The sequence below is a fragment of the Amphiura filiformis genome, chromosome 6 (assembly GCF_039555335.1).
Source record: "Amphiura filiformis chromosome 6, Afil_fr2py, whole genome shotgun sequence".
Taxonomy (NCBI): Eukaryota; Metazoa; Echinodermata; class Ophiuroidea; order Amphilepidida; family Amphiuridae; genus Amphiura; species Amphiura filiformis.
The window spans coordinates 45158104-45230192 of record NC_092633.1 but is presented as its reverse complement, the minus strand read 5'-3'; the positions used below and the strand labels follow the sequence as shown (position 1 = coordinate 45230192).

General features: G+C 37.8%; 3 protein-coding genes across 3 annotated transcripts in view; all 3 read right to left on the bottom strand.

The window, feature by feature from the left end:
- Positions 1-22847, bottom strand: part of LOC140155483 (NEDD8 ultimate buster 1-like) — a 23540-nt gene extending 693 nt beyond the window's left edge. The window contains 11 exon segments of the mRNA XM_072178348.1: positions 1-2766; positions 2768-2832; positions 7216-7420; positions 9137-9378; positions 10306-10490; positions 11711-11820; positions 13159-13345; positions 14209-14435; positions 15567-15799; positions 18001-18126; positions 22764-22847. The exon segment at positions 1-2766 is cut by the window's left edge and continues 693 nt beyond it. Of these exon segments, the coding sequence (XP_072034449.1) occupies positions 2514-2766; positions 2768-2832; positions 7216-7420; positions 9137-9378; positions 10306-10490; positions 11711-11820; positions 13159-13345; positions 14209-14435; positions 15567-15799; positions 18001-18126 (1833 nt within the window). The 5' untranslated portion in view covers positions 22764-22847 and the 3' untranslated portion in view covers positions 1-2513.
- Positions 22848-33662: 10815 nt separating this feature from the next.
- Positions 33663-42113, bottom strand: LOC140155482 (NACHT domain- and WD repeat-containing protein 1-like). Its single transcript, XM_072178347.1, has 4 exons — positions 39650-42113; positions 37931-38715; positions 36832-37095; positions 33663-35723 (listed from the first exon to the last, which is right to left on the bottom strand). Exons 1-4 carry the CDS (start codon positions 41240-41242, stop codon positions 35567-35569), a joined length of 2799 nt encoding a protein of 932 aa, XP_072034448.1. The 5' UTR covers positions 41243-42113; the 3' UTR covers positions 33663-35566.
- On the bottom strand, positions 41286-58829 carry LOC140154552 (NACHT domain- and WD repeat-containing protein 1-like). Its single transcript, XM_072177119.1, has 8 exons — positions 58683-58829; positions 55363-55565; positions 53182-53536; positions 45513-45651; positions 44211-44495; positions 43334-43571; positions 41374-42120; positions 41286-41303 (listed from the first exon to the last, which is right to left on the bottom strand). The coding sequence occupies exons 1-8, from the start codon at positions 58795-58797 to the stop codon at positions 41286-41288; spliced, it is 2100 nt and encodes a 699-aa protein (XP_072033220.1). The 5' UTR covers positions 58798-58829.
- Positions 58830-72089: the final 13260 nt, after the last annotated feature.

The following is a 72089-nucleotide window of genomic DNA, read 5'->3' as shown; positions in this document are numbered from 1 at the left end:
CTTCCTGGCCACACATATATAGCTTTGACTTTCTGCAAAGCTAATTACACTTGCTTCCAGAGAAGTACAACATTCTCTAACTCTGACGCGCACACCCTGTTAATGAGGGCTTTGTGTTGCCTCAATGATCACGTCTTTGATGCCTAATTGGCCAATCAGATTACGGGTCTGTTATGCTTGTGAGACGATTGAATTAGCCAATCACAACCCTACTTCCGTTTTTACGCTGTGTATGCACTCAAAATGTAAACAGGCACCGTTCTTTTTCTGCCAGCAAGTGTAATATTTCACTAGACAGGATAAGGACATATTATAAAATATCAAATTCTACCATTGTGATGCACAGCTAAGCTCTACCAAAGGTATTACCAAAGGTATTAGGCACCAGAAACAAATTTGTTCAATCTTTGGATCGACTGTCGATGTTGCTTCAATGCTTGTAATTAATGAACTATCAACTAATTAATCAGAATTAATGCTAAATTTATATTTAGAGAATAAAGGTATTGTTTTTTTAGCCGCTGGAGTGTATCTATCGTCTCATATAACACGGGCGACATCATTATTTTAAGTAAAACAAAGTATTACAAATTTTAATCAAATTAAATTCTGCATTTTACAAGGAATTACCTAGGGCTTAAAATCGATCAGTCCCGTTGTTGCAGTGCGCCTCCGATTGGTTCGTATCGCGTCAATTCACACACGCTTGCCCATGTCATATCACACGGGTAAGAACCAATAAGATTGCAGGAACGTTCTCAAGTGTTTAAGAATGGTCAGTATCACTACAGGCACATATACTATTTTAACACAATTAAAAATAGTAAATTAATTAATTCCATAATTAATAAGGATCGACCAAGCATCGATGCTCGCTCGGAAGATCACACTAATTTGTTTCCATTGCCTTAGCACACATTTATCATCACTGATCAGTAGCCAAAGCAATAATTCACGCAACAGTCAAAACCATAATAATGAATAACATGCTCAAGCAGCATGAAGCTATGCCTACTGCTGTGGCACTGGAGTGGAGTCCATAATCTTATAGAGTATTTTGTGATACTAGCATTCTCTTTTTATGACAAATTTTTTTGTACATATCCACAAAAAAAGCTATGCATGATGATATGTGTTGTAATTTTGTTCTGGTACACCAGAATAAACCAGAAAGAAATACAAATTTGATAATATTTTTGTGAAACGAATTAATCTGCAAGAATTTTTTCTGTACATAAACAATATGTAGCTAGAGGTTTCAGGTTTCCAGTGGTATAAAATTCTCAACTTTTTTTTGTGATAAGTGGGAGGATGCGGCTGTGATCACAAAATGCCTCTTTAAATGAACAAACTTCTTCTTCATATATACTGCTTAAAGGGGGTACTACACCCCTGCCCAATTTTGTGCCCATTTTTGCATTTTTCTCAAAAATTATAGCGCATTGGTGACAAGTAAGATATGTATATTATAGGGGCAAGGACTACAACCACTGCACTTAAAATTCAGCAACTCAAGGCACAGGGTTATAGCTAGCCCAAGTTGAGTGCCGGCTAAGTTTACTGTCCAATTAGAGGGCTGGCTCGGGGCACAATCTTTTTAGCGAACACAAGGGATCTGGGAATAGGCTAGGGGGTATATTTTTTTAGTGCCGGTCGGGTACCGGTCGGCGGCGGTCCGTGCCGGTTTCCCCCGACCGGCACCGACCAGCGTGGCTATAACCCTGTCAAGGCAAGTAGTTATTGATTTATTGATCAAATAGTGGTTTCCCTCATTTTTGACTGTAACTCCACAACTGTTGTCTGTGCTGAAATAAAATTTCCAGTGCAGTGGTTGTAGTCCTTGCCCCTATAATATACATATCTTACTTGTCATGATGCGCTATAATTTTTGAGAAAAATGCAAAAATAGGCACAAAATTTGGCAGGGGTGTAGTACCCCCTTAACTTTCCTTGACGAGATAACACAAGCAGGATTGCGTATAAGCCCAAACTTCTTATTGCTCAAGTACATGTCATAAATGTATGTCAACCTCATAATAACCCAAGGGATGAAATCAAAACACGACCGCCGTTCCAACCGGATAGAACCGTCCGGAACCGGCAGTCGACCGCTGGCCGAGTTTTAATTTCATCCCTAAAGAGATGCAAACCAATTACCAACAGGCCAAGTCCCAGCCTCACCCGTTAATGGGGCCAATCATTTCATGAAACTGCTATAACGCACTGCATATTTTTTACGGTCTTTAGCATAAATGCGAATACACACAACAGACTATTGCGTAACGTAAAGGTACTCAACGCTGCAGAGTGATTTGTTAGACATGCACGATTGAACGATCGGCCCTCATCATGAATATGTGGGAATTAGGACTTTGCCTATGTTCAACCTGCATATTACTTTCAATAAGATCATTGTCTTAATTTTTAATTAGTAAAACATTCATTTAAAAATAGTGTAATTCCCTGATTATATATTGCTCTTATTTAAAACATCTTTTGTTTGTTAAAAATCATTATTTCCTTAATGAAGCCAGCATTGTTTTATACTGCTCAATAAACTTGGCTTCATCATCTAAAGTCAAATCCAAATAATCTTCCTCATTCTCTGGTATGTCTGGTTTGATGAGCTCTTCTACTGCTTTCTTTTGTTCCTCTGTCAGCTCAATTTCAACTTCATCATTGTCCCTACTGGTTCCTGGTCTGTCTTCTTTAGATGGACGTGGAGGAAGGACGCCTCCACAAGCAAATAAAGCCTGCACAGTTTTCTATATTACCACGATACCGTTGTAATGCTTCTCTAGCAATAAGTGGTTGAAAGCCAACTTCAGTAACCTAAAGATGACAAACAAGTCAATCAACATACAAAAGAAATTTTACATGCACATTGAAATGGTAGGGCTGTGTGCTGTGATTTTTGTGAATTTGTTATATTAGGGTCGTAAGGATCAATTTCGGAATCAACAGGTGGCGTATTAGCATGATTAGGCTATTCCATTTAAAATCCACACTACCCCTGTGGAAGATTTCGGAAACATGTTCCAAAGAGGGAGTATGAATTTTAAATGGAAGTAGCACATTAGACAGTTCCATTTGAATTTCATACACCCTCTGAGAAAGATTCAACCTGAATCTTCCACTGAGGGAGGATGAGTTTCAAATGGAGCTGCTAATGTGTTCATTCCATTTGAAATTCATACTCCCACTATGGAAGATATTTCCAAAATCTTCCACAGGGGTAGTAGGGATTTCAACTGGAATAGCCCATTAGGCAGGCAGGTCATGTTGACTACTAGTAGGCATGTCCACTAAAAATTGAAGTACTTTTAAATTGATTCAGACCTAACTTATTGGCTGGGAATTGATGAAAGAAACATTTTGGCGTTTAAATAATCTTAATCGGACGTTTCATTCCAGAGATATGGCCTTTCGAGTGTCACGGTTTTATATAGGGCTGCTAGAACATGTTAAAAAGTTAAAGTCCAAAAAGGAATACTAACAGAAAGTGCAACTTTAAGGTACTTTTTCTTAATGTAATTATTAACTAACTTATCTGGAACATTATATTTGCTTATAACAACATGAAAATAAGATCATCCTGAAATTTAATCGATTTTGTTGACATACAACAAAAAATATAAGACCTCAAAACCCATGGTTTGTTTGGTGAAACCTCAAGAATGATCATAGATGACCGCCATGGAAAATATCTCCATAGAGGAGATGAACAATAAGTGCATTATTTCAAATGAAAAGCGGTAGTCTTAAACATTGTTCAATCTTTTAAGGTCAGCACATTTTATCTTCAAAAATTATTATATTTCATCATGGCATAAGTTTGGTAACATTAATCACTACCAATTTTGAGAAATTTGCTCCAACTCAAAGGTTATCTTTACTACATTGAGCAATACACTGTGTGTGCATGGAAGCCATGATGGATAGCATATGAAATGGACATGGTAGTGAGAAGTGCACGGTGAAGTGCATGATTTGAGATGGGCCGCGGTAGGCTTAAACATTCTTAACATCCTACACATTTTGTCTTCAAAAATAGTTAAATTTTATGAGTATGTAAGTTTGCTTGTCTGATTCACTCCAAATTCGGAGATAATTGCGTTTGAACACCTGATGCACGGAATGGTGTCACTTCAACCTGTTGTAGTTCTCATCTCATAAATTTTTCAATAAAAAAAGGTGATCTCTTCATGAAGGAAGGACCTCTCTATTTACTGACCAAACAGGAAAAGGTTTGGTTAATGTTTTCTGGTGGAATCAGGAATTTCTTGAAACACCCTGATATAGGCCTACATTTGGATCAAAACAAGTCATGTACGCCATTTAACAGGCCTGGGATTTCTTGTATCGATCAGTTTCTCCATAGACAATACGTGTGTGAGTCCACGCACACAGTGAATGAAAAATCGTTCTAGTGGAAACTGTATTGACAGTGGGCATCCCTACTACTAGGGCAAGAATTGAGCACAATAGTCATGCATCTTCTTTTTGGCATGTTTAACAACAAAATTCACTTTCAAAAATATTGTGAAATTACCAATCTGTGATGTAATTCTTTGCACAACTAAGAATACCAAAATCATTCCAATAAGCGCCCAGGGCGCTAAACAAAGTCATTTTGGGTGCACGCTTATTTTTTTACCTAATTTTTTCATGAGCTGGGCATTTATTAGAGATGAATTTACATATGTTATAAAAGGGTCCTGAGACGTTCTAGTAGCTTTTCTGATGCAGAAAATTTATTGCAAGTTTATTACACAGGACTTGTGTAGTCCTGCAGCTATTTCACTGTATCGACATCTATCTGTCATAATGGTACCCTTTAGCAAATGAAAATACCCTGGGTGTGCGCTTATTGGGGCATGGGCGCTTATTGGAATGAATACGGTACTTTACATTTCTCTCCCTACAATATTGTCTGGAATGCATATACATGTATATGCACCACTGAACATACTGGGCCAAAATGAAAATTTCTACCATCTCTGCCATGAGGCAAAGTGAACTGGGTCCAAACTACTACTATGGTCCAAAAATGGTCTCATAAGTATGTTTACTTTTTTTACAGGTGGCGCTAGATGGGCAGTAGGCGCATAACCTGTAAAATGGTGAAAATTGAGGCACATAGCGTGATTAAGTTCCTGCATTTGAAGGTTAGGCCTACAATGCTCAGAAAATCTATGATGAAATGAAAGCTATCTCACGGTGATGATTGCTCATCATATGGCACTGTTGCTTTTTGTAAAAGGAATTTCAAACTGGCCACATGTCCCTCACAGATGAGCCAAGAAGTGGGCGTCCATCACTTTCGGATGATGCGCCACAGTGAAGAAATTCAAGAAAGTGGAGGATCTTATCATGAAAAGGTTATCGCCTACTGCCCATAGCGCCACCTGTAAAGAAAGTAAACATACTTATGAGACCATTTTTGGACCATTATTACATTTTGTCTAGTCCTTATGTACATTATGGTCCAAAAATGGTCTCATAAGTATGTTTACTTTTTTTACAGGTGGCGCTAGATGTAGGCGCATAACCTTTTCATGATAACATCCTCCACTTTCTTGAATTTCTTCACTGTGGCGCATCATCCGAAAGTGATGGACGCCCACTTCTTGGCTCATCTGTGAGGGACATGTGGCCAGTTTGGAAATTCCTTTTACAAAATGCAACAGTGCCATATGATGAGCAATCATCACCGTAGATAGCTTTCATTTCATCATAGATTTTCTGAGCATTGTAGGCCTAACCCTTCAAATGCAGGAACTTAATCACGCTGCGTGCCTCAATTTTCACCATTTTACAGGTTATGCGCCTACTGCCCATCTAGCGCCACCTGTAAAAAAAGTAAACATACTTAATTATGAGACCATTTTTGGACCATAATGTAGAGAAGGACCAGTAATTGCACTGACAAAATTTCATCGATATAGCTCCTTCGCTTCTGGGTGATGTCAAAAACTTTTGGATACCCCCTCGTACATGTCTGAGTCTCAGAAAATTGCAGTATGCAAAAATTTAAATATTACAAAATGTAGCTTACAACTCCAAATTCAGACAAGCGCTGACCAAGCTACATGAGAGAAAATCCTGGGTCCATGGAATAGCAAAATACCTGCATGTGCAAAACTTTGTAATACTCAACGGCCCTGATTTGGTAAAATGATCTAACTTGAAATTAAAACTTGACGTTTTTCTTTTTGAATAAAATAAATTATTAAACAGATCTAATGTCTTAAAAAATATAAAAATCTCATTATTTGGTGGCATGGTGGTGATTTTAGGATGTCACCAATGGAAAGAGCGCCCTCACATTACCCATTATATGGATTTATCTCAAAATGTTCCAATTTCAAGTTAGATCGTTTTACCAAATCAGGGCCGCCAAGCTCACACCGGGCTATTCCACTTAAAATTCATGTTACCCCTGTGGAAGATTTTGCAAATACCTTCAACAGGGGGAGTATGATTTTCAAATGTAAGTAGTCAGGGTTAATCATTTTGAAACCCATACTCCCCCTGTATTGTGGCTTTACCTATATCTTATTCTAGAGTGAGTATTTCAAATGGAAGTTACCCAATTGTCTATTTTATTCAAAACTCATACCCCTTCTGTGAAAGACTTTAGCTAAATCTTCCACAGGGGTAGTGTGGATTTTAAATGGAATAGCCCGGTACTCTTTATTCTTGAATAATCCACACATATTAGAAGAGTTGTGTAAGGCAAAAAAAATAAATTGTTTGCTTGACCATAGATAACTTTCAGAAGTTCGATCGGTCGGGAAAAGGTTTTTTTCATGTACCAAAAGTATAATGTGAAGTACTTGTTTGTATGTAAAACAATCGCTGACCAAAGAATTTCCACCAAAGACAAATTCTAAGCAAACCCTACTTTATTTGACATGTTCGTGTCTGGCAGACTTAAAATACTGCACTATCACCGAGAATGATAATATGAAATATTGAAACCCTCAGCCAGGTACGACTGGACAGGGGAAACATGCAGGAAATGTTTTTCACAACATATCTTTTAAATCTTCTCTTTTTCAAATGAAAAGCTCATGACATTTTCAGGGAAAGTGTGTAAAAAAAACTTTTTTCAAAAAAATAAAAGGTTCTACGGTTGGGACTGCCGAGATGGTCGGTCGGATGAGGAAAAGCAAACAACTTATTTTTGGGCCTACTGTATTCATAACTTACCATAGCTATCATGGAATCTGTGATGACTCCCTTCCAATCATCATCATCTTCATCAGGATCTGTTGCTAATTGTAATAGTTCAGGTTGTTCTTGTAACAATTCTAATGCCCTGTGGAGGTCATTGTTGGTTTGTCTGAGTGATGCTGCAACAGCACTGGTAGGAAACCCCATGCCAACTAGACTTTCATAAACTTCTATGTTGACTCTAGATGGTATAGAAAATATAATACATTACAGGACATTAAAAATATCATTTCATTTCGGATTCAAACTAAGGATAAAAAACACAGAAAAGAATACATAAAAGCACACTTATTTCCACTGCGGTCCTTGATGAGCCTAAGACTTATTAATGGTACAAGAATAAAGAAATATTTGGATTGCACCTTACATATGATATTACACACATCAAGGTGGTACCACACCCCCTGACAAATCCCATGACCAGTTCTGCACTCCTCCCAAAGAACAACCACACACTGGCAGCAAAAGCCATGCACACTACCCCACCGAAACCTCAGCGACTCAAGACAAGCGACCCATTTCATATGTCAAGAAATGAGGTACATTCTAGCGGTACCTCCCTTCCCGAAACAAACAATGCACCGCCCGTCCTGAGCCACCGAAATTCCAGCACAGCAACCGGACTCCCCGCCCCCACAACACACACAAACTCCCCACCCCCCACCCACGCGCCACCATCCCCCGAGAAAAATGTAAAAATAGTCACAAATTCATCAAGGGGTGTAGTACCCTGTATGACCTACCTTTCCACCAATTATTTTTTAATATACTTTTGTTATGTTCAGAAGACATCTTTAAAATGCATAACAGTGAAAAAAATTCTGTTGCAATTAGATTACGATTTAAATTACGATTGAATCACTTCTTTTTTTAATCACTGATTTAAATCAAGTGTTTCATTTTTACCATTTTTGTCAAATGTAAGTTCATTTCTTTCTTCAATTGACTGTTTTACTCCATTCCTAATGCTTCTACAACTGTTGGATATAATTAAAATACCTCTATGTCATTTTATCTATTGTTAAAAAATTCATCTTCAAAGTACATTATTCAAAAGGTTTTTTCCTATGATTTAAAACATGTTTTCTTTAAAATGTTCACATCATCAAACATGTTTTGATTTTTTTTTATAAAGATAGGATTGCGCATTATGTCTAGCATTCCACTTGTCTCTTTTGGCTTTATCATGGGGTATAGCAGTTCTTGGAATAAAAAATCACTAACCCTGCTTCAGTGTGTTTGATAGGGTCACACTATTCAATTGAATACCTGAGTGGAAGAAGGGCCCAACTCCATCAAAACTGTTTTTGAGATATAAAAAAAAAAAGCTTAATATTTGGAAAAGATTAATAGACAGAATGTTTTCATCTTCAGGGAACCTTCAATACATGAACATACAGAAATACATGTATACATTTGAAATTATATGATGTTTCCATGGCAATGGTACAGGTCTTAATATGAGCTGGAGTTGGGCCCTTCTTCCACTAATATACTGCAAGTGCCAGTTCCGTAAAGCAGATGTGTTATAAATAGCTACAGAAATTTGGTAATTATCCATTAATTGCACAAATAGAAGCATGTAATATGTTAGCAAGAAAGTTTATTGCAGTGGAAAGCAGATTTCATGGATTAACAGAATTCCACTTTAACCCAATATTTGTGGAAGAAGGGCCCAATTCCATGGAGTTGGGCCTTTCTTCCATGAAAACCATGATTAAGTACATTTTTTGTATACATGGAAGATTATATAGAGAATGGAATTTTACTCATGCATCTTTCAAACACAAGGAAGAACAGTCTGCTGGCAATAAAATGCTGGGTCTAACTCATTTTTGTAAAAAATTGGGAGTTGGGCCCTTCTTCCACTCAGGTATTAAATTATATATACACTTACTTCTGACCATCAGCTGTCTTTCCAAGTTTCAAAGCTAATCTCTTTTTCTGTCGTTTTTCTTTCTCTTTCTCAATGATCTCTTTCTTCCTTTCTCTTCTTTCTGTGATCTTTGTGATGGCATTGGATACATTGCCCCCTGTAGCTCTGAGGCAAAGTCTTGCTTCAGAGATATCAAATCCCATAGATACCACTTGCATCAGTTTGCTCTCGTCTACTTGTAAACTGTTCAAGGTGGTCTCTGCCTGTAAAATGCATAATATCCAATACACACATTTAGAGAGATGTGTAAAATAATTACAATATTTGATATAATATGTCACCTGTAATCATGGTTATTTCACAATGGGGATTTTATTGTTATTTTGGGAATTGGAGCGAGAATCTCATTATTGTAGGTTAATAAAGTTCATTGAGCGCTATGCATCAACTTAAAAAGCACAAGTGACTGTCTTTTGGAATTTGCACGAGAGCATTCTTCTGGCATGTCTGGAGCCTTCAAGGAGAGCTGATTAGGGCATTTACAATAGAATGTAAGGAGAGCATGGTTCGGTTTTTGCTGGCAAAGTGGCAATAACTTGTTTTTGCCAGTTTTTGCCTGATTTAAACTGGCAATAAATGGCAAAAACTGTCTTTAAAATGAAAAAGTTTTGAATTTGATATGCCACATTTCAGTTATGCGCCACCATGTGAGCAATGAAAACGCATGCCTTTATTTTCTTAATATGTTACTTATAATTACAAAATCTGGCCTTGTTACACCCAGGACAGCGGTTAAAACCACAGCTTTTTCCACCTGCGGCAAAAAACGGCGAACCCTGAAGGAAAGAATGCTCAACTAAGGAGAGCTAAAAATCACTCTCCTATATCAGATTTAAGGAGAGCAGTAGAGAGTGATACCTCTTGGGGGTGAGAAGCGTTCCAAATGTCCTGTGCGCATTCAACACATCATAAAGAAGCTGCTACTTCAGGTAATACAGCACACATAGTGCAAATATCTCATGCCCATATCCTTCGATTGAAAAGGATATCAATTTACGGTACACACAAATACAGCTGGTGTTTATAGTGAGCAAGTTTCCGGATAATTTCTGACTGGATAGAAATTATACCCCAATGTACCGTACATCTGCTCCCACTATAAACATGCTGATAGTGCATAACAAACTTACTTTATTGAGTAATGTGAGTGCTAAATTATGCTGCTGATGATAGAAAGCCAAGATACCTTGAAGCAAATACAGTCTAACATAGAGGGCTAGTTCTCTGGAACTATCACCCTTGATTCCTGCTAATCTCTCCAAGTTATCTCCGTAAGAACGTCGAAAACAGTCTTGGCACATTGTTAAGCGGGATTCTGAAAGAGGAAAAGACCTATTATTGCTCAGAGGTGTAAGTGAGGTAACGATCCACTCCCTGAAAAACATGTGAGCCAAAGGCTCTGGCTCTTTTTATGACGAATTATCATCATTAAAAAATTTAAATTAATTTTTTTTTTTTGGCCACATTCTGTGAATTTCCGGAAGACTTACACCTCTTGATTGCTAGATGTACATTACATATTGTCATGATCAATCTAATTGATCATTAGATTTTAAATTTAAATTTATCAAGCTCTGCTTGTCAAGCATTTTTAATCACACTATTTCTTTGTGTGGTCTTTCAGCGTCCAGAGTGTCTAAGCTTACGCGAGTCTAACGGGCGAGACGCGATTGGAAGAATATAAATTGTTTTGTTGGAAAGGAAATCGATCATTCTTTGATTCGGGTTTAGAGAAAACAATCATATATTTATAAGCTGAAGTGAATGTTGAAGACTCACGCATACACATATTGAATAAATGCTTACATACATTAATATTGTTATATGAAGATAATTTGGAAATCTCTTTGATGTATTCCTTGCATCTTGACTCTGTTATTGGGTTAATTGGCCACTAAATGGATAATACCTCATCGATCTTCTCCTCATAAAATTATATAAAAACACATATACCTATAGACAAATCCAACTTTACTAAAAACACATTGGGTCCAGTGGCGGCACCAGGAATTTTTTTCGGGGGGGAAGTGAATTTCTGGGGGGGGGAAAGACAAATTTTGAGCAAAATTACCACAAAAAGCGGAAATTTACGTTATTTGGGGTTTTTTTGCCTCAAAAGCGGGGGGGCAAATTGGGGGACAAGAAAAATATTGGGGGGGCAAATGCCCTTGCCCTCTAGCGCCGCCACTGATTGGGTCATTTTGAACCTTACCTTCATTCGGGCTTAAATAGTAAAATATGCTCATCTTGGTTCACTCAGCCATTGCTTCCATATTTCATTTACAAGTTCAACATTTTCATGGCTATATATGGGAGCAAATCAGTTGAGACTGATTTGACATACATACAAGGCATTAGCCAGAGAGGTGTCTTTAGGGTGTCCAAAATGGTCAAAAATACCTTATTCTACAAAATCAGGGTGTCCACTTCCTATTCACTCCATTATAAAAATCAGAATTTTAGGGTGTCCAAATTGAAAACAGGGTGTCCAAATGACACCTGGACATCCCTCTGGCTAATGCCTTACATACATACCTGCATCAGGAAGCTCACTGACATTTTCAAGGCACAGATAACACCACACTATATCAAGGCACAGAACAGCATAGTTGTCTACAGCACTCAGGATTTCAGACCTACATAGCCTAAAACAAACACATTTGAGATGTCATTTAAAATGTTATATCTACAAATCAATGTTCTCATGGTATACAAATTGAGTGTATTGGGCCATTCCATTTAATATCCACACTACCCCTGTGGAAGATTTAGCTAAAGTCTGCCACAGAGGGAGTATCAATTTTGAATAGAATAGATAATTGGGTAACTTCCACTTGAAATACTCACTCCATCTGTGGAAGATATAGGTAAAGCCATAATACAGGGGGAGTGTGGGTTTCAAAATGATTACCTCTGACCGATTACATTTGAAAAACATACTCCCCCTGTGGAAGATATTTCCAAAATCTTCCACAGGGGTAGTGTGGATTTCAACTGGAATAGCCCATTGTTTTTGCTCATCTTTCTCATTCTCTCTGTCCAAAGGATGCGAGCTTTGATTCAGCTCTTGTTCCATTGGGCTATTCCATTTAAAATCCACACTGCCCCTGTGGAAGATTTTGGAAATATCATCCACAGGGGGAGTATGAATTTCAAATGGAATGAACACATTAGCAGCTCCATTTTAAACTCATCCTACGTCAATGGAAGATTCAAGTTGAATCTTTCTCAGAGGGTGTATGAGGTTCAACTGGAATTGCCTGATGTGCTCATTGAAATTTATACTCCCCTGAATTACATGTAGCTAGTTGGAACAAGAAAACTGAAATGCCTATACAATGTAGCTTAAACATCTCCATGGGATGGTTCTATTTTCTTTTACATGTGGGATATTGATTGTATTCAACATTGACTGAAATACACACTTTATGAGTCATGGGGGAGGGTAAAATTGGGGATGAAAGAATTTTTTTGTCTAGCCAAGAAGGGCTATTCAATTTCTGGCAGGTCAAAAGGGGAGGGGGGCCAATAACACACTCTAAAAAGGCTTAGAAAAACAGAGTACAGAAACGTGCAAATATGTAAAATGTCCTGGTTGCATCTTATATCTAGACCATTTAAGGTTTGCAAATTGGGAACCCAAAATTGTTGTATGTGCAAATGCAGAGGCAGAGGGGAGGGAAGACCGAGGGAAGGGAAGCAATATTTGGGAGGCCAAGAGGGGGTGGAGGCAAGCAATTTTTAACATGCCGCTTGAAAATTTACCCCCCCATCAGGGGCTCATAATTATTATACAGCCTCCAAACATTACACTTGACTGAAAAATATATCGCAATTGAATCTTGAGTTTTTGAGAAGTTAACAGATTTGTTAAGTTTCATCAGGAAACAATATACTCTGCATATGCTTGTTGCATCTTCAAATTAATTTTGATGACAAAGGACTTGATTATCTAGTTTGATCGTATCACAAAATAAACTTACTTAAAGGCACCATCGGCTTCCAAAAGCAGTACAAGAGCTTCTCCATACTGTTTGCGTTTAAGGCATGCTCTTCCTTTTTCATTTAACATCATTGCCATAGATAAAGCACGCCTTTCTCCATCAGGCAATTCTAAGGGCTTGCCATCTTGGTCAGCAATTTGAATAAAGTAGTTATCATGATCAGAATCTGGAAAAAAAATGAAAGAGGTGTGTCATTACTTGCCATTACAACAATGTACATACTGTTTTCAGTTCACTTTCAGTCTTGTTTTTCAGTTTTGTTTAAGAAGATGAAGATGAAGAAGATGGAAGATGATGATGATGACGATGATGATGATGATGACGACGATATTGATAAAGATGATGATGATGATGATGACAATGATGATATTAATGATGATGATGATGATGATGATGATGATGATGATGATATTGATGATGATGATGATGATGATAATGATGATGAGGTACCAATTTAATTTTTATTTTCCACCAGGATAGTGCTTCAATACTTAAAGATCAAAGGAATGTGTGGTGTTGCATCTTATGTGACCTACCATCCTGTATGTATCTATATACAATCAAGGTAAATACCCGGGGTAAATAATGCTTTACATACTAGTTAAAGGAAGTCTCCGGCAATCACAACATTATTCCTTATATGTTAGAAAAATAGTTATCAAGCACGAATCACATGGTTTTATTTAAAACAAACTCATAGTGACCATAAAAACGAATAAAAACATCCGTTTCTCAACACGCGATATTCAAAATTCCCGGGCGCCGAGTGCAATGACGTCCCAGTAATACAATGTAGGCTGACGACAATTGAACACAAATAACCATTACGTCATTGCACTTAGACATATTCGGCGTGGGAATTTTGAATATCGCGTGTTGGGCGCCGACGGTTTTTATTCGCTTTTATGGTCAATATGAGTTTATTTTAAATAAAACAATGTGATTCGTGCTTGATAATTATTTTTCTAACATATAAGGCATAATGTTATGATTGCCGGAGTCCCCCTTTAAATAAAAGTTAAAACTAACCTTCTTTTCTGTTGGCCAATGCTTGGGCAGCATCTTTAGTCCTAGCAAGTCTTGATGCTTGTTCTTCTTGACTCCTTGCTTCCATTTCACCCTCAGATAAACAGATGACCATGACTTGAGAATTGTGCCTCACCCACTGGTGACTCAGTTGACGGTCATCTTCAATCACATGACCACAGCTGATTAGTTTCAGACTTTCAGCTGGCATTTTACTTTGGTCAGAAATCCTGTGAATAAGATGAACAGTATTATGGTAATAATACTTTTAGTATGTATGTGTTATTGGGGTTTTTTTTACGACATGTCAATGGCTAATGGCTGGAATTTGGGCAGGAATAGAATTCCATAATTGGGCTTTAGATGGTAGAAATGATCTATCATGGCTGACAAGGTTTGATCTTGGGACTTCCACTGCTAGGTTATGGGATCTCACAGACTGTCGCAACCTGGGGTCATGGACATGGGCATCAGCTGGCATAATAACTCAGGGGCCTCCTGTACTTTTAAAAGTTATATCCCACTTCAGATTAGAAGTATCAATTGCATTATATTAGTAATTGCTCCTGAACCCGACAAAAATTAACCCATTTACATCCCCAGAGTACACGGGTGAGGCATCCAACACATCAGGCACTTTAATCTGCATTGCATGAGTTACAGATAAACATCTCAAAAAAAGTAATTAACCCCCCTTTAATAATGGCCATTATTCAAAAACGGGCAATTATATCACAAATCTGTAAAATGCGTTGGAAGCAGAGTTTATTTTTGCACATTTTGACAACTCATTTGCAGCAATTGACTAAATATTGACGTCACAGCGTACATTTAAATCAATGTAACCCAAGATTTGAAAGTTGCAGTAAATTCTATTGATTTGTATTCAGTATAATGGAAGGAAATCTGTGTTACAATGATAATCTGAGTGTTTTTGTATTGTTGTACGTGCAACTTTCAAATCTGGACCTCACTACATTAAATTGACCAGTGTTTTATTGTTTTCTGGGCTATCGTATCAAATGAGGTATCAAGATGCGCAGAAATAAATTCTGCTTCCAACGCATTTTACAGATTTGTAATAAAATCGCCTTTTTGAATAATGGCCATTATTTAAGGGGGTAAGTTACTTTTTGTGAGATGTTTATGTAAAAATAAATTAATTATCACTTTAAAATTTATTGCGTTTATATAAATATAAAAAAAACAAGGACACCTGAAAACTGTTCTTTTCTGTTATAGATTTAGGTGCAACCCCGTAAAATATTTGAAGTACGTGTCTACTATTCCATAAAAAAATACAAAAACACTCGGATTATCATTACACAAGATTCACTAAAAACTGCATGTACAAAATTTACCTTTTTTTGAGATCAAAACCACTTGCATCCAGTTTCATTTCTACATCAAAGGTCTTGGATCCATTGCTGTCGGTGTTACCTGAAAGTTTGACTTTTAGAGTTGCTATTCCTTGTTGCTGGAATTTTTTCCTAGCAGCAAGCTTTGCTACTGCATGTTGTCTCAGGTTTTCTATAGCATCTGCAATGACTTCTTTTGGCAGGTTAAGACTGCTGGAGTACTTCACAATCAAGGCCTGTTGATGAGCAAGTATCAAAATGGGTTAGTTTGTTTTACATCATCATCATTTGGCTGCGGAGCAGGCGACTACAAGCTCTCTCCAACTATTGCAATCTTGGGCAAGCGAAACAATTTTGTTTGGCTACAGCATCCCTTCAGTATCTCCCAGGAGGTGCTGGACATACTGTAAGTACAGTGTGTGCGGCCGTTCCGGTTTCCTCTTCCCATGTGGTGGAATATAAACTGGTGGTGGAATATAAATGTGGTGGAAAATATGGACTACGGTTTTAAGCATTGCCAATCAACTGCGCTGATTGCAGTAAATGGGAATTTGCTGTGGATTTTGATTGATTGCTATCATAGGGCTATTCCATCTAAAATCCACACTACCCCTGTGGAAGATTTTGGAAATATCTTCCACAGAGGGAGTATGAATTTCATATGGAATGAACACATTAGCAGTTCCATTTGAAACTCGCCTCCCTTAGTGAGTGTAAGATTCAGGTTGAATGTTTCTCAGAGGGTGTATGAAATTCAAATGGAGCTGCCTAATGTGCTCATTCCATTTGAAATTCATACTCCCCCTGTGGCAGATATTTCCAAAATCTTCCACAGAGGTAGTGTGGATTTTAAATGGAATAGCCCATTTTATGAGTTCTGAGATGTTCAAGTGTCTTACTACTCAAAATTATGTCTAAATATGAAGTCAAGTTCATTACCGTATTTTGTCAAATAGTAGCCCCCCTCAAATAAACACCCCCACCACTTTTTTCAACCAAGATGTTTCAAAAATGCTGATATTTCCATGCTATCTTGTGTGGTAAGTTTACCAAGTTGCCCTCATGGTCAATAATAGCATCAATAATTGGTGAAAATCTGGATTGGAAACCCGGAAGTGAACCAGAAGTCAGTGATTCTAGTTCATAGTTTGTCATTTTAGTGTGAGTTTTAAGTTACCTAAAATGGGAATTATCGTTCTTAAATTGACCTTGAATAAACGCCCCCCCCCCTTGGGAAAATGTAACGCCCCCGGGGGGCGTTTATTTGACGAAATACGGTATATGCTTTTATACACTCGCAATTGGTCAAAAGCAAGTTCCATGCTGGTCGTTATATATGCCCAGTTATTCAGCTCTTAAGTGATACTTGGGATCATGCCGGACTGGACCTACCTTTTTGACACTAGCCAGTCAGGCATGTAAATCTAAAAAGTTACAAGCCCAACAGAATTTCTACATGCCTGACTTTGTAGCTCTTTGTTCCAGAACTAATTTCCATATTCCGAACAGCGCTCTCAACCAAAAATTTGATCATTCAGAAATATTCACTTTCACTAAACTGCATACAATTTACATGTGCTTTGAACAGTCTAGTTGGGGAGCAGTGGGCATGCACACAGTAGAAGTAGATTGAAGAATAGGATGTGAAATGTCGTCAGTCAAAAATAGTAAGTCCAGTTTGACTAGATTTTAATTATATCAACTTGATATTTTATATATCTGGATGACTGAGAATAAACACAAATATGATGCACCAAGATCGAGTTTGCTCATAATTTTAATATCATGTAATTTTGATGATTGATTATAAAAGAGATTGAGAAGTTATGTATGTGTTTACCAATTTAGAATGTATAACCTGAAATTAGTCTTTGTAGAAGTCTTTGGGGTTTGATTATCACAGCACACAAGAACACCTTAAAAACACTGATCAATGGTCATGTTTTTGGCCCTTATTTTCAAAATTGTCCAAATATTAAAATTTGACTTGAATTGCCAGTTTTTTTATTAGAACTAACTAAAGGATTAGGATTTTGCTATTTCATTTGACAAAACTGGATAATATTTTTTTCAATCTGAAAAAATTTTTAGTGCTGTAGTTTTTCTATAATTGTAAACTCCAAAATTATTGTTGTGGACAGGGTTGTCACCAGAACGAAAAAAGTTCTGGTTAAAATATTGAAGGCGAAGCGTAGCGAGCGAAGCTCTCGTGCCTCGCACTATCTTTTTGGTGAATGCTAGGGATCAGGGAATAGGCTTTGAGGGTGCCACCCCCTAAAAAAAAATTTTTGGCTCTTTTTATGATGAAATATCATCATCCACTTCCGGAAATGATAAAAAAAATATATATATATTTTTTAAATTTTTTGTGAGTGCCGGACGGCCCTGTCCAGCGCAGTCCGGCGTAGTGACAACCCTGGTTGTGGATGAAACTCACCTCTGGGTATTCACCAGCAGCTCCATCCTCCAGCGTATATGGTGACAGCCAGAGTTTAATCTTCTCACTATTCAACTGCTGACGTAGCAAGTCAAGAATCTCTTCTTCAGTTACATTACTTGCCATCTACATTGGTAAATTATAAAAGGAGTGAATCTGGTTTAAAACCATTGCATATATCCATTGTATTTATTTGAACTATATGTGACACGATCTGGTTAATGGGGGCCAAAGGCGGCAAATTTGAAACTGAGATCAAGGTAAAAATATGGAGTAAATAACAATAAAATACATAAGAAAATAGACATCAAAGAACTTCATAACTTTAGAACCAAATATACTAGACCTTTGGTGTTTTCAGTAAATGATAGCCTATTGTATGTAATAATTACTGTAACTCAATTTTCAAAAATGCCTCCTTTGGCCCCCATGGACCAGATCGTGTCACATACAAATTAAGAAGAAAGAGGTAAAAAATTGGAAAATAACTTTACAATTTTTATGACATCAATCAAAAACTTTAATTTCCTCTATTTCTAGCATTAAAACTACATGTAATAAGCATAATTGAATTCCACATCAAATTTCCTTAAAAATATATATGTGTAATATAAACAGAGTGACTCAGGCAAGAGATAGGCCATTTAGAAATGTCACAGCAATTACGTGCACACTTTGTACTGGTAACATATAGGAAATACTGTTGTAATTAGCATTTAATTAGCAATTTATTAGTTACATCTGTTGTTACAGGTGATCTACTATGAGATACTTGTAGATCTACAATGTGATGTGATCAAGCAAAATCAGTCGCAAGTTGGAAATATTGATTTCCAGATAAACAAAGGGAAAACATTTCTTTTGTTGTCTAGCTGTTTTGGAAACGCTTCAGTTGTTCATCTTTGGAAGTAAATGTTTGATTTCAATGGGGTTTTCTGCAAAAGAGGCTGATCGGTTTAATCACGGACGGACATTTTGAAAACTGATAGAAAAACAGCCTGGTAAAAATAACTGCTGACATTTACTTCATTGTTTTATGTTTTAATGATGAAGAGTATCATTAGCCCTATTGGAAATATAAAAAAATTGGCAGGTATGATTTGTTACTAAAAATAGAACGAAAGAAATGTTTGCGTCACGGACGGACGAGATAGAAATAGGTTCCCCTACTTTTCAGTACCCCGGTACCATAGGCCTACTCTTTTGTCACTTCTATCTATCTTAATACTAATTATAGAGAGTTTGTCCGTCTGTCCGCGCGCTATCGCGTGCGCGCAGGGCTATCGCGTGCTCGCAGAGCGAGTACTCGGAGTATCAACGGGCGTGTTCGCGGAGTACCGACGGGCGCAGTGCGGGTATGTGACTAATTTACAGGTGCATCTCATCAGACCAGAACCAGGTAAGGCCTATAGCCCATTATATTGATCACTAAGAGACGTAGGCCTATATCATAGTAGTTTAAAAGGTCATTAGAGATAGGCCTATTATGAGAACCACCCAACCCGAGAACCGCGAAATCTAGTTTACTATAAAATTAATCAATACTTACCAATACTTTCCTGGACAAATAGTAGCCAAAGTAAATTTTGGACAGTCTAAAATTTTGCCAAAGTGAAATTTTATTTTAGCAACATTTTTAATGCAAATCGCCTGTCGTGATTGGCTGTGTTTACTTCTGAACTTCCATTGCTTTACACAGTGTCATCACACTGTCATGCTTCAGCAAATCCAACTAGATTTTGAATACAATGCCAATGGGGAGAATGGTCTCTAGCCTACATGTAGACCTATGATCTAGACCTAGTGTGAAGCTATTGGTGAGCAAATTCTTGGCTAGACTTCTCGAGCAAATCTCGATCAAATGACTAGGACTCGCACAAAATTATTCAAAATGAAACTATAGTTTGCTTAATAATATGGTTATGGTACTGTCATGGGAACTCATGACTGAGCAATGGCAATCATACTTTGCAATCAATGCAATGATTATGAATGGCATGCCAATGCAATGTCAATGATTCATTGGATTCGCAATTGCTGGCTATAATCTAGTCCTAGTAACTAGGAAGATCGAACACAGACATCATTGGGACGTTTAAATGAGCTGGTTCTTTCAATACCGGTAGGGCCTACCCAATGTAAATGTAAATGTCGTCACGTTCTCAGTTACTGGGACTAGGCTATAAGTATATAGTAGGTATGCCAGGTGAATGTAAATTTGCCATCAAACTGCATCATTTTATATATCAAATTAAAAGCCCTTGACTAGTAAAGAAACCAAACCTTTCTGTCATAGCACTTTCCATGGCAAAGTTACATCTTTTCGAAGATCGACCGTTTTCATCAAAAAGATTCTGCTAGCAAAATTCCCAAAAAGAGCATTACGGGGGTGTTTCTAGATCTTAGTCTCATGGCGATAGCACTTTAGCAGCTTTTTTTAATGGAACTGCTATCAAAATCCCTCTAAAATTCCAGGTGCGAGTGGCTCATCACCATAAAAAATCATATATTTGGGTCAAGTGAAGTACCGTACGAAAACATTAAATGTAGGTTTCCTTGACCGGCCTGTTCTTGAAACAAATTGGGGGAAATTTCTATGTATTTATATGTATTGTGTTTGGGCCCCGGTCTAGGCGAATTTTGCTGACAAGCAAATGTGTTAACTATACTAAAATGCAGTAAACCTTTGACGAGCGCGTATTGTAAGGATACATCACGTATTTACTGCGTTGCATGCACTTGTCTCTGATTGGCTGCTAAGGCGATATGTTGTTGCTGAGTGGAAATTTATGAATGAACTGTGCGCCGTACGCGTTGTTAGCGCAGAATTTGCAACATCACGGTAGTCGCGCTCGTCAAAGGTAGGCTGCATTTGACTATAAAGCTGGTTCCATACTATAGGTACGGTATGCTAGGTGAATTCAAATTTGCCATCAAACTGCATCATTTTATATATCAAATCAAAGCCCTTGAGTAAACAAAGCCAAAACTGAAAACCATTTTTTCATAGCACTTTCCGTAGCAAAGTTACATCTTGTCAAAGATTGACTTTCATCAAAAAGTTTCAGCTAGCAAAATTCCCCAAAACGGCATTTCGGGGTGTTTCTAGATCTTAGTCTCATTATGATAGCAGCTTTTTTAATGGAACTGCTATCCAAATCCTCTAAAATTCCATGTGCGAGTGACTTATCACCATAAAAAATCATATATTTGGGTCAAGTGAAGTATAGAAAACATATTTATGTATGTTTCCTTCTTCGGCCAGTTGTTTTAAATTTCTATGTAAATATGCATTGACATTGTCGGCGAATTTGGCTGACTAGCAAATGTGTTATTAACTAAGGTTTGCCTGGGTTACCTACATACTAGACTTGCAGTTGCCAGTCCTATATACGCCGTACCTATGTATATTAAGGACTGGCTTACACCATTTTGGATGTCAATGGGAAATACACACTTAACGATTTGCGCCGGTTAGAAACTTGAAAAAAAATCTTAAAAATTTTATCAATGTATATAAAAGTGGTACCAACCTTATTGTGCTTGCTAATTTAAGACTCGGTTGAAACAAAATTAAGGATCGAATGCATTTTAGTGTCCAAAAAGTAAAATTATCGTCAAAGTTCTGCAAATCGGCACCCTTGCGAAGGGTTCAGAATTCGAATCGAACGAAAATATCCGATCTTTGCGATCAAAAACACAAAATTACAACTTTAAACATACTAGTACTATTGGCAAAAGACATTATTACCAAACAATATAGAATAGAAAATTTGACATCATTTTCTCAAAATATTGAAGAAATTTGCTCACAAGACATCGAAAAAGTACGCAATCCAATTCCCGTTCAAACGCGTGAGAAACTGAAAGTGCATAATAATCCTAGACTCACTGAGTCTCATGGACGCCGTTCCTATGTCCATCAGACTCGTATTTCCCATTTTGGATGTCAATGGGAAATACACACTTAACGCTTATACCGGTTAGAAACTTGAAAAAAATCTTTAAAATTTTAGCAATGTATATAAAAGTGGTACCAACCTTATTGTGCTTGCTAATTTAAGACTCGGTTGAAACAAAATTAAGGATCGAATGCATTTTAGTGTGCAAAAAGGCAAAATTATCGTCAAAGTTCTGCAAATCGGCACCCTTCTGCGAAGGGTTCAGAATTGAATCGAACGAAAATATCCGATCTTTGCGATCAAACACACAAAATTACAACTTTAAACATACTATTGGCAAAAGACATTATTACCAAACAATACAGAATAGAAAATTTGACATCATTTTCTCAAAATATTGAAAAATTTGCTCACTAGACATCGAAAAAGTCGCAATCCAATTCCCGCTCAAACGCTGTGGGAAACTGAAAGTGCGATAATCGTGACTAAATAATCCTGACTAGTTCCATACTACCCTGCCGCTTGAGCGCTTGCCACTGAGCGGCGCATGCACGCAAGCATTGCAGACAAACGGACACAATAAAGGCTTGTCATTGGTGGAACGCAGCCTGCCGCTTGCACGCAGCGGCAGCGGCAGGAAAGTATGCTGGCGGCATAAGGTTTGCCTGGCATACCTATATAGTCAGTGATCAGTAATAGTAGTACATACTCATGTACTGGTAAATTATTACATGTCGTTAAGCTTAAGCATGCGAAGATCCTATGACATTGCATGATTCTATGATAGCACGGTAAATTGGATATCATCTACTTGAGTAAGTAGTAAGTACACAAATACAAAAATTCCCAGTGAAACCTCACCTCAAACAGTCAAAATATCGACAGCATATAAACTACACAATGTACAGCAGACGACTTCCGTATGTTTTTGCTGCGTAATGTTTTTATTTTTTTAATAGACCGTCTATTCCAGGTCTCCAACAAGCTTAATGAATTATTGATGAGATGACGTCATCACTAATATGACAAGCCATTTACATAAAAAAGCAAAACAAAAAACAAAACAAAACAAAACAAACAAACAAACAAACAAACAAAAAAAAAAAAAAAAAAAAAAAAAAAAAACACCACACACACATAAAGGGTCGATTTTTGTGTGTGGAAACTTCAATGACCCTATTAGTACTACCCTAATGATATCAAAAGCTTTAAAAAAAAGATAATTTTTTGGCAAACATAAATTATTTTAAAATATTTTTCAGATTTTAAGCCAAAAATTTCCCAATGCAATCTGGGTCTGTCGGGCCCTTTCCCCATGCCCCTATAATATAAGACAAATTTGACACATTAGTGTAATTTGTGAAAGTCAATTCCCCAATTCACACGCGATGTTTCAACATCGACGAATGATTGCCCAGACCCCCCCCCCCCCCCTCGGGGGCACTTCAATATGAAATGGACTCTAGGGCTGGCACTTTCGCAGTAGGCCTAAGGGCATTCGGTGAGAGCAAAATACAAAATATGGGGTCAGTTGAGTCAGAGATGGACCGTCGTTTGGATCTAAATTAGAGGGGGGCATTGGTGAGAATATGACCTTTTTTTAAATGGGGTCTTTGGGTGAGAGCCAAAAGAAGCCTCGAAAAGTGAATTTTTAGTTCTAAATGGCTTCAAATGGCTTTGTTATTTCCAAAGAAGTACCGGTAACAAAATCAGTGATATAGGCCTAGATGACTCATTGGAGTTCAAATGGGTGACAGATCGAAAGGCCGAAAAATATGGGGTCTTTGGGTGACAGTGGCAAGGGGGTCTTCACCTCCAGTGGGATTGCCCCCGGGCCTCTACCCAGGGCCGGATTTACCCAAATTTTGGGGCCCCCAAACTTGCCCTGCGCATCCGAAAAACACCGGTGTTTTGGGCCAATTGCAAAATTTCGCGCACCTGCGCGCAGCCTTTAAAGGGACCATTGAAAGAAAATATGATTTGGTGTCAAAATAAAGCCCATAAAATATAGAATCAATATCTAAAACAATTGAAGAACTAATTATTTTAGAAATAAAAATACAATGAAAACAACGTACTCGATTTACCCCCTTCCGACGCTACATCGCGCGTCATTTATCAAAAGTAGAAAATTGGGCGCTTTCCTGATGACGTCATTGTGGTTACGCGTTTTGTGTTGCGTTGACATTTTTGCCGGGATAATTTGACAACAGCGATCGCGATCTAAATATCAGATGCAATAATCATGGTAATACAACCACTTATAATTACTTAAAGGTCAAGTAAAAACAAAAGTCCAGTTGGTTGTCCACATGTTATCAAAAAGAGGAAGTGGAGGGCCTTTTTATTTATCATTTATTAGTTATATTTTACAATGCAAATGAATCATTTAGGCCTATGTATTATTCCCGGACATTATTACTAGTTGTGTAATTTGTAGAGGAGGATGATAGGATCGAGGCTCTTGTTATTTGAAGCTTCTCTGAGAGGATGATTAAAACAAAGCCTCTAAATTGAAATGCTTATTGGACAGAAGCAAATCTAAACTATTGACAATATTATTAACTTTTGAAACATTTAAAAAAAGAAGTTTCCCTTATAATAAAGAAAATAGCATTAAACATTTCAGACTCCCTCAATTGCAATGCCATGCGAAAGAAAGCGGGCGGGGACGATCAATTGTTATTTTATTTATCATCATCAAGCATACAGCTTCCTATTTTACTTATTCATAAATTCAACCCCCCGGTCAACATGACCATGATTCCGATGACTTTATGTAGGCCCTACATGGCATATATAAAACCATCAAACTAATTAGGCCTATGAGTAGGCCTATAGGCCTATGGATATAGTGACGATGTTGAGAGGAATATCGCCAAGATTTGTCGCAACACATAAATTGCAGATGATGTGCCGGCGCGAGCACCTCCCATGGGTATTATTATTATCATAGGCCTATGTATTTTTTCCGTAGGACCTACCTTAAAAAATATTCAAGAGATGATTATTTTTTCCAAAACCTGACAATTGGTATAAAAAAAGCTTTTTCTTCCATAAGTTAACTTTCAAAAGTGCTTATTTTCATACCCCAAACAATGGAAAGTAGGCCTAGGCCCTTTTATTTTGCAAATTTATTCCCCTATAGGCCTACCATGTGTTAATACGGGAGACTTGCCAATTGAGCCGTTGGCACTGGGGCAGTAGCTGAACGGCAGATGAAGAAGTTGGTTCAGAAGAACATGACATGCAAGCTGTTCTTGAAATACGAGGAGTCGAGCGCCTATAAACATAGGCCTACACAGGCCTTCAAAAAGCCTATGCTACAAACATCAAATGGGAAATACTATAGGCCTACACTTATTTTAATCCATGGATGGTTAGGACCGGCGTAGGCCTAGGCTATGCGAAATTGATGTCAGTCATTTCTAAAAACGAAATATCCAGCCAGGCGCGCTGTATTTTACAAGATTTACCCAATCAACATAAACTGTAGGCCTACCTTTGATAAAACGCTCGGACACTTTGCACTTTCATGTATCAGTGGGAGTTGAGATTGGATTAGGCCTATGCATTTCCAGAACGTAAACTAAAGGCTGACAGTAATATTGTTCATATGATTGTTTGGAGTGGCCTTTATATGTTCCTCTCGTGGTTCTTTATCTTCAAATTTGTTTCTCATTTTTCATAGTGATAAAATAAATAAAAATAAATTTCGGCTTTTATATAATAACGCCTTTTCCCAGATCTCGGAGGGTTCAAAGCGCTGTAATTTCGCTGCCATGGTACTTATCACAATCAGATCGCATCATCTAGGATGGATGCTGCCGAACCTGTCGCAAATCTAGCCGCACTTGGATTGTAACATCCACCAATTATCTTTTCAGCTCCCCAAATTTCATTGGGTGAAGGAAGTTTTGATAACCAAACAACTAATCACCGATTTTTGAGAAGCAGGAGGAAACTGGAGATCCCGAAGAAAACCTGCGGGATCGAGATAAACCAAGTTCACATGAGTCTTTGGGCCGCGCGCCAGGGGCTTGAAGTTGAACCCGGGACCTCAGTAGTGGTGCAAGGCGAGGAAACAACCGCGCCAACTCGCTCTCCCGAGCCTGACTTTTGTTTTGAACCTGGTCGCATAAGTGTGTCTCTATACACGGAGCGACCGTTTATGGTTTAGAAACAAGCAACACACTTTAATCACTCGCAATTCAGCTTCCAAACTTCGGAGTCAAGATCGGCTTGCGTTTTAGGCCTGGCGGTTAAGGCCGTACAAAATTAATGTTTGGTTCTTGTCCCCTCCCTCCTCAATTTCTGGGATTTTTTTTTTTTTTAGATTTTTCAATTATTTTAGACTTTGGAATGATTTATGAATTTTCATACATAGGCCTATAAATAAATTTATTAGAGAACAAGGACCACTTCCAAGTCTTTTTGTGGTAGGGCCTACCGGTACTCTAGGGGTTTAACCCTCAGAATCTCACATTTGAAAAAAAAAGTGCGTCATCGTTTCCTCGAGCACTGTTGGAAAAGACCGAAAACTGCAGACAATGCTGATTTTACACTTTAAAAAAAACACCTCCCTCCCTCATCAATTCATGAAAATCCTCTGGACGAGAACCAAAATATTAATTTTATACGGCCTAACCTAGGCCGCACGCCCGGGAGGTAGGCTAATTAGGCCTAAAGAAATTACGTCGCATGTCATGGGCTAACCCGAAACATCATTGCCTTCTCTTTCCTATGATCCTATCCTCACCAGATATTTCAGAGGAAATAATATAAGTAAAGAGTTGCTATATCAGAATGCCTCGGTCAAAACAAATGATAGGCCCTACTCTCATGCAAACGCCGAGCAGCTAGCACTGACAGCTTTGACTTTGTCAATATGAAGGCCTAGGCCTAACTTACTTATGTTTCCCCGTTGTTGGCCAATTTTGTAAGCCTAGCTAGAATTTATATATAGGCCTAGGCCTATCATAGAATTCATTGTAGCTTTGTAATTTATATTATATATCCTTTTTAATATACTTGTTAGGCCTAAAAGGCACATAAAAGTCACTGTAAACACGTTCATGCGTTGGTTTAGGACCAAGTCTGGACTATGCAGTGTTGCCATGCAGCGGAAAGGATAACCACTTTGACGTCACAGGGGTTGCCACGTGTCTCTGCACATATGGATTGGGCGGAACGATGCGACATTGGGCGCTTTGTCTTTATTTGCTGATTTGGGGGGTAAAATAAAGGAAAATTGCGTTTATCATTTTAGAAATGGATTCTATATGTTATTAGCTTTATTTTGATACCAAATATGTTTTTCTTTCAATGGTCCCTTTAATGTAGCAATTTTTATGTTCATCATTTTGGTTAAAATAGTCTGAAATTGAACTTTTATCGCGCGCTTTGCGCGCATATTAATTGTAAAATCTGAACAATAATGCTCGTCTTCATCTTCATCAGCCATAATGTACGATCTTATAATATGAAATTGGTTAATTTTTTTCAAACCTGATTTTTTTGCATATTTGTAATGTTTAGGGGCCTACACATGTTCCAACTTGCAAATGGAATCGGCCAAAGTTGTTGTCTTTGTAGGTCAACAGAGCAAAGTTCGACATATTATCATAATTTAAAAATTATGATAATATATGTGACATACAGCACAAATGAGCCGTAAATGTCCTCAATTGTATTCTGAGTTACAGTGTAAAATGGGCATGAAGGTCGTATTCATAGGTACCTCAATTTGGTGCTACGTGTACCTCATTTAATGAGATACACGTAGCACCAAATTGAAATACCTATGAATATGACCTTCATGCCCATTTTACACTGTAACTCAGAATACAATTGAGGACATTTACGGCTCATTCGTGGTGTACGGTCACATATGTCCTCCCATAGAACTGCATGTTAAATGGTCAAAATAAATAACCAGTGGGGTTTCTTTCACTTTACCTTGTTATTTCAACTTAAAATGGACAGCAACCCTTAACAAAATTAAAATTTGACGGAAATCTCAGGGCTTTAATTCAACTTAATTTACGGTGACTTTGGGGCCTCCAAATTTTGGCCTGGCCCAGGCCCCCCCAAAAAAAAAAGGTAAATCTGGCCCTGCCTCTATCCGGTCTAGGCCTATGGGTAGTCAGGAATTGTTATAATTTTTTTCTTTAATGTACCGCAACGGCTATTCATAAAAGTCGAGTGTGTGACCTAATAAATGCACTGACGTCACCTCTTTGTTATTCTAAAAGTGCACAGGAAATAGGAATACAACACTTTTACCGAACAAGAAATGTCTTTAAAAAGACAATGCCACGGATGAAGACCATGTTTCATAATTTGCATTGATAGTCCATGATATGCTGGTAATTTGTTTTATGTGTGAATTAATTTCCGGATGGGACATATGGGTATTTATTGGTAAATACCACCAAGGATATAGGAAATACAAATTTACTCTTAAAATGTGTGCTAAGCATATCTAATTCAGAATTGTATAACAAAAATCTCCATGCATATCAATCCAAGCAAGTTTCCTGACAATCACACAATCAATATTCATTTGACCTCAGATAACCTGGAAAATGTTCCCCACTGAAAGATGATAATACCCACCAAGTTTCATTACCGTCCAACTATCCAACAACAGACATCAGATGACCTTGACATGACCTTGAATATGTTTGGCGCTTCATGGTGACCACATCCACCACATTTCATGAAATGCTCAATTAACCACATATGACCTTGACATGACTTTAGATTGTGGGCGCTCCGATTGTAAATAACATCAAGTAAAGTTTCTCAACAATATATGACATTTTTTGCGATTTCATCTACCATATTTCATGACAGTCCAAAAGGTCATCAATAATGGACGTGCACCCTTCAACAAGAAACCAAACATAAACTCCTATCCTAAAAGTTTCTGTCAACTATCTAATTTATAACACCAAACTTTTCTGTCTTTTCATTTTTTGTCTTTTACTAATGTTTAATATAGTATTAATGTTAAATTGTATTTTCTATCTTTTATCAATGTTTAATAGTAAAAAACATGAAGTACACTGTGACTTTTTCTAGTTTATAAATAGCTATAACTGATCGCATTAGATCAATTTAGAGATCTTTTAGAGCTGAAATTAATTAAGGGTCTTTCACCACGCTGGTTTTTTTTAATTTAGGGGTCTATGGGAACTGCTCTGTCCAGAAGCTGGGGTTTCTCTTATATATCCGTATGGCCATTTAGTTAGGTGCCCCTCGAGCATTATTTTAAAAGAGCTTAAAAGGAAAGAGAGCAATGTAGGAACATTATTTTAAAACGAACATGACAAGTTTATGACAAAAGATCAGTAAGTACAAGAAACAATTAACATCTGTGCTTCTTGAAATCGAGAAAGAGGGTGGTATCAACAGAGTTGAGTACAGACAGTTGTACCCCACCACCGAAACTCCACCTAAATTTTACGGGTTATACCTAAAATTCATAAAGACACTCCACTGAGACCCATTGTGAGTAGCGTCGGGTCAATCACATACAGTAGTGCTAAATTGGTTGCTGACATTTTAGCCCCTCTTGTTGGTAAGACAGAACACCACGTTGCCAATTCTCAGATTTTCGCAGAGCGAATTAAGAACGAAACTGTAGAGGAGGATGAAGAATTAAGATCTTATGATGTCACTGCTCTTTTTACCTCGTACCCGTTGACAAAGCATTAAGAATTATTCAAGCTCGTCTGGAACAGGATAACACACTTAGTGATCGGACCCGCCTGTCTGCGGCACATGTGACAAAACTTCTCGAAGTGTGTTTGAATTGTACTTACTTTGTGTATAATGGAAATTACTATCAGCAAATCCATGGCGCGGCTATGGGGTCGCCTGTATCCCCGATCGTCTGTAACTTATATGTGGAACAATTAGAACAGGAAGCGATAAGATCAGCCCCCACCCCCCTTTGTGGTGGTTCCGTTATGTCGACGATACCCATACAAAGTTAAAGAAACAATACGCGGAGGAGTTTACGAATCACTTGAACTCAATCGATCCGGACATCAAGTTCACGACAGAAGGCGAGGAAAATAGGTCACTCGCATTCCTCGACACTCATACAGTCATCCAAGAGGACGGTACGCTAAAAATCAAAATCTATAGGAAACCGACCCACACGGATCAATACTTGAACTTTGATTCAAATCATCCTGTCCAGCATAAACTGGGTGTAATCCAGACTCTTCACCACAGAGCGGACAGTATCATATCTGAGCAAGAGGACATAGCGGAGGAGAAATCGCACATTACATGATGCAGTCATGTCTACGGTAGAATTCAACTCGACCTTTGCAGGACTTAAACCCCATTAAAAGCTATTAAACCAAGATAACACTCATTGAAAACAGCTCAACTGATTAAATCATATCTTCCCTGGTTAAATACACACAACATATGTGTCTGCTTTACACGTACAATGGAGCAATGAGCTGGGATTATACTTTCAGTTGGGTGAACGATTATAAAGCGAGCGCTAGAGAACAATTCTCTGTGGTCTTTGTTTACGAAATGAGACAATACGTGCTTATTGTTAACCAGCGTTCTTGAAAATGAGAAACATGGTGGTTTGCAGACTTAACACGGTTTAGAAATAATTTCTTCATATTTTTGGTGTTATCTGTCGTTTACATATCCTTCCTAAAACACCAAAGTACGCATATTTCCAAACATCTAAATTAGCTAAAAATTTAGGACATGTTACAAAACTATATTGTCTAGAATTTTAGAAGAGTACTTTTAATATTGGCCGGTTATTTTTCACACAGCGACGTTAACTAGGCAATGTACTATTACCTATAACATTAACTAAAACACCAAAGTACGCATATTTCCAAACATCTAAATTACTTTAGCTAAAAATTTAGGACATGTTACAAAACTATATTTTCTAGAACTTTAGAAGAGTACTTTTAATATTGGCCGGTTATCCCCATACTTTTAACGTAGGCTATTTGTAGAGGTCACGCGTCAATGGGAAAGAGCACTGTGTATTGTGTATAGGAAAAAAGACAGTAACTGCAGTATGAACAGTGCATTAAAGAAGTGCGGTTATCCGAACTGGTCCTTTGACAAAGCTAAGATAGCGAAAGAAGGGAAATCTAAGAACAGTAACCTGAAAAATACAAACGTTGAGACAAAAGGACAAGTAGTTTTGCCCTACGTTAAAGGAACTTCCGAAGCCCTACGAAGAATCTTCGGCACCTACGGCATCAGAGTTTGTTTTAAACCCACTCAAACTCTGAGGCAGCTACTTGTCTCACCTAAAGACAAAACTGAGAAGAAAGACATTACCGGACCAATTTATTACATCCCATGTCAGGGGAAAACCCTGCGGGGCCAGTGTTCAGAATCTTACCCCGGGAATCTTACATTGGTGAGACTGAAAGATCTTTGAAAACCAGATTCTCAGAACACCGTCGTCCGAGTACTACCTCGTCGGAAGTCTCCCAGCACATCCACATTGAATCCCCGGCCACCAAGTTGATTTGGATGAGGTCAAAATCCTCGACCGGGACGCTAGATACTTTGAAAGGGGTGTGAAGGAGTCAATTTACATCAGAGTCAACCAACCATCTCTCAACCGCGACGGGGGCCGATACAAGTTACCCAGAGTGTACGACCGGGTTTTGGGGTCAAGTGTCCAAAAGGTCACTGATCCCAAACTTGGGTTGCCAGTCTCCAGATGAAGGTCAAAGTTGTGACCGAAAATTTGAGGTACGTCTTAATTTTGTGTTGAGATCATAAATTTAAATTTACAATTATGACAAAATATCGTTAGACCTAATATAAACCATAGACCATTCAATTGTCTATGTACAAGCTTGTCAGATTCATGGACATACGATTATGCTAGTTGTATTTTTATAATATAAGTCATAGAAAAATAGGAAAAACTTTATCATGTTTATTTCATTTTTTTATTGAAAAAACAAAATTAATGTTAAAAGTATCATTTGGTTCAATTACATTTTAAGGCTACTTTTAACCAGCCGAATCACATGAATCCGTAAATAAATTCATCAGGATTGTTCATAATTCATATTTTGTAAATGTTCTTTTGTACAAATCCAAATGTATTTCGGTATAATGATCTTAAACATACCTCAATGACGTTTCGTACTTCACCGTAGTACTTTCCCAAATTGACTGAGAAAGTACTACGGTGTAGTACGAAACGTCATTGAGGTATGTTTAAGATATCGATTATTTTATCAATAACATTTTGAGTCCTTTTTTATCTATAAAACGATAAAGGATAGGAGATTTACTGACTCCCACATGGTCCATACAGCTCCATACTAAGATTTTAATTCTATATACAATATTAGATTTATTATCAACATGATCATAACCAAACATATCACGCTATGCCAGTGGTCTTGCAGGTCTGCAAGGATACTACGATCTGTGATGATACTACGATCTGTGATACTACCGACAACTAAAGTATTGTTGATAGGAGGAAAAGATGCCAAACATTACTTCAGAAAATATAATATTTTCATCAAAATGTTAACAATTTGAACGTGTTTGGTGTCAATCTGAACTGAAATTAAGTCATGCACCAGATTTTGTTGATTATAGCCAAACAAAACACATATCCAGCACATTTAATAACTGCCTAAATTATTCTAGTTAAACAAAGTTATCGCTACTAGCCTACTACTCCTAATCTTCTATAGAAAACTGCTGGCGAAAATTGTTTATCTGGATCTCATGGACGGTCATGGCCATCATGCATTAGATAAGATTTAACCCAATAGTCAGTGAATCCCATGGAGTGCATGCATGTGGTTGAATCAGGACGAAGCATATAGGTATACAAACATAGGAGCCAAGCTTGTCAACTAACATGAATTCAATTTCATAAGCAAATTAAGCTAATTCCCATGCTAATCTGGCAACATTATAATTAAATAGCAGTATGAGCCCAAATTAAAGACATGAATTCCACCAACATTGGGTGTAATAAATAAAGTAATTAAAAGATAAGAGAACCACACAGCACCCAATTGGGCTATTGATTAATAAGGTCAAAGGTCAAATGTCTCTTATTACCTACACGTGTAGGTAATGAGAGACCTTTGATGATGACGTCATTATTCCTCATTATCTCATTAATCAATTAATCAATGAAAAAATAATGAAAAAATGGGGTCACTCAGTGAGAGATTATCAGAATGTTCAGTAAAACAAAAATGGGGTCATTGCCTGAGAGCGAGTTGAAAAATGGGGGTCAATGTGGCCGTACATCCCCGTCACCCATTTTTAGTGAGTGCCCCCCCCCCCCCGGACTAAATATCACATTAGTGTAGGGCCTACACCAGATGATGATTTAAGCACTTCCCAGCAAGTCTTGCGGTTAGCACAGCTGTGTGAGTGAACATGACACCACTGCCCGCCCACTGCATACACACGTGCATGGTTAAATTTGAATTTGGACTGATATATTTACAATAAATACACATTCAAAATGCCAGTCGATTTCACATTTTATGTTATCTACAGAAGGTGTGAATTATCCTTCATGCACATCACTTTAGATCTGAAATCGACCAAGTAATAATGACACACGGGCAATTCTAAAACAACATCTTTTGCGCAGAGTTCAATGGGATTTGAAAAGTAAAGTGGCAGTTGAAACTCTAGTGATAACACTTTTACAGTGCATGATGGGGCTTCCTTAAATCATCCTCTGGGCCTACACAGGGAATGTAATGACACTTCGGCTCTTTATATGCACGGATCAAAACAGAATATTTCTTCATATTTTAATGGTCTCAAATCGTTCAACTCATAACAATTTAAATAAGGAATAGTTTGCAATATCTAAGATGTTTCATTACCTATGTTACACAGTAAAACGGGTCAGTATCCATCCAGTACTATTCGATGTGTTTCCTAGGTAACAAAATGTCCTAGATTGTACAATCTATTCTTGTTTTTGGGTTGCTTATATCACTTTTGGATCAATTGTGACCTAAAATTATAATTTTAATTATCAATCTACTGTGTACTAAATAATGATTCCAACAAGCAGCATGAAAGACAACACATTTTCTCAAGCTGCAATCATTTTTTATGTACTACATATTTTTGTCTTACTTTTTCTTTTTGTGTTTTTTTTTTCAGTTCTCTCCTTAAGTTTTCTTTATATTTTTTAATATCGTTGTTTTTCCTTCAGTATTTCAGTGTGCATGGTGTGTACACTATTACTGTTTGCATGCTCCTGATGACACGCCTGCCCCCCAGCTCTGCGACCGATTTTGCTGCCTTGTCTCTTTCTGATGCCTTGTCCCGTGCACGAAATACCGGTCTCTATAATTACCATAAATCAAACAATTGCAGGGTTAAAGAAGATGCAAATTTAGTAAAGTTGTTGTCAACTTTGTCCTGGTATTTCGAGCCAAAGGCATGAAATGAAGAAACATGGCCCGGTCCTGCCGGTACGTCAATGATGATGATGCATGGGGCTTGAATCCAGTCAAGTGAGGAATTCGGAAAGTTTGACAGAATTCCTATTTGCCACGAAAGTACATTCACAACAGAACATATACCCAGTCCCTCGGATCGCGATGCCCAAACACTGGCGAGTAGGCTATTGGTGGTACATTTGTAGGAAAAAATTCCGGAGCTAGCATCATATGTATTATTCCCATCAATCAAGGCGGAGAAGTTCTCATCCAAAAGTTTAAACATTTGGTAAGTCATCTGACGTTACTAGCCTTGCGGGGCTTTTCTAAAATTGGACCAACGCCACAAAGTTGCCACACACGTCGCTGTCGCTTCCTCTTACTTGTTTTAATACCATAGTCCATAAGCTGGTGCGAGCATATGAGTGAGTACATGACATACCATTTATACACAAACACGCCAGAAGAGGATTGAATATCTTATTTAGGCCACAAGTAAGTCTGTCTCCGACACCCGCGAGCATTGCTCCAATTAACGCATAGCGCTACGCGTTGGCCGCAAAATTTACTTTTCCCCATATGTTCAATGTTTGTTTTGTTGGTTTTTTTTGTGATAACTTCATCGCTATCCAATGTTGTAATTTTTTGCAGTTTGTTTGGGTGTTTTTGTTGGGTACACATTTTTGCCATGATTGTAAAAGAGACAAACACAACTTAACTATTCATTGTATATTATGACGTTTCTGATTTTGAATATCACAAAGTACTACATAAACATTGTGCCTTGACTGTAAAAAAAAAAGCATAACACTTTACTCGGGGAGCTAGAGGCACGTCCTGTACATCCCCCAGGACTAAACCAAACCAACTTTTTTAGGTTCCTGAGATGACCCCAAAACATAATCAGGATGTTCCCAAAAATATAAACTGGCCCCAAGTGGGTTTTTCCAAGATGGCGTCCAAAATGGCCCCCAAATGCAGGACTATAAATGACCATATATGAATACTATTTCTGAATCAATCAAACTAACCTTTTTAGCTTAATTAAAGAGCCCAGCATAAACTCAAGTTGATATAAAGGATAAAACGTCCCAAAAGTCAGTGTGTTTTCAAAATGGTGCCCAAAATGGCCGCCAAATGCAGGTAATCACTATAAATAAAAAGTTCTAGATTTATTCCAATCGTTGGTATCATTGATCAAAAAAGTTTGCATGCCTTGGACCGAGGTGCCCGTTGTCCAATTCTACCAGTCTCTTTGGCAGAGGTTACTGTAGCATTCTTGTCTGTCACATGTTTCGGTTCGGATGCAGAGACATCTTCCATTTTGATAGTGTCTCCATTACCAGAAGCAAAACTATAATGATAAAGAAACGATTAAATCAGTTGAATATGTTAATAATCACCTCCATCTCTCCTAGCCTCCCTCCTAATACTCACACACTCACCCCGTCACTCACTCACTCACCCACCCCTTCAGTCACCCAGTCACTAACTCACCCATTTATTCAGTCACCCCTCACTCACGTACAAGGCTCCTCTTACTCCCCACTCACCATGCTCACACCACTACATCCCACTAGTTACATTCCTTTTTGAAACGTTTGCCTTTAAGGGATCTGGAATGAGCGTTTCGACAGTATTTTTTGTGGGACATGAGAGCACACCAGACATATCGAATTGCATTCTGAATACGAAGAATGTCTTTCTGATATCAAATAATTTTCATTTTTGAAATTCACGATATAATACAAATTTTATGACAAATTATTAAAATTTGATATTTTTCACATTTTGATATATAACAGTCTTCGAAGTAAATTTTATAAATCTAATGATATAATCTTAAAGTGTATGTAGCTGGGAGGAAAAGCCGACGATCAATTGAACATTTTGACCTTTCATATTGAAGATATGGATTTTTCCCCAAAAGACCGATTTTTTTTTTGGTGTTTTGGGAAAAAAATCCATATCTTCAATACGAAAGGTCAAAATTTTCAATTGATCGTCGACTTTTCACCCCACATACATACACTTTAAGTATAAATCATCAGATTTATAAAATTTACTTCGAGTTACTGTTAAATATCAAAAATATCAATTTTATTCATTTGCCATAAAATGTGTATTACATTGCGAATTTCAAAAAATCAGAATTATTTGATATCAGAAGGACATTCTTCGTATTCAGAATGCAATTCGACATGTCTGATGTGCTCTAATGTCCCACAATAAATACTGTCTAAACGTTCATACCCCACCCCTTAATTAAAGGCTGATATTGATTTGAAAGAAAAGTCGATGAAAAAATTTTAACGATCCTCTACTTTCTCTTCAGTTGGGTATAGGCCTAAGTTGAAGTATTATAATTATGGCATGTTTCCAAAATGCGTTTGTGGAATCTTATAATATTCTTAAAAGAAACTGCCCACTTTTTAGTGTACGGAGTGCGTTGTATGATATACCTTTTATGTCCGGCTTGTTTTGTTAATGTAGCATCCAAAAAGACCATTGCCATTTTGGTCGCAGCAGCTACCAACCAATGGTGTTCACCAATTTCCACAACGTCGCAGAACTTGATTTGTGATTGGCAATCAAACGAGGTCACAAGTTTGCCACTTGCAACATGCCATATCTTCAAGGTACAATCCCGAGAGCTTGTCAAGAGATACTCGCCATTTGAGAGAAGCTTGGCAACCTGGACAGCGTGATGGTGGCCCTCCAAGTACCTGTCAATAAAACCGTGTTAAGATATGGCTTGGTTAGGCCTATAAAAGTAAACCTGACCACTTAGGAATAGGTTTGAGAGGCCTCATGTCACAGGGGAAAGTGCCTAAAGTTGTCAAAAATTGTCAAAATAGTATAAAGTTACTCAAAGTTTTACAAAGTTGCATAAACATTCTCAAATTGCGTAAAATTACTCAAAGTTTCACAAAGTTGCTTAACATTTTCTCAAAATTGACTGATGTTGCTGAAAATACGCTCAAAAGGTTTTAAAATTACTCAAAATGGCGCCACCCTGCGAACAAGGGGTCAAAGGTTGTTACCATTGTCACTAAGTTGCCGAATATTGCCCAAACTAGGCAGGCAATGCCAGGCAGCTTTCTGCAAATTTGCGCAACATTATAACGTCAGTCGTTTTGGGGCAATTTCCCCTGTGTCATGTGGCCTTTTGGGATAAGCAGACGATTTTGAGCAATAATGATACTTAGCTCTACTTGGCATGTTAAAAATAGCATAATTCAAATTAGGATCATTGTTGGTTTCAAATAAGGATATTACAGTTGCCGTAGATACTCAAAAAACATGTTTCTTTCTGAAAAAGTCAGGAAACATTGGGCAATAGTCATCTGGTCACGAGTCCTTTCAAAGTACTTTATCCACGTTGAAGCATAGTAGAAAACAGTGTGGCCCGCCTGTGGAGAAGTGACTTTTTATCTTGAAGTTACAAATCATGTTTTTGTAAAACGATAGGTACGATTTCAGAACCCGCATATAACTATATATTAATTAATAAAATTATCTAGTGTTTTAAATAATAATAGTTTTGTGAACACCTCTCACCTACTTGACCCTTGACCTTGGGCCTGGAAATCCCACATGTAAAGCTGCTTCGTGCCCCTGAACAAACCACATATTAGATGCTTGTCATCCATGGTAAACACCAGACATACAACGGTATCGTCACTCAGGTGAGATGTACTAATCTGCTGACCTATACGTTCGGCTTCCAAACACCACACAGCCACCGTACCATCTTTGCTTCCCGTCGCAAGATATCTATTATTCCTTGAAATTGCGAGGCATTCTATCTTAGTGTTAAGAGATACAGTCTGACAACATTCACCACTGTCGTAACTCCAGATTTTTAGCACACCCTTCTTGCACGCAGTAACAACAAGATTCGATTCCTCTTTCTTTGTCACTGCAACTGTGGTGATGTCGTCATCATGACCTGCAAATACGACTTGCGGTGAGGTGATAGGCTCTGATAGACTTACATTCCATAACTTGGCCTCAGATCCTCCTGCAGATATCAACTCCATTGAAGCACCCCAACATAGATGCGTGATGGGATTTGTATGAGCGATGTAAGACCAAACTTCTTCGCCATTTAGCAGATTCCAGCAATGAATTTGACCTTTGCTATCTCCGCCTAAAATATAGTCTTTGCCTGGCCAGGTAAGGAGACATTTGCTCTCTATTTTGATGTCATGGAAACATCTCCCATCATTTGCATTCCAAACTTTGGTTACTCCTTTCAACGCACTGGTAGTGACATAACGACCAGATGTGGCGACAGCTATGCATCTTGGCGGTCCTTCATCATGTCGAGATAAGCTTGATGGCTGAAAGATGCAAAAGATGACAAAGGTTAGCCAGTATCAGAAGCGATAATCGTCACTATAAACGTGACAATGAACAAAATGGTATAAGACAATTCCTGTATTCATGAGAGCACACACCCCCACGCTACACATACACACCCTACATCATCATGAAACATTCCAATCAAGTACTACAGTTTTAGCACTTTGTGAGTTATTACGTGTGACAATTTGGTGTCGCATGATTTTAATTAAATCATAGTGTACATTGTTACAGCCATTTTCATGATTATTCGCTACTTGCACGGTTCCGCCATTATGCACTATGTGCGGGGAGAGCCTCGAACTGGCAGCATACATGAAAGGAAGAATTATGTAACCTTACACAGAACGTTATGACTAGTTCAATTCCCATTCATGTATGCTGCCAGTTCGAGGCTCTCCCGCACATAATACACATATAGAATGCATAATGGCGGAACCGTGCAAGTAGCGAATAGGCAACGAAATATCACTACTGCAATCTTGGAAATAAGTACTTGGAACGCTTGGCACACTCTGCCGTAAATTCCGTGCAGAATTTCTGATGATCATGGAAATGACGTATATTGTGCTTGGGAACAAACATGACATCTACAACAATGATTTACCCTATCCCCCCTCCCCATCAATCAATGTTGGACACATTGGGAAACCACTGAAGACATTGGCATTTCTCAACATTGCACGGGGGGAAGGGGTGACAGTTTTCCGTTATTTACATACAAGCATTCCAAGACTTATTTCCAAGATTGTAGTTAAGATAAATCATTAATTTGTTTTTCAGCGCGCCACGAACGCCAAAAACGTGAACATTTATATTTTTTGGACGATCGCTCGTTACAGTCGTTCTTGCGTAGATAGACATTAATAACATCAGCTCAAACAAGTATTGATCTTTCTCAACGATTCTTACCATGACTTGTGTTGGCAACCATATCTTCACCGTCTTGTCGTTACAAGCCGATATCACTCTCATCCCATGGGTTCCATCTACCACTGTCACATCTGATATCCACGATGAATGCCCTTCAAGATTATTCATCAGCGTCCCCGTGGCTGTATTCCACACCTTTAGTTTGTCATCCTTGCTACCAGATACGATCATCTCATCATTGTCGTCATAATTTGGTATGAAGGTCATACACGTTATAGCTCCATCGTGACCTGAGAGAGTAAACAGAGCAGATCCATTGGAGAGTTCCCATACTCGTAATGTTGCATCTAGAGATCCTGATATGAGTTGATATTTAGAGTTGATCAACAGTTTGGTTACTGACTTCTTGTGTCCTGTAAGAAGTAACCTTGGTTGTTCCGAATCGTGTTCAAGTTGCCAGACACGAATGACACCATCTGAACAACCTGCTATGATCTCTTGCTCATCCGATGTGAGAATGGAACTGGTGACCAGGTCAGAATTACCTTTGGTTGCTGGACATTCCCAAATTGTTCGTTTTGTCTCGAGGTCAATGATATGAATATTGGCATCAGCTCTTACAGCAACTACGTGAGATGACGCATTACGAAGGAACACATGCGGAATTGAACTAGTTCCAGGGAGTTCTAGTTGTAATAAATTACTGCCATCGGTTATATTCCACACATACACTCGATTACCGTCCATTGATCCAGCCATGATCAATCCATCAGTTGTTTTAACATCTGTCAGTACTAATGAGTTGTCTATCTCTATTTTGTTCAAGCATTCTCCATTGGTCAGGTCAAATATTCCTAAACACCTGTGCGCTAGGATCAGGTATCGATCATCATTGGATATGGCCATAGCTAAATGTCCCTTTAAGTTTGGGACAGAGTTGTTCATATGAATAGTTTGTATCACTTCCCAAGTGGCACTATCCCACACGTTTGCCATGATATGCCCCTGGGAATCTTCACAAGCTGATACCAGATACTTGTTTGATCGCGTGCAAGCAACTTTTAACACTCGAGTTGGATGTCCTGCTAAAGTGACTCGCATTGGTCCACCGGGTGGCATGAGACATGTAGAGCGAGGGCTCATTAAAGGCATGGAGATTCCGTCGACCCAATTCTTTGCTTGGTTCAGTAATTCATCGAGTTTATGGAAATCTTTCCGAGTGTCAGATAGTCTTCCAATAAGTTGTCCAGCAAGGGTGAATGGATCCGATTTTAAATTGCTACTTGCCAGGTACATCATCTCTTCAAGTTTATTCATTTCTACAGTGAACTGAGGCTCACGTACTTCATCTGAAGTGTTTTGAAAATCCGACATCAGCTCAAGAAATGAAAATGCACGGAGCTTTGTAAGTAGCCAGTTGAAATTGAAAAGAACCTGCTCCGCAAGAGCATCGTCCATTGATGCTTCGGCCAAATGATAAGGTAATTCTTGCAACTTTCTGAGATTGAACACATCGTCACCAAACACGAGGGGCTGCAGAGAAGTGTGACGATCTGCGTTATCAAACGCCTTTCCCCTGGCGGTGAGGGTTATGGGTCTTATAGTACCTTTGCTGAATTCACCGAGAAACATCTTCGCCAGAAGTTCGTGTCTTTTCTTTTGATTGCACACGAGCTTAGATATCGATCTTGTGCTGCCTCCCAGAATTGGCGATGATACCAGGCGATTACGGTCTTACCACCTGCCTGATGTTCAGCAATTACCTCTTTGATATCATAGTAGATACGTTTCCATAGCGACGCCGGGATGCGGACCACAGTCTCATCGGGTGGGTCCCAATATTGGTACACATCATTAAGAACTTCATCATCACATGATAGAACGTCTTCTAGTTCCACCTGTGTTCGTCCATTCTTTGCTGCCGTTAGATAACCCAGTGCGTGAGACACTAATATTGGACCGTGCTTACGTTCCAAGTCTTCAAAGAGACTTGTGATTGCAATGCGAACATCAGATGGGAGTTGGCTTTCATCTATCTCATCATATGATCTCCATTTACTACATTTCTCACACAGAAGCTTCAGAAATATTGGTCGTGGGCATTTCTGGAAGGCATTGGTCACAGCGTCCATCTGCTTCTCGGTGAGGGTTCGTTTTATCTCTTCTAACCACCCGTGTACAATCTCAACTCCAGTATCACGTGGCAGTGGTTGTGTTTCAAAGTAGCATTCTTCCTCTAACAACGTCTCTTTTAATTTATCCAGGCAACCATACAACTTTGGTAGCATCGATACAGCAATGTGAACATCCTTGTGAAAGTTCTTTGGTAACCAATGCATTGAATGAGCATCATTTTGTGATATCAGTTGATCGACACTATCGAGCAGAAGAAACAGAGGCTTCTCGCTGTTAGGATGGGTGTTCAGAAGATGACGGAAGTGTTGTACAAGCTTAGTGAAGTCCTCCAAAATATCTGCAGATGGTTGCTCTACACCGTATGCATAGCAAATCTAATATGGGTATATAAAGAAATAGATTATAATGTTTAATTTTAATTAAATCATATCTGTATTCATCAAAAGAAGAAAACATACAACATGTACAAAACCCCAAGAAGAACTGAGATCCATACCAATCTCAGGCATGGAAAACACAAAAACAAACGTACGAGAAACAACGAGGAAAATACAGGGCTGACACTTTCGAAATAGGGCATTTGGTTAGAGCAATAATTATGTGAAAAATAAGGGGTCATTGGGTGAAAACATTTTTGGCATTCGGGGTGAGCAATATGTAACAAATAATGGGGTAATTGTGTGAGCCAAGGGACATTGGGACGGTGCGAACAGTAAGTCTTTTAGAATGTAGTCTTTTAGAAAGAGTCAAAATAGTCCCACAGAAGCCTCGAACATTGAATTTCTAGGTCTAAATGGCTTTTATTATTTCTAAATAAGTAACAAAATCCGTGATACGTTGCTGTTCAAATAGAGAAATACGGGTCTTTGGGTGACAGATGGAATGGAATAAAAAAAATCTTTAGGGGTACACCTTTGTTTCCAATGGACATTTTATTGTGAAATGTCATTGTACAAGGAATACATTAAAATAAATTCCACATAGCCCCCGAATGAAAAGTATTTAATTATCTTTGCAATCACTCAAAAAGCATTTTGTGTGAATTTTATATCCGAACTAAGTGCTATTAAATTTTTATGAGCCTTTTTATTTTACATGTAAAGTCTATGGGGGTGACAATTAGAAATGGACGGCAATATTAAAAAACCCTCATTTTGGGCCATTTTAGACACTAAAATGCCCATAAAAACAGAATAGTCCTTAGTTCGGATGTAAAATTCACACACAATGCTACCTGAGTGAGTACAAACATAATTAAATACATTTCATTCGGGGGCTATAGCAAAAACGAAAAAATGTCCTATACCTTAATGGTTATAGAACAAAGGTGGGTAGGGCATGTGTGCCTAAAAATATGGGGTATTTGGGTCCTCGTGATGCTAAAAAGGGGGACTTAACAGCCCTACATACGCGTCACCTCCAAAGTGGGAGTGCCCCCACATCATCTCGGGTTCAAAGTTGTGAAAAACACATATACTCATTATGTTGAGTATCTGGTGTTGTATGGCATGCGATTTGGGCGAATTATCATCGCTGGCGTCTTGAAAATAGACCGGCAAAACTATTCCGAAAATATAGGTAACCTACCTGTCTACAAACGCTACTAAGCGTTTCCTGGATAGAAGAACTGCTGACGGATGTTCCTAGAAACCTGAATATCACCACACCTGAATCACCCAGCCATTGCCGTGCATGTTTAGCGATCATTGCCATTATGGTAGTCTTCCCTGATCCAGAAACACCGTGAACCACCAGAGGCTTTCCTGTGTGTCGTGAAAGATAGTCGGTGGTTTCTTTCAGGATATCTTCACGGCCGCGGATTACGCTGTGCAAAAAGAAAACCACATGCTTTCAGTATTTCTGAGTTCATAATAACGCACTCCCGCTTCGTACTTTGCTACATGTGAGAGCGTGGCCTACTGGTTAGATAACTTATATCGGCCTAGGTTCAATTTCCGGCGGTGGTAATTTATGGGCATTGACTTAGGGAGAAAAGGTCTGATTCAATTGGCAACACCTATATATTAAGATCCAACTTCCGCTCTCCCCAAGGTGCATTTGGAATTGGGTAAATGAACCAAGAGAGTATACCTCGTCATTCGGAGGGGACATTATACCGTCGGTCCAATTTACAGCTTTATCTATACACACATCTCGCAGTCAGTTTCGAAAAGAGTAAGGTTATAACCCATGACTGTACCACGCTGTTGGAATACGCACAAAATAAGGCAACATTCTGTCGTTGAAAAAAATAACCCTTAATGTACTTTCGCTAAATAGCAAGTAGTGTCATTTTCTAATTTTCCCTCATTGAATTCTGGGTAAACCTTCTGAAGTAGTAAAACATGATGTGTAAAATGTCTAGAAATAAGGATCATCTAGAAAAGGAAATTGAACCAACATAGTTGAAATAAAAATATCTTCGAATTATTTAATCAAAAAACCAATAATATAAACTAAATACCTGCACTTTTTGGCACAAAAGGACGCATGATGTAGCATTTCTTCATACAGCTGCGCAGCCGCGTGATTTTGGACCTTGGATCTTTTTTCCAGACTCCTATCTATCATTTCCTTCATACTTCTTCTAAACGTCTCACAGAAATCATCTAAGTACTTGGCGTGTTCTGTAATACTGGGATCAATACCATTTGGAGACCATTGTATACTGAATCTATGTAGCTTTCCTTTGCCAATCACTTCGGTTTTCAGGTTTTGAAGAAGACTTTGTGCTTCTGTATCAATTGTCCTATACGTATAAGAAAAATAAACAACGTGAATTAATGGTGCATATACTCACAACATATTCTTGAACTCTTTGCGCACTTATATATTCTAAGCCAGGAGTGACCAACCTGTGGACCGTCCGCGGCCCACGTGCCGCGAGTGTCCATCAATAATGTTCAATGCCGATGCGGCCCGCAAGGTCAATATAAAATAGGCCTAATGAATAAATAAGAAGTTTGTTATACACAGTGGCGTACCGTGGCCGCCCCTACCCCGGGGGCTGAAGAAAATTCAATTTTGCCGCCCCTTCCTCAACAGCCCAAAAAGGTTGACCCAAAAAAAATTTCGGGGGTTTGAAAAAGTGAAAAAAAAAAAAGGATTATCAGCGCTAGCGCCCTAAAAGCAACACATTTTGATGTATAGTACAATTTTTCCAAAATTTGTTATACTTTTCAAATTTGTTTCGCCCTTTTTTCTTTACTATTTCTTTTTGTTCTTTTTCCTCCGCCCCTTCTTTGCCGACCCTTCTTCTTCCGCCGCCCCTTCGTTTTTGCCGCCCCCTGCTTTTACCCCGGGGGGGGCTGGCGCCTCAAATCCCTCCCCCAATACGCGCATGATACAGCCACTGTATGTGTCTACAAAATTTTCATCCCTGCTCTACATGCTGTTATGGCGCTATTTTCTTTCTATATTTCCTCATTTAAATATATCGTTCCGCGGTCTTTCTCTCATCAATTACCCTCGCCTATTATCCTAGGTAGTCGGTGGCCAGTCACTGAAGGAGAAGGACTGCAAGCGTATTTAATCCGTAATCTATATTATGTTGTGACCCTTTGTTGATTTTATGATGCGGAATTAAAGATTATTGTGAAGTTATATTTTGTTATCCGTATATTTCTGTTCGAGTATTCAGCGAGTCTTTCCCCGTCTAACTGTGAGATCCATTGGCCATGTATCTGGTATGAATTCTAAAACCAAATAACTGGCGAGTGGATTTCATATCAGTTTAGCTTCATATCACTGTAAGCCATGTTCTTACCCGTTCTCCGTAATATCCAGCATTTTAGGGGTGATTGGACTCTCCAGCTGATTCTCTATCCCTTGAATATCTCGAAAGAAGAAAAGATTATTGTCAGATCCACTACCACCGATAGCTTGGCGTACCTCATCCTCTGTCACTGTATGGTATAAAACGAAGAGATTGTTAATGTTTAACACATTTCATTTGAGGTCACATGTATAGATGAGATGACTTCTGACGTCATTGCCTGGCAGTATGGGTATATACGCATCGTCACAATTTCCATTGTGTTTTGCCTGGCAGTATGCGCGCGCATCATATTTTGTTCAGCGCCCGTGTTTTTTAAAACTACCGCCACATCATAAGACGGCAATTGAACAGTGTAGTGGTTGTATGCAGTTCGCTCAAACATATCGATATACCAGTCTCTTGCCTTTGTTGATAAACATTGAGGTCAACTCATCTCTTGAGTTGCCAGTTGCAGCGCCGAGTGGCAGCTTTTCACAGGCTCTCTACTTTTCATGTTAAATTTTCCTGTTTTGATGTATTTTTGAATTTAACATTTTTTTTGGTGTCTTGGTTACATACATGGATCACCATTATGTATGGAATTAGCAGATCGAGACCCAATTTTCCATGTTTTGCTTGGATTTTGTATTTTCTTATCCTACTACTTGGACAAGACTGTAACTGTGAGTATAGTAGACCTGATAGCACTGAACACTGGCCTACACATCTCCTGTGCACTGACCACGGGTTTCAAGTACCTCTCAACTTATTGACTGGATCTACTCATGAGATTGTTCCCAATCTACTCAAGTACTCTTCAAGTATGGAAAGTGATCATCATTCTTTCAACTCATCTCAGTCATCCATGTCATTGGCTTTCAAATGCATTCAGTATTCTGCTATATTTTTACATGGTTTATGTACTGAATATACTACATGTCCACTATCAGCAGAAACTTGCCAACATCTAGATTCTCTCAATCTGCTCCGTCAACCCTGCATTATCCACCATCATGATATTCCTCTTATTGGACACAAAAAGTCTGAAAGGAAACGTTGGCGTCACCGGGGTAAACGTGGTGGGAAAAAAAGACAGCCTAACCTTCCCAAAAATGTTACCTCTCAATTACCAACAGTATTTATGACTAACGCTCAATCTATAGTTAATAAGATGGATGAAGTTGATATTATCTGGCGCCAAGAACAGATTGATATTGGTATCATAAGTGAATCCTGGTTCACCCCTGAACTATCCCCATGCCAAGTAAACATCTCGGGTTACTCATTGTACTCCCAAAGTAGAGAAGCTTGCCGGGGTGGTGGTGTGGCCATCTATGTTAAGAACGAGATCCCCTCAAAATGCTTGACATTCAGGTACCGGACGAGCTGGAATGTTTGTGGGTTGAAGTTAGGCCTCACCGATTACCAAGAGGAATATCTGCTATAACTTTCTGTTGCGTTTACATAGTAACTGATTCCCCTTTCCAACCTGTTCTCGAGAAGCACCTTATTGAAACGACTGACCATCTTCGCACTCGTTATCCTGAAATGGGGTTCTGTATTTCTGGTGATTTCAACCGAATGAACATTAATGCTATAACTCGTGGCAATGATCTTAATCAGATAATTACATTTCCTACTCGAGGCCAGGCAACCCTGGATCTCATTCTAACTAATATCCAAACCCATTATTTACCACCATCTGCTCTCTCATCAATTGGTAAAAGTGACCATGCATGTGTTCTATGGAAGCCTAAAAACACCACTGCTAAGAACACAGTTAAGTCCAGGATTACACGGCCTTTTCGTGATGATAATATCAGAGCATTTGGTAGATGGATTCAGGATCAGAGTTGGAGTGAGGTCCACGAATGCAATGGTACTCAAAATAAAATGGATGCTATGTATTCTGTGTTAAACAAGGGTATGGAACTTTACTTTCCTACTAAATTACTCAAAATTCATCAGACTGATAAACCGTGGATCACTCCACGTATAAAGAAACTCATATCAAAACGTCAAGCAGCATTTGAAGCTCATGAAACCTCAAAATGGCGCCAGTTGCGTAATGAGGTGAAGAGAGAAATTGAGAAAGCTAAAGTGAATTATAATGCAAACAGAGTGAGAAAGTTGCAAAAGACTGAACCTCGTAAATGGTATCAACAAATCAAGTGTATGCTTAATTCCAGCAATTCTGATCTTGACATGCACATCCCAGGAGTGGATAGGGCTAACCACAAGGCAATGGCTAATGCCATTAATTCCAAGTTTGTGAGCGTGTCCTCCCATGTTAATCCCTTGGATCATTCTGAGCTTCCAACCTTCTTGCCCGCTGTGAAACCTGCCCCCGTTCTTTATCCATGGGATGTGTATAGCGAGCTTAAGAGAGTTAAAACTTCTAAATCAAGTGGCCCGGATGGAATTCCTCCCAAAATCATAAAGGAATTTGCTTATGAACTGAGTGGCCCTTTAACAGATGTGTTGAATTGTTCTTTTGAGGAGGGAATTGTGCCACACCAGTGGAAATCTGCCATTGTTGTCCCCATTCCAAAGCAACACCCGCCCAGCATTGATAAAATGAGGCCTATATCACTTACTGATATTTTTGCCAAGTTTGCCGAAGGGTTTGTGGCAAAATGGATTGTGTATGATATTGAACCATACATAGATATTAATCAATTTGGGAATGTCAGTGGTATATCAACATCCCATTACCTGATCAATCTTGTGCACACACTTTTCCAAGGTTCAGACAAACGCAACAATGTAGGAACGGTAGTCCTCACGGATTTCTCCAAGGCATTTGACCTGGTAAACCACAATATAGCTGTTGAAAAGTTGATTGCTTTGGGGGTCCGGGGGGCTATCGTTCCTTGGGTTTGCAGTTTCCTCAATAATCGCACTCAGTGTGTGAGATATAACCAAACCTTATCTGAGTATGCCCCCTTGTGTGCTGGTGTCCCGCAAGGTACCAAACTTGGTCCCATCATTTTTCAGGCTGTCATCAACGACGCTGCTGAAGGTTGCAGTTCTCACTACTGGAAATATGTCGACGATCTCACATTCGTTGAGAACCGTGCGTGTAGTGAGAAAGGCAACCTTCAGTCTGATCTTGATGACTTCCTGGACTGGTCTGTAAGTAACCACCTGAAACTCAACCCTGATAAATGTCAAGCCATTCAAATCTGTTTCATGAGAAACCCACCTTCTCATCCCATTCTGAAGATAGGCCATGCATTGCTTTCTTTTGTTTCATCTGCCAAAGTCCTGGGCATCTTCATACAGCAAGATCTTAAATGGGATGCCCAGGTGGATCACATGTGCAAGTGTGCTAACAAACGCCTCTTCATGCTCCGTTCTCTGAAACGTTTTGGTTTCAACGTTTCGGAGCTGACCACAGTTTACGTTGGTTACATACGTCCCCTGTTGGAATACTCTGATGCCATTTGGCATTCATCGCTCACTGTGAAACAATCAAATACACTTGAGCGAGTCCAAAAAGGGCATGTAGAATCATTTTGGGTGTTAATTATATTTCGTATGATAATGCAGTTAGTGTTTGTAAGCTAGACTCTCTCTCTGCCAGGAGGGAACAACACTCGCTTAAGTTCGCGCAATCGCTTGCTAAATCAGAGCGTACCAACATGTTGCTCCCTCCTAGTAGAAGTGAAGTCCATGGAAGACAGCTGAGAAATGCAGCTCATATCTCCAAATTGCGTGCACGCACAAGTAGATTTGCTGAAAGCCCCATTCCCTACTACATTAATCTGTTGAATAAGCAGTAGTAGCTTGTGTGCTGGTGGCTTCCCATTGTGCCCTTTTGCATCTCTCTGCTGTTTTTCCATGCCAAGTTGCTTTTTTTTTTGCTTTATAATTATGTGTATTTGATTTCTTTCATAATATTTGTTTATTGTCTCTTGTATAATGCAATTCGGCCGTTTGGCCGCGATGTTGTGCAGGTTAATAAAATCATATGGGCAATTCCATGTTAAAATGACATTTTTTCAAAAATATGAACTTTGCAATTGGCAATGATTGATGATATATTTTGATTATACACCCTTTAAAGTTAACAAAATAGAAATTTTCAAATGAATATCAGCTGCAGTATTTTTTTTCATTGATTTGAAGGATTTAATGTATTTTCCTACATTTTGTTAATAGCAGATAGTCAAAAGTAATTAATTTTTTTTCTTTTTTATATATGGAACAAAAACAATTCTTTTTTGTGATAGTGTTGTTTGATACATAATTTGTCAAAATAAAAAATAAAAAATTAGGAAGCTGTGTTGGTAATGGTCAGGATGGAACGGCAAGTTGTATAATGTTAAGCATGTAACGCGAGTCACAAAAGAACAACTTTTAATGCAGTAAAAAATCTAAAGGGTTATAAATGTTCCCTTTCATTTTCCTCCTGGTTTGGGTCATAACTCATAATTATTTCATAAGGTTTTTGGTTTGCTACAATTGTACCACCAGAGACAGACTATTCAAAATGTAACGCGAGTCACAATGTAACGCGAGTCACGATATTGTAACGCGAGTCACACATATTATACAGCTCTCTATACAGTAGGGCTAGAAAATAATCCATAAATAATCACTAAAACTTCTCCCTCCTAATTTTACCCTCCCCAGGACTCATAATTATTGTACATCACTTAACAAATTGCAGGACTGGAAACCGTTTTTGTCCCCATCTGTGAATTCAAATTCACAATTTGACTTTCCATTATAAACACCCATTATAAACACCCACTACCACCATTCCACCCCAGTTTCTCCACCTAACCCCAGAACAGAAGAACACGTTTAAAGTTGAATTCCACAATATAAATTCAATAGAGCATGTTTAGAGCTTTCAAATTGGGCTATGTTATCAAATGGTGAGTGTAACAGTCATGTAACGTAACGCGAGTCACGCACTAAGTTGGCCATTTTTAAAATACCAAACTCAAATGTACTTAATGTTTGCTTCTGTAGTATAGCTGCAGTAAAAGGTAATTACCTAGTGGTATCACCTTTTGTGTGCAGCTTCTTGTTTGTGGAGAAATATTGAAAAAGTAAAAGCTCAATTTGGAAGGGGTAATTTTTGTAACCAAAATCACAACCACATTTTTGCCAATAAATGTTACATCGTTACATAGAGTTAAATTCACAAATTACAAGTTTACGTGATTTGATACATGTAAAGAGAAGATGAATAAATCAAGTCTGAGGAATGTGTTCCACATTGATCAGCAGCAGCCTTTTATATTTTGCTACTAGGGGCTCTGCAATAAGCAGACCTCCCCTCTCAGCCTGCCATAAATTGCTTGATCCTCTTCTCGGCCTGCCAAAAAATCCTTACCGGTACCCCTCTTTGCACATACGGAAATTTTTTAGGAACCCATTTTGCAAACCTGAAATGGTCTATCAGTTTTGCATATACACCAGGCACAAAAAGAAACTCGTCAGTTATAGTCACCCTTGCTGTTCAACAACTTGATAATTTTGCATTATTCTGAAATATACATTTTGTTAGTTGGATTTTGCTTTCTCGTTTGACATCCTGTTCATGAAAATCAAGCAAGAATTGACCAAGATATGTGCCTCCAAACCCCCAAAATCGAAAGTTGCAATTTTAACAATTCAATTGTGCCTGTTACACTGTGTGCTTTATTGATCGGCCCGTGGTGCTTGTGTACAACTCAACGATGCATCCCATTGAAAATCGTTGAAATTGCAACTTTTAATTTTGGGGTTTGAGAGTTTGGAGGCGCATGTCATGGTCAATTCTTGTTCAATTTTTACGAACAGGGTGTCAAGTGAGAAAGCAAAGTCCAATTAACAAAATGTATATTTCAGAATAATCCAAAATGATCAGGTTGTTGAACAGCAAGGATGACTATAACTGACAAGTTTCTTTTTGTGCCTGGTGTATATGAATGTTTCCATAGTTATTCAATGCATTTTATGTAATAAATGTATATGAAAATTGTATTCTTATTCAAATTGCCAGTTTTTTTAAATTTCCATCATTAGCCCCCATTACCACCACCCCACCACACCACCACCCCACCCCAGAGGGAGGGTCCTTTAATGCTGAATTACAGTATTTTTATAGTGCTAAAGTAAAACTGACCACAATGGAAATGAAATTGAGCGTGTTTAAAGCTTTCAAAGTGGGACCATGTAATCAAATTAGTGAGCGTAACGCGAGTCACGTAACGCGAGTCACGCACCAATTTAGCTAAAGTTGGCCATTTTAAAAATACCAATCTCAAATATACTTGGTGTTTGTTTCTGTAATACAGCTGAGATATAAGGTAATTACTTAGTGGTATAAACTTTTGTCTGCAGCTGTTTGTTTGAGGAGAAATATTGAACAAGTAAAAGCCTAATTTTGAAGGTGTAATTTTTCGTAACGCGAGTCACAATCACATTTTAGCTAATATATGTTTCATCTAGTTATTTACAAAATTAAAGTTTATGTGATTTGATACCTTGGGTCAGTAAGTACATGTGGAGAGAAGATGAATAAACCAACTCCTTGTTCAATTGTATTTATATGACATTGAATGTGCTGATTTTATCAAAAATGTAACGCGAGTAACGTGGAATTGCCCATATCATATCATATCATCTATACGACAGTAATGCAATTCTTGTTACGTTATTGGGCTACGGTATTTCAGTTGAAATCCACGCACCCCTTGGAAGACATGACCTTCTCCCACAGAAGGGGTGTAGGTTTCAAGTTGAGTCACCCATGCATGTAACCCCAATTGAACATATGAAAAGGTTTGACTACAATTCTCTTATAATTGCATCTTGGTACAATTTCCACCTCGATACACCCGAGCACACAGATATTTCCAAGCACAGCGAGTCTAGTCTTTACGCAGTCTGTGTTTATACTACACGGTTGAGTGCATAGCATCATAAGAGCTGTGTGAGATCTAGTCGAAAATAGGCATCTGTGCTTGGGTTTTGTAAAAACCTCAATTGTTCCCTTCATCCAATCAGATTTTTTATATCGAACGAAAGCTAACACTTCTCCCTAAAATGCTTTTTTTGCATTAGGTCAATAGATAACGCAATTCAGTGATTATCGCGAATGTGGTAAATATGTTGAAAACGACCAAATCTATTAGTATACCGGTATAAATTATAAATTATATATATATGAATTTATAGTTATAAATACGTATTTATAAATACGCACGTGCGCTGCCATAACAGCTTGTAGACAGTAAGTCTCGAAGTGACCTTCTACATAGCGGGTGGTCCTTCCTGTACATTTAAATACAAAGGTGGTAAACAAAACGAGACTGCTGTGCAGCAAAATTGTCTATTATTTTCAACTTTGTGATTATATTTTTTTTTTATTTCAAATACTTTCAAAATAAATGTTTTTGAAAACATATTACAAATTCGGAATCCCCTTTATGTGTAATAATTTTGCTATTCAATTAATACTTAAATTTGATAATATTTATCAAAAGAGTTCCTACCCTTTTCAACAGCATGAGGATTTGGTCACACTTGCTGGTCTTGGTATGTCGTGCCCATGGGTCACGTGCGTATTTATAAATACGTATTTATAAATATAGTCGACGCATATTGGTACGATTATAGGTAATTGCGTAGCAATCTATAGGAAAATGAAAAAAAAAAAAACACTTGCTGCTCTTACCAGAAAAATGATACCTGTGCATATCCTCCTTGGAGTAAACACCTTCTTCTACCGCACAATCCGCAGCTTTACGCAAAATACACTGTAACTTTTTAAAGATCTCCCACCAGAGAGTTCGATCCTGTTTTCGTTTTTCCGGTTCATCTTCATTGTAATAATCCTTGAGATTGGTCGTGATTGGCTGAAGAACATGCACAGGTGGAACTGCGTTAGCATCTTGACGGAACCAATCTTTCATCAGTTGCTGTTCATCAGCGGTAAGTTGACCTCTTACAAGACCTAATAGCGTTTCGTATTCCTCTGATGGTATGGTTGATGGTATTGGTCGGTAGCCATATTTGTTTCCAAGTATAGCCTAAACAGAAAACAGGCACAAATTATTGCAGTGAATAATTGAGTAACTCTTCAGGCTCGTAAAGCACGAAAAACAAACAAGAAGGGAACGAATGAGAAGGATGCTGAAAAGGAGAAGGGGGAAGAATATGAACGAAGCAAATGAGGGAGGAAGAGAAGAAGTTCTTACCAGTGTTTCTTGAATTTTCAAAATTAAAGTATGATCTCTCAGACTCTGTTTATATTTAAATAAACTCCTCAAAAAAGTTTTGGAAACTTCCAAAAACGGCGGTAAATCAGAAATTTTTGAAAGCTATCTCCATATTGATTCATATCAGTGAAATCATTGTTTTTTCCTGTCGATAATGACAACTCATTTGTGACGATAACTTATTCCACGGATGAGTAATTTTCTTTGAAAGACAGAGAGGTCTCAAAGAAAATGTGCCAAACTGGCCGTTGTCTGCGCTCATCCCATTGCTTTGAATGAATGGATGAGAGGGTTCATGCATGAATTAAAAAAAAAATAATGAAATGTTGTTTGCAGTATATAATTTTGAAGGAAAAGTGCTAGGATGGGATGAACAGTTCTACGGGTGGCTCGAAATGGATCAACGCAACTCAATCCCGGGGGGGGGCACTTCAATATGAAATGGATATAGGTGTAGGGCTGGCACTTTCGCACTAAGGGGCATTCGGTGAGAGCAAAATGTAAAAAATATGGGGTCATTGGGTGAGAGCATGAATTTTGGCATTCGGTGAGAGCAAAATGTAAAAAATATGGGGTCATTGGGTGAGAAAATGACAAAAAACAGCGTCAAAAAACCTCGAAAATCGAATTTTTAGTTCAAAAAGGCTTCAAATTTCTTAGTTTTTTCAAAAATAGGTAACAAAATCAGTGATAAATGAAAGTTGCTGTTCAAATTGAAAAGTAAGGGTCTTTGGGTGATAGATCAAATGGAAAAATAAGGGTCTTTGGGTGACAGAACATGTGTTCGTAAAAAAATATGGGGTCTTTGGGTGAGAGCGACGCTGATAAAGGGGGTCTTAACAGCCCTACATACGCGTCACCTCCAAAGTGGGAGTGCCCCCCCGGGACTCAATCTCTCTTGCTGGTAACTTCTTCATAGTGGTCACTTGCAAGAAAGTTCTAATCAACCATATCAGATCTGGATAAGGCTCGAGCAATTGGTCAGCTTGAGGCTGGCACACCTCAGAATCAAGTTGCGGCAACTTTTGGAGTTTCCCGCAGTATGATCTCCCAGCTAAAAGCCTTGTTTCGTCAAACGGCATGAACGGTGATGTCAAAGACAGACCCAGAGGTGGCCGCCCAAGAAAAACAACGGCTGCAGTATACATCCGGCTGGCAGTACTTCGAAACCGTCTTAAAGCGTTTTTAATGAAACAGTGTGATATTCCTTACTCATGTTTACTGATGAAAATGGTGCAGACAATGGCAGATAGCACATTTTGTTTGAGATCTCCTTGTCTTTCAAAGACTACTCAACCATGGAAAGTTATGGTCACAAATGTGGTATCATGTTTGTCAGGAAAGAACAATGTTTGCATTGATATGAAACAATATGGAAATAGATTTCAAAAATGTCTAATATATAGCCGTTTTGGAAAGTTTCCAAAATTTTTATGAGGAGTTTATATTTTTTTCTGAACTGTTACATAGTAGTGTATAGCTTAACAACTTAGAATATATCACAATCTAGACTCAAAGTGTAGGCTATAACTATTCTGGTGATTACTGATGGTATCTACGCAGTTTCTATACGCTTTAGACAGGCAAAACAACGAACAGGCAAAGCAATCAAAAGAAAATCACGGATGAGCATTTACCACAAAACTTGGTCCCAGTGATATCCGTTTGCAATGTTGGATTTCCTGAAGACAGAGTTCTGACGTTAGATGATCTGATGTAGCTGTATCACGAACACCCCATCGCATGTCCACCACTTCAAATTCTACTCCTCGGCCTTGGCAGTATCGCCTCAAGTCTGGAAACACTTCCTTCGTCAGTTTGTTTCTTTCTTGTACAGTATCTGGTTGGTAAAGAAAGGATTCAAATTAAAGAGGGTCTTTATGGGGTACTACACCCTTTGCATTTTTTTTTGCATTTTGTGAAGAAATGGGAAAAAGAAATTGGACAAAGTGGTATGCAAAATGAAGGGGCAAATCTTCTCGTTCAATTGGTGGCATCGGTATCAATGAAGTGTACATGCTTCTAAAGGTATAAGCCAAAAGGTGGTACATCACTGATGTTTTAAATTCACTTAATTTTGGAAAGCTTACTATCAACGGATTTCGTTAAAATTTTGGATATGTGTTGCTAACACATTAGGGAAATAATGTTGATATGTAAAATGGGAATAAGTGGTTCCTGATTTCTTTTATGACTTCATGAACTTGGTGCTCCACAACTATCAAAAACGAACCGGTTAAAATGCTTCTATTTTCAATGTTGAGCTATATTTTGTATTTTGAACTTGCGACATTATTTCACTGAAACTTAATTAAGCCATAGGTAACAGGTTACCACAACCACACTTCAGCAATGTTGAAAAAGATTGTTATTTTTGTCACCTATACCACCATATTAGGTAGTTTTCCGTAAGCTTCATTTTTGTGATTTTGGTAACTATTTTATATTTATTTGCCCAATCCATCTCAACTAGGCACTCTAAATTGTACTCACCATTTACATCCCAAGGTATTTTAGTATATCCACCTCACACATTTCCATTATATATCCAGTAACAGACAAAATGTCAAAATTGATGCCTCATTATGACATGTATGATATCACAGACTATCACATGTATTCAAAATTGATGCCTGAATTTGACCTGAACCAATTGACCTATAACCTGACCTTTGATGACCTTATAGCCTTTTTAAATCTCTTTTCCTAACAACACATTATAGAATATACATACATGGTGTAGTATTAAATTGTCTATGTGGAAGAGATTAGGCCTATTCAATTTATTCAGTGTTATAATCAGTGAGTACATTTCTATAGACAGTATAACAAAGGATTTAATGTATTCTATTCATGTATTCTACTTGGACATGTTGAAAAGAATAAATTATGGTTTGTTATGAAACACACATCTAAGTTACTAGGATACAGTAAACAAAAAAAATATATAGGGCTAAAATGATTTTCTAAAATGGTTTAAAAGCACTTTGTATGTAGAGATATTTTATAAGTTGAGGACATGAGGTGAAGAACATATTTATATACTTCATAAATTTGCAAAAAAAAAAATAAGAAAATGGGTACTGATGAAAATCAGGGTATTATACCCCCTTAAGGATTCTCCCATGTACTCTATATGTCGGTAAATTCCAGAGTGAAGTTGTTTTTAAAAGGAGCGTCCACAGAAAAGTATGAACCATGAGGTAGCATTGGTAGTGGCACTTCCCTGCTTTGTAAATAATCACAGAAGTTGATTAATATAATTTTTTTTTAGATTACGTTTCTGGATGGGGGATGGGGTCGGCCGGAAAACAAAACTAGTTACATTTATAATAGGACTTCATCGACCTTCGTCGCAGGTGACAAGAATGAATGTAGATGACTCATGAAATCATACTAGTTTTCTGGTCTATATTGCCTTACTGTTCCACATGATTTCATAACACAAAATATCTACATTCATTCTTGTCTCACTTGATGTTGTGGCGACCTTCATGACTTAATTCCCACTCAACTTCATTACAACTGCCTCAGCGATGATTGTCTTTTTAAAGACCATTCTTGTTAAAACAAAGCTTACTATCCACAGCTCCATGAATTTGTGGTGCATGTATTTTCAGCTTTTTAGATAAAATAAAAATTCCTTTAAAAAAGGAATGTGGCGCCCAATGTGAACTTGGACGTGATATGGTGAATTCCATGGTGTGTAGATTTGGTATTATTATAATGATTTTTCTAGGGAAGAGTAGAAGATGATCAAATGTGTTTGATTGGGGAAGGTGTTCTGACAATCCAAATATAAACTTAGTCCACCTCAAATGACCTGTAACAATTTGTGATTGACATTACTTAATTCACCTCGGATGACTTTGATCTGACATTCAACATTTTCGCGCTTACACCAATCATATCCATAACAATTTAACTCTTACAACTTCCTGTCAACTCTCTAATTTAAAACTCTAAATTTCTGTCTGTTTGCCTTTTCTATCTTATTTAGTACACTGCAGTTTGTTACAATTATTAAGATAAGCAAACATTGCTGGGTAGATAACAGGATTTAGTTATTTACTTAATCCAATCATGGAGGTAGTAGCTAGATTCTATGGTAATTAGCAAACAAAAGCCATCAGTTTTCAGAGGCCTCGTTAATTGATCTTATCACTATGGACCACAAGAGTCTCATCCCAATGGCATAGTCCAATAACCTCAATTACATAATCATAGTGCAAAATCTGACCTCAAGTTGCAGAGTATGAGTTTGTGTACAAAGGATGAATGTACAAATGTATTAGGGTTTAAGAACTGTTCCCATGATAGATGAGCATGTTGTGGATCCTAGTGTATGGTCAAATGTCACCGTCTATCGGGTTCTAAGGCACACAGTAAACTGGTTGAACGCATACAAAGGTCAGGCTTTATTTGGTGTTTTTATAAATCCTAATTTTGTATTTTAAACAAAGAATATACGCTCACCATTTTATCCCGTGCATATCAGAAAACAGTAATAAAATAAAATCCAAGCAAATTGTGGTTTTATTTCTGAGCTGGGCATAATTTTAGCAAAACAATTGCGAAGTCAATCTAGCAAGAGTGAAATTAGAAGATTTTCACAAAGTCATGCCTATATTGTGGCGCGCCTCCGTAGAGGGCGCAGAGGGCGCCACAAAAAATTAAAGCATAAGAGGCGACGTTGAAATATAAATTCCTTTAAAAAAGAAATGGGGCGCCCAATGTGAGCTTGGACGTGCATGGTGAATTCCATGGTGTGTAGATTTGGTACTATAATGATTTTTCTAGGGAAGAGTAGGAAATGATCAAATGCAAGAGAATGGGCGCCCCAAAAAGGGAAGCGAAGAATACTTTGATATCCCGGTAGACTGATCAGCAAGCAAAATGTTTAAACGGTTAAACATTTTGCTTAAGATAATAAAATTAAAATAATAAAATCATTCACCTGTGAATGTCGAGCTGATAAATATTCTGACGGCATTGGAGGCCTGTGTTGGTAGATCGTCAATTTGGCCACAAACAATTGGCATAAATGCAGGAAACTCCTCGTCTTCCGCCATGATGTCAATATTTTAAGCATGAAGGGTTCAGTTAAACTGTAAAAAAACAACGTAAGGGTACAGAACGGAGATTAACTTAAATTCTGGCCTAGGCGATATCGACACAGATCTGTGTAGAATATAAATTCTACGTTTATAATTAAACCTATTGAAGTACTATCATCATTTCCATGACACGATATAGAAGCTTCAGGTTCTTTTAAAATATAGGTAGGCCTATATGAGATCGATAGTGTTGTCGGAGTAAAAATATCACGTCGACTGGGTTTATGGTTACGTTTAATTTCGTCTTTTTAACCAGCTTCAATCATTCCGTACCTTGCAAATATATATTTTATAAAGTCCATCTCGCCATGAGATGCCTCGACGGTTTATCTGTGTGGTTGCTATGAACGCCATGTTGGTTCCAATCGAACTGTTTTCGTACATCGCATGCACTGCCATACATGCCGTATAAACTGCCTACGTTAATGAATAATTAATGGCAAATAATAAATGACCTTTTGCTGATCGATTATTTTTTTTGATCAGGGAATGGATAAATATACAGGCGCGAGATACGATTTTGTTAGAATTGCGAACAAGCCTATAATACATGCTGCATTCCACGGTTTCAATATTACGCAAATTCAATTCCGTGCTTTTTAGTTTTTGAGCCGCGCTTAAAATTGTAATATTAGGTTTTTTCGTTTTTTAAGATTAATTCTGCAGTTTCAATATTAAGGTGGCACGCAGGATCACTCAAAGTGGGGGATTTTTAAACATGGTTTTGTATTGTATCTTTTTAATTAATGATGATATAGTACTAGGCCCTACATAAAAGTATACATTTACAGAAAGGAAATGATGCAAGGAATCCAACTAGCACGGCAGATGTTAGACTATGCCATAGTCGAATTTTATTAAAAATATGTTATTATTAGTCATGATGAACCCATTTCGTTGAACTCAAAATTATACTGATGTTTATTAAAATTAAAGTATTCAATAGTAAAATGGTCATAAAGAGTTAAAAATATCAGATGATTAGTGACAATATAAAAGTAATTGAATGCAACATTATCTTGCATAATTATAATGGCTCACTTTAATACTGAACAATTCTGATTTTGGAATCTACCAGTTCAGAGTTTATTGATAGCGAACCCCGAAAATCCCCTTAGGAAGCTAATAAACAGAGGGAGTGCGGTGACTGAAAAGATCAGATACATATGTGAAAATCTATCAGTTGCACACAAATCAATATAAATCAGAGTTTTATGCTTAAATGTAATAGCCAGAGTATGCAAAATGGGCAAGTGGACTACGGAGAAGTCTAGGCAGATGTCTGCAAAAATAAGTCGTTTTTGAGAATAGCGCGCAATTTAATTTTCCATGCCAACATGTTTTAGCTTTGTTTTGGTAGATCATAACAACTTACCCTAAATATCCAAATCAAAGAAAATGTCATATTTGTGTTTTAAAGACTCAAAACTAGTAACTAGCTGTTTTCCCAAATTTTGGAATTTTTTCTTCGTTTTAAAAATATGGGTCCTAAAAGATCAAAATTTGGGGATATTTTATGGTATATTTATAAAACAAGAAAAAAATGAGAAAACAGTCACTAGATGTGTGTCTTTAGAACACAAGCTAAAACATGCAATTTGTCGATTTGGATATTAAGGTAAGCACTAAGTTGCTACGGTGTACCAACCCGTTTTGTAAAATAAGTTATATTTTGGGTTTTGGTTTAGGTAAAAACGTTTTAATAACATTAAAATGTCGGGTTATATAAAGGTCACTGACACAACAATATTTTTAAAATGTTTTCGAAATGTTATTGTAAACAATTTTGCAAACATTTTGGCCAAATATTTTGCCAACACTTAAATAACATTATGTTAAAATATTTGTACCCAGCAAACACAGAAATGTTTTTAGAATGTTTTTTACAAAACGTTTTAATAACATTTAGATATCGGGTTATATAAAGGTCGTGAAAACATTTTAAAAACGTTAGAGTAAATATTTTGGGCAAACATTTTTTGCAAAATATTTTTAACCCCAAAATAACATTCTGTTTAGTTGTACCCAGTTTTCAAAAATGTTTTTGGAATGTTATTAAAACGTTTTTATACCCTTTATAAAACCCGACAACCCGACATTTAAATGTTTTCTGTAAAACATTTGTGTTTGCTGTGCAGTAAATTACCAACAAATGTTATTTACCCGGGGGGGGCACTCCAACTTTGGAGGTGACGCGTATGTAGGGCTGTTAAGACCCCCTTTTTCAGCATCGCTGTCACCCAAAGACCCTATATTTTTTACATTTTGCTCTCACCGAATGCCCCTTAGTGCGAAAGTGCCAGCCCTACACCTATATCCATTTCATATTGAAGTGCCCCCCCGGGTTATTTAATGTTATGAAAACGTTTTATACCATTAATGTACCCTTTATATAACCCGACATTTTAAAACGTTTTCTGACAACCTTTTATAACCTTTTACGAATGATGTCGAAAACGTTTTGTGTTTGCTGGGTAAGCAACTTACAAACACAAAGATATCATTACGTACCTTACTTATCTCTGCTTCATGTATTGATTATCTCCACCTTTACTGTAATCAAAATAACTGATGATTCTGAGCCATCTTGCTGCTTTCATCCCAGAAACAAACTTGAATCAAGTTAAGCAACTTCACTGTTTAAAATCATCCAAAAGCATATTGCCTAAAAAGAATACAAGACAGAAATTTTTCTTTTAAGAAACACCATTTTTTATTTTGTTGATATCTATCCGTATGCACTGTATCTTGGCGAAAACAGTCAATGACTAACGCCTGCGCCCCAACTGCTTTCATCCAGCACAACCGGCTTAAGGGGGTACTACACCCAGCTGCCCAATTTTGTGCATATTTTTGCATTTTTCTCAAAAATTATAGCACATTGGTGACAAGTAAGATATGCATATTATAGGGGCAAGGACTACAATTACTGCACTGTAAATTTTATTTCAATACAGACAACAGTTGTGGAGTTACAGTCAAAAATGAGGGAAAACCAATATTTGATCAATAAATCAATAACTACTTGCCGTGAGTTGTTGAATTTTCAGTGCAGTAGTTGTAGTCATTGCCCCTATAATATACATGTATATCTTACTTGTCACCAATGCACAATAATTTTTGAGAAAAATGCAAAAATAGGAACAAAATTGGCCAGGGGTGTAGTACCCCCTTAAATTAACGACTTCCGTATAACATTTGCATGCAAATATTAAGGTCCTTACTTAAAAATATCCCTTAATCATGTTAATATGGTTAAAGGAATGGCTCATCATGTAGTCACAGATATGTAGTAGCCTCGGTTCGAGGCGTTAGCATTGCATGGGTGCTGGGATCTTATGCTGGGATAGTGTTTTTTGTTGTTTAGTTATTTTGCTTCTTGATTTATTTTTATTATGATACCTGTAAGTCTTGTCTGTAAATGTATTGAATTATAATAGCTGTTGTGGCAGCTAGAAAGAACGGAGCCTATAATAGATTCCGGGGGGGCACTCCAACTTTGGAGGTGACGCGTATGTAGGGCTGTTAAGACCCCCTTTACAGCATCGCTGTCACCCAAAGACCCCATATTTTTTACGAACACATGCTCTGTCACCCGAAGACCCCTTATTTTTCCACTTGATCTGTCACCCAAAGACCCTTACAAGTTCAATTGATCGTTGACACCCCTTGGCCCTCCTGAACCACCCCCTGGTCCCCCACTGGCTACGCCACTCCCCCCTGTATAACACGCATGCTCAGTTCCATGCCGCCCACTTATTACCAAACCACACAACCTGGCCGAACCAAATAAAAGAATGTGTTAGGGGCGCACCATTAGATTTCAGGGGGGCATGGGAGTTTTTGAAAAAACCAAAAAACTTCGCCCACAAGTGAGACGAAAAAAACCATCGCCCACTAGTGAGACGGAAAAAAAATGCCTCACTGATGAGTAAAAAAAATCCCCCACTCAACTTTGTATAAAGGTATACATTAAAATTGAAAAATAAATACTGGCGGCGAAAAGAAAAATTCTGCCTTCGGAGGCGCAGAAAAAAAATATGCCTGACCCAAACTCCCATGCCCCCCCCTGAAAATCTAATGGTGCGTCCCTTACTAACTTATCATCACGCTTGCTCTGTTCAATTAGGGCTCTGGACAGTGGCGTAGTGTCATAGGGGCACCGAGGCGGGGCCTGCCTTGACTTCTCCGTAGTCCACTTGCCAACTGTGCATACTCTGGCTATTGCATTTAAGCTTAGAACAAATTTGAGCACAATTGATAGAATTTCACATCTGATCTTTTCAGTCACCGTACTCCCTCTGTTTGTTAGCTTCCCAAGTGGACTATACTGACTTTGGATTGCGGTTTACATGGTTTACATGCTTAACACGGCTGTATATGGATGAGATTGTCGGATTTCTGGCCTACTAAAATTGGCCATGATGTAATGCATCTTTAAATGGATCTGGCTTGTGATTGGTCGCCCAGATCTCGTTATGGTTTAAATCCTACAGGTACCGCCAACACAAAGGGCGGCATCGTTGTGTACCATGTAGTTATTAAAATAACTACATGGTACACAACTATACCGCCCTTTGTGTTGGCGGGAACATTAAACTCTCAGTAGGTGCATGAGCGCGTCTTGTACTTGCTTGCGGTTTAATTGGATTGATAAACAAGTATGATTGACAGGGTGTGTTAAGGGACTTTGCCCTATCAAAGTCCCGTTTAAAGTTCAAAGTCCATAGTCGATTTTTAACTCGGGCTTTCGCGATTAATAAGCTGGCAGATTCTAAAATTATAATTGTTCAGTATTGAAGTACCATTATAGTTATGCCATTATAATATGTTGCATTCAATAATATAAGCCTACGTATACTTTACTTTTACTGTCACAAATATAATTATATAAACTTTTTCATAAACATTTTATACTAGTATTTTGATGTAATAAATATCAGTATAATTTCGAGTTCAACTGAATGCGTTCATCATGATTAATAACGTATTTTTATTTATCAAAAATCGACTATGGCATAGTCTAGGGCGTGGCCCAATCGATCTCAAAATTTAGAAAATCCCATAGGAAAATTGCCAAAAAATGGCTTGTGCCCCCCCCCCATCAGACTCGGTGCCCCCCCCATCATAGTCCCGCCACTGGGCAGCCCCGGGGAATGAGCGTTTCGACAGTATTATTTGTGTTACATGAGAGCACATCAGACATAATAATTATTATCGAATTACATTTTGAATACGAATAATGTCCTTCTGACATCAAATAATTTCCATTTTTTGAAATTCGCGATATAATACATTTTATGACAAATTATGAAAATTTGATATTTTTGAAATTTTTGATATATAACAGTCCTCGAAGCAAACTTAATAAATCTAATGATATTTTGACCTTCTATAATATTGAAGATATACATTTTATTCCCCAAAAGACCTAATTTTTTTTTTGGGGGGGGGGGGTCCATATCTTCAATACGGTCAACATTTTCAATTGATCGTCGGCTTTTCATCCCAGCTACATACACTTTAAGTACATCATCAGATTATAAAGTTTACGACGAGGACTGGTAAATATCAATTTTTAATCACTTGCCATGAAATGTGTATTACATTGCGAATTGCAAAATTATTTGATATCAGAAGGTCATTTTACGTATTCAGAATGCAATTCGATATGTCTGATGTGCTATTCAAGCACTATTCAAATACATGAATAGCTAATTTCTGTATTATGTTAAGTAGGTAATGGGGATATGCATCCTGCACAAGAACAAATAAACACAATGGGGAACGATTGCTCGCTACAAGAGGAAATTGAATATATTTCATAAGAAAGAATGAACAGTTTACCAACCCAAAGTGTTACAATTAAACATCATGACAACAAATAAACACAAATCACGACCGGCACACAACCCAACTTGAAAAAAAAAGCAAGGGAATGTGCCGGCATGGGAATCGAACCCACAACCTTCCGATCTCTAGACGGATGCCTTATCCATTAGGCTACCAGCTCCCACCATGTCCACTGATAAACGGTGGTTAAAACTGGGTCAGATGTTAGCAGTCGTGGTATGCAATACACACAAACAAATATTACGCAAATGTACACAAGTGAAGGAGATCATTACTGTTGCTTAAGGGTATACGATGTATTGTTGGTCGAAGCAGCAGAAAAAAGTAGTTCACAGCATCTTGCAAATGGTAGTGAGCTTTAGCAAAAATTACATTGTTCAATTCATAGCGAGCGTGTAGAAGAATTTAAATATCACAGATATACTTTTGTAGGTCCTGTGGTTCTTGAGTTTAATAATATGTTGTAAAGAGGGATGAAACAACAACACTTTTGTAAAACGTGCATAACTTATTAACAAGAATGAATGAAGCAAGTTTCAAAGTATATGATTTGTAGAATAAACTTTTGCAAAACACCGAAGTGATATTTTTCAATAATATATTAATTCAGATAAGGAATTCTTTTGGCTGCTTCGACCAACAATACCTCGTACCCTTAATCGTTTCTCCAGTATAATATAAGTAAATGGGGATACGTATTCCGCACAAGAACAAATAAACACAATGTGGAACGATTGCTCGCTACAAGAGGAAACTAAATATTTTTTATAAGAAAGAATGAACAGTTTATATGCTTAAGGGCTGGGGTATGAACGTTTGGACAGTATTTATTTTGGGACATTAGAGCACATCAGACATATCGAATTGCATTCTGAATACCGAGAATGTCTTTCTGATATCAAATAATTTTGATTTTTTGAAATTCGCAATTTAATACACATTTTATGGCAAATCATTAAAAATTGATATTTTTGATATTTAACACTACTCGAAGTAAACTTTATAAATCTGATGATTTATACTTAAAGTGTATGTAGGTGGGATGAAAAGCCGACGATCAATTGAAAATTTTGACCTTTCGTATTGAAGATATGGATTTTTTTCCAAAACACCAAAATAAATTAGGTCTTTTGGGAAAAAATCCATATCTTCAATATGAAATGTCAAAATTTTCAATTGACTGTCGGCTTTTTCCTCCCAGCTACATACACTTTAAGAATATATCATTAGATTTATATAATTTACTTCGAGGACTGTTATATATCAAAATTTGAAAAATATCAAATTTTATAATTTGTCATAAAATTTGTATTTTATTGTGATTTTCAAAAATGAAAATTATTTGATATCAGAAAGACATGCTTCTTATTCAGAATGCAATTCGATAGGTCTGAGGTGCTCTCATGTCCCACAAAAAATACTGTCGAAACGCAATAAATGCTCATTCTAGATCCCTTAAGTACAGAAATTACAATTTCATATAAAATGTCGAACGGTTTATTTGGGCTTAACCACCGGCAGGCTATGTTAGCATCTATGACAAAAACAAAGGTGCCAAAAATCTGAATTTTTATGATTTTTACGATTCTCCGGATGAGCAAAGCACAGAATGGGCAAAATACTTTCTGTGATTTTAAATTTTGGCGATTTTAGAATATCGATTTTACAAAATAGTTGGCAATTTTTGTGATTTCATGCGTATCATGGCTAACGCATTATTTTGGGTCGCTGAACTTGACACTATGATATTGTGGTCAGTGCACCAATGTTTGTGATATCAGCGAGCTTAATATTTTGATATCAGCATGATCAACTTAATTAGACACAAATAATGAACTTGTAATTTCCCCTCATTTAAAGTCAAAAACAAGACCGGCAGCATGGTCACGCTCAATTAGTTCTCACAAATAATGAAATGAAATTAAATTATTGATATCAAATTAGTATTCTATATATATTGCCCCGGATAATTGCATCATTTACGTAATAATTAATTGTACTAAGCAATGGCTTGCAAATTAAACTCGATGATTAACGGGAATGGGTGTGGTGTCAGGTAGTTTCAGGCCGTTTTAGCCGCAAGATTTGCCATAGTAGGCTTACATACATCATAAAAGTGGACAAGGTGCATATCACACTTAAGGAATAAGTCTTTTCTGATAATGCAGTGATTTGACTTGGAGAACCTTTGAGGGTTTTATACTGTTTCACACGGTAAGTTGATTGTATGCTTACATAGGTTCTTTTTTTTTAAATTTAATGTTTTAAAATCAACATTTTACCTCAGGTAAACGTAGACGTAATATGCGCAGATTGGCAGTCGCAAAATCGGGAATAAGTCGGAAAATCGTTGGATGATAAATGAAGTGCCGTCCCATTATGTATACATGTGTCTACGATTGAATTGTGCAGGAAATGTTTGAAAATCGCGTTATTATCATCATTATCATTACCCCCCCCCCCCCCCGTAGCATGATATTTTACAATGCAAATTTTCTTCTTTTTCGCCAGCGTTAGCTGGCTATGATCTAATTCGGAGATCGTCTTTGTTTGCTAAAGAGATTACGGGGTACTAGCATTGGTTTGAATTACTTTGCGGAACTTTTTATGGTGAAAATATATAATAGACCTGTTATTGGATTTGTAAGAAAAAAGAAAGTATGTTTTGCCGTTTCAACGAATGAAAACGAGTGAGAATTTCAAAAGTTATGGTTTGAAGGAAATATGACATTAAAAGTTCATGCCAGGCCTATAATAGTTTCCACAGCATATCAACGAAAGAAAATTATAGAATCCTTGTTATCAGGCTTTCTTAGATTTACATTCGCAGACCTCCTGGAGATCAGCACAGCATGAGATGTGAGTGTATTGATAACATGATTAAAACCTTTATGGACGTAAAAGTCAAAGTAAAAATATCCTATAATCTGTATCGTTTTATGGATAAAAATGACTCAAAATGTCATTTATGAAATAATTTATATCTTAAACATCAGTTTTGTCTTTTCAACGGAAAAATTCGATGCAATTTCAGGGCCTATTTTTGATATGGGTATAATTTATATACATGTAGGCCTATTATAATTGAACAATATCAGTCTTTATACATTTTATAATGTGCTATATTAAGTATAAATTGCGAATTAATATAAAATTAATGTGCATGTATAAGGCAAGTAGGATGGCAGTTTTAGCCAATTAACTAAAAACTGCATTTCTTTATATTAATAATGAGCTAAGGGTAGCCTAAAAGGCAGAAAAGACAAAAAGACAGAACAATTTGGAGTAATTAATTGACAGGAAGTTATAGGAGTTGTTTGGTTTGCTGTTTCTGTGTGCATGTTCTCATCATTGATGGTTTGGTGAACTGTCATGAAACATGATGGATCATAAAAAAGAGTGATCCTAAAAATGCCACCACCCAAACTAATTACAAGGCATCTTCTGCATTGAAGCTGGCTTTCCCTTTAAAGGGAATTTTTATTAAATATTTATGCGTCGAGGTGAATCAAGGCAGCGCTAGTTATCTATGTATAACATAGCGCTGACGGGGTGGCGCCAAGATAGCGGTTTACCTCCCGCTTGAAGATCTGCATACATTGTTTATCTTGGTTAGACACTATAATGTTTAGGAAGGGCATTCCATATGCTCGCTGAAAATGATCTCTTGTGGCTGTCCAAGTTAGATCTGGGAACGTTTATAGCAAAGTCATGTGATCTGACGGAGTGCCGATCGAAGGCCCGGCCCAAAGGCGTGCATCGAGTACATGAGGCTCTGGCAGCAGTATGCAGATTTTCAAAAGTGGGTGGGTGGTTCACGTTTTTGATTCCCCTGACTTGATCTCGCTGGCCGTAATATAGGTAAACCTATAATTTTCCTGCGACTGGGTGTATTTCCCCCCGACTGTAGTCCTACCAGCAAAATTGGGGAGGCCCTATAGCTCCCCCCCCGCCTTTTTTGCGCTCACCGCTGTCTGACATAACAGCTCCGGTATCTTATTGTTTGCTTGCTCCCTAGTTTTCTCAATTTCATTAAATTTAGGGGGGGGGGGCAAACATATTTTGTTCTGGTCTTAAGGGGACATTTGTGTGCGAAGTAGTAGCCTATACTTCTGAGGGGCTGTCCAATAATTATGAGCGGGGGGGGGGGGTAAATTTCTAAATGGCGTGCAAAAAATTACTTCCTCCTCGGCCTGCCAAACTTGTTTGACCCCCCCTCTCGACTTGCCACCCCCCCTCCCGCTTTACACATGCCATATTTTTGGGTTTGGGTTCCCAATTTGCAAAACATTTAAAAATCGTCTAGATATATGATCCGAGCGTAGCGAGCCTGAAAATGTACATATTTGAACGTTTCTGTAGGCTATACTATTAAGCTTTTTAGAGCATGTTATTTAAAAGGTGTACCGTAAATGTGAGCTAAAAATTGGTCCCCACCCATCTCAGGCGGCCAAAAAATCTATGGGCGGCCGTGAGGGCCAAAAGGTCTCTGGCACCTTTCACCGTTTTTGAGACATCTCTCTGTTTTTGAGATCTTTCTTTGTTTATGAGACCTTTCTCTGTTTTTGAGACCTTCTCTGTTTTTGAAACCTTTCTCTGTTTTTGTAACCTTTCTGTTTTGAGACCATTCTGTTTTTGAGACCTTTCTCTGTTTTTGAGACCTTTCTTTGTTTTTGAGACATTTCTCTATATTTGAGACTTTTCTCTGTTTTTGAGACCTTTTTCTCTTTTTGAGACCTTTCTTTGTTTTTGAGACCTTTCTCTGTTTTTGAGAGACCAAGACGTGTTTTGAGACCTAGACGTACTTTTGAGACCAAAACGTGTTGTTGACACCCTTTTGGCCCTAACGGCGGGGCCGCCGGGGTCAAAAGGGTCAAATTCAAGGAATTCTATGGGCGGCCGTGAGGGCCAAAAGGTCTCTGACACCTTTCTCTGTTTTTTAGATCTTTCTCTGTTTTTGAGACCTTTCTCTGTTTTTGAGATATTTCTCTGTTTTTGAGACCGTTATCTGTTTCTGAGACCTTTCTCTATATTTGAGACCTTTCTCTGTTGTTGAGACCTTTCTCTGTTTTTGAGACCTTTTTCTGTTGTTGAGACCTTTCTCTATATTTAAGACCTTTCTCTGTTTTTGAGACCTTTTTCTGTATTTGAGACTTGTCTCTGTTTTTGAGACCTTTCTCTGTTTTTGAGACCTTTCTCTATATTTGAGACCTTTCTCTGTTTTTGCGACCTTTCTCTGTTGTTGAGACCTTTCTCTATTTCAGACCTTTCTTCGTTTTTGAGACTTTTCTCTATTTTAGAGACCTTTCTCTGTATTTGAGACCATAAGACTTTTCTCTGTTTTGAGACCTAATTGTACTATTGAGACCTTGTTGTGTGTTTGTTTCTGAGACCTTTCTGTGTTTTTGAGACCTTATTATACTTTTGAGACCTTGTTGTGTGTTTATTTCTATGACCTGTATGTGTTTTTGAGACCTTATTGTACTTTTGAGACCCTTGTGTGGTTTTGAAACCCTTTTGGCCCTCGGCCGCCCATAGGAGGGTTATATCTTGGAAATGCTCAATAAAATAGAAACAACATTTCAACTTCAAAGTTCTTTATTAGGCCTAAAAAAGAAAATTGTTTGATTGGTGTAACATGAAAAAAAATTAGGGTAGGTCGGTCGGCAATTTTTTTTTTTTTTTACGCGCATTTTAAGCTGAAAATCGCGAATTGTTTATTTTTTTTTTAAATTTTAATCTTTTTTTGATTTTTTTTATTTATTTTTTGTTAAAAAATAAGAAAAAAAGTCTAGGTCGGGCCTATTTTTAGGGTCGGTCGGGTTACGCCAATCAAACAAATTTTTTTAGGCCTTAGCACAACTGAAGTTTCTTGTATTAGTAAAGTGAAGTCTAAATCCCCAAAAGATACTTATTGTATGTTTACAACGATATTCATTAAAATCTTGAAGAAAAATTAATGAACAGTATTTTTACACAATGTTAACTTCAATAGGCATACCTCTTACTCAGTCCATGTCAATTAGAGACAATTAATCAACTATATGGCCATTGTGACGTTGATGCACTTTTTTGTTGTTATTGAAACAATTCCTATTGACCATTGTACAAAGTAAATATATACATTATTGTGTACATAAATCAAATGAGTGACCTTTTAAAAATTTGACAAGTTTCTTTTGGAGCTTGGCAGTAGCCTATACCAATGTAACCTGGCAGATTTGATGAGCTTTGCAAATCAAGTTAACTTTCAAGTTGCAACTATTATAATAGCCTACGGAATTGAATTGGAATCGAAATACACTTAAAAGTATTGAATACAATTAAATAAATGTAATTGTTTCGCTAGTATAGCCTAAATTTTAATTTGATTCGTTTCCAATTTATTAAAATCATTTTGATGCAATTCCAATTCAATATTTTAACACTCAAAATTATTTTGATTCAATTCAAATTCAATTCTTCATCAGCTAAAATATTTTTTGCATCGAATGCAAAAATGACCAAAATCAATTTAAATTGAATTCCGATTCCAATGCATCGAAATAACGGAGTCCCACAGGCTCAATATTAGGCCCATCCAGGCTGGTAAATAAATGGGAGCCAGGGGCCAGATCATTGAAAATAGCCCCTGGTTCCCTGTAAAACCCCGTGAACCAGGGGCTATTTTTTACAAGGTAGCCCCCATCCTTGGCCCATAACTTACAAAGTCGACATGCCCCCCGGGTTTAAAGCAAACAAAATATCTGTAAAATTTACATGATTATGCCAATAGGTGCATCATTTTTACACTATTTAAATCTATTGCTTTAAACAGAAAAAAAGGCCCAAACTCAATTTGCAGAACTTGAGACATGGATCGATGAATTCAGTATGGAGTCCGTCTAAAATAATGAGTTTGGTGGCAAATTGTGACGAGCAGTGGCTCCCCACTTTTGTTGGTCATTCGGGGGATTCGGGGGGGGGGGGGTTAAAAACGTCAAAATTTGCTCCTAATCAGACTTCATTCGGGGGAACTGAACAACCTGCCCACCCCCCACCCCCAGGTCCCCAATTTCAAAGTGCTGCGCACGCCACTGGTGACGGGCCCTGCATGCATATCAGCGGGCCCGCAGTAATTTCCACATGCTTGACGAGGACCCGCCTTCAAGCAATGCCTAAAATAATCGCAGGCCTATATATTAGGCCTATGGGCCTATTCAATTACGTGTAAGTTTTCTTTCCTCCTTTCCTCCCTTTTCTCTTCTCTTTTTCTCCTTTTCCCCTATCTCTTCTCTGCTCTCCTTTCCTGGGGGGGGGGGGCGCCTTTCCCCTGAATCCGCGCCTGCAAAACATACATTATTCTAGATGACACAAACTTGCAAAGGGTAACTGAAACAATTTTTTGCGTGTGA

Coding starts and splice junctions, on each gene's coding strand:
- LOC140155482 (XM_072178347.1), bottom strand. CDS start 41,242: ATGTTTCTCGGTGAATTCAGCAAAGGTACTATAAGACCCATAACCCTC. Junction 38,716..39,649: donor GGTTGCCAACACAAGTCATG/GTAAGAATCGTT, acceptor TGCATCTTTCAG/CCATCAAGCTTATCTCGACA. Junction 35,724..36,831: donor AAACAAGCCGGACATAAAAG/GTATATCATACA, acceptor TTATCATTATAG/TTTTGCTTCTGGTAATGGAG.
- LOC140154552 (XM_072177119.1), bottom strand. CDS start 58,797: ATGGCGGAAGACGAGGAGTTTCCTGCATTTATGCCAATTGTTTGTGGC. Junction 43,572..44,210: donor TTTTGTGCCAAAAAGTGCAG/GTATTTAGTTTA, acceptor CTTTTTGCACAG/CGTAATCCGCGGCCGTGAAG. Junction 42,121..43,333: donor TTAGTAGCGTTTGTAGACAG/GTAGGTTACCTA, acceptor TACCCATATTAG/ATTTGCTATGCATACGGTGT.